General features: G+C 42.2%; 1 protein-coding gene, 1 pseudogene and 1 gene segment (V, D, J or C); all 3 read right to left on the reverse strand.

Annotated features, from left to right (window-relative positions):
- The window catches only part of LOC110542252 (immunoglobulin heavy variable 3-23-like), a 520-nt pseudogene extending 134 nt beyond the window's left edge, over positions 1–386 (reverse strand).
- A 12,958-nt stretch (positions 387–13,344) lies between these two features.
- On the reverse strand, positions 13,345–34,809 carry LOC110563393 (uncharacterized). Its single transcript, XM_060388365.1, has 3 exons — positions 34,701–34,809; positions 34,111–34,587; positions 13,345–13,565 (listed from the first exon to the last, which is right to left on the reverse strand). The coding sequence occupies exons 1-3, from the start codon at positions 34,744–34,746 to the stop codon at positions 13,345–13,347; spliced, it is 744 nt and encodes a 247-aa protein (XP_060244348.1). The 5' UTR covers positions 34,747–34,809.
- A 24,247-nt stretch (positions 34,810–59,056) lies between these two features.
- On the reverse strand, positions 59,057–59,599 carry LOC110543894 (immunoglobulin heavy variable 3-23-like). The segment is given in 2 exon segments: positions 59,057–59,385; positions 59,484–59,599. Coding segments are annotated over 2 exon segments (375 nt in total).
- Between the last annotated feature and the right edge of the window lie 1,349 nt (positions 59,600–60,948).

A 60,948-nucleotide genomic window follows, 5' to 3' on the forward strand; every position in this document is an offset into this window, starting at 1 on the left:
CAATATAATAGGTGCTACCACCATCTTTACTAATGGCTGACACCCACTCCAGCCCCTTCCCTGGAGCCTGGCGGACCTAGTCCATGCCATAATCACTGAAGGTGAATCCAGAGGCTGCACAGGAGAGTTTCAGGGACTTTCCAGGCTGCACCAAGCCTCCTCCAGACTCCACCAGCTGTACCTCAAATTGGACACCTGCAAACACAGAGAAGGTTGGTCAGAAACTCTCCACACACACACATAGACACACATAAACACACAGTTTCTTTCTTTCTCATGTGTATGTAACATTTAGAATCTCATCTCGATAAATTACCTTTTAAAGCAAGGACAAGGAAAACCAAGCTGAGTCCCCAGTCCATGGTGAATGGTTTCTGATGAGAGGGGATCACTGAATGTGAGGACCTGGGAATCCAGGGATGGGCTCCTCTGCCAGAGCTGCAGGGTCAGGGCAGGGCTGGTTTTCAAGGGCACAGAGAAGCCTTATTTGCATGTCTTCCTGCTATAGCTGCTCTGGAGTTGGAGACAACAGAAGGCAGTGTTCAGAGCAGATAGAAGACACTGATGTCTGTTGAAGAGTTTGCAAAGTATGGTAGTTTCATCTTTAGAATTAAAAGGATTAATTTCATTTTTGTTTCATTTTATGTATATGCACAGAACATGCTTTTTTCCATATTCACAGGTTTCTTCATTACAAATGTGTTATTAAATAGTGTCACACATAATTGTGTTTCTATAAATGAGCTTTGTCTCTCCCACTGTTTGGGCTGTACATGATATTCCCTGATGCAGCTCTTGGACAGGGTCACTCCTGCAATGTGATATTAGCAGAACTCATTGTCTGTGATGAGGTCTTTGATTTTTTTGACTTAAGTCTTGTGCAGAGTGATGAATATGGATCTATTTGCATTCTTCTACATGTAGACATCCTGTTAGATCAGCACCATTTGTTGAAGAAGTTTTCTTTTTTACATTCTATTCTTTTTTTTTTTTCATAAGGTTTTGTTTTATTGTCCACACTATATAATTCATTTCTTTCTTTCTTTTTTTTTTTTTTTTTTTTTTTTCAATGCAGTTTATTTAGGAACATTGAACAATCCTCGGACCCCGGGGAAAGCCAGCCCACAGCTTAAATAGCCTCTGGGTAGCCAACCCAGGCGTGCCACGGGGGCAATGAAGATAGGTCCACATACATGGAAGCAAGCCAGATCCTCGGCCTTAGCCAAATGTGGAGTTGTTCGTGACAGAGAGCACTCACCATCGGGAAGGTGGAAGGCGGAAACCAGCTCCATCTTTAAGGCATAGCATTCCGCAGCTCTCTACAGTTCCCCCTTTTTGTTTTAGACGCATCAGGCAAGAGTAGAGGTCTGATCTCTGATATTAGAAATAAATTGGGACTTTGTACAGATGTTCATTTAGGTGTCATCCACCCAAAGAGCATCAAACCAGTCCGATACCTTTTTCTCAGAGGCGGGACCTGGGGCATCAACCCGCATGCAATCAGACATGCTCTTCTCTGGGTCCAAAGCGGCTGACCCTGAGTGCAGTGCTTAGCCTCGCATCCTGAGCGTATCATTTTAGCTTTTTATGGTATCCAACCATGCTTGGGGAGAATGTCCTGCTTCAATGGCTGTAAAGGCCTGAATGATCATGGCTGCATCACACTGTTGTGAGACTCTAATCTTGCATATATACCACAGGCAAACCAAGGAGACCAACACCAGAAGGCCTGCTAACACTCCCATGCCCGCCCATTCCTTCAGATGATTCATGGCTGCAGCAATCCATGTTGATAATCCTGTGGCTAGTCCTGCGTCCACTCCGGTAGAATTTACTGTGACAATGGCCACTCTCTGCTGCTCCATGGTAGTATCGAATTCTCCAGTCCAATTACCTAAAATATAGCTCGACAATTGTTTAGACAGATTTGCAGCACAGGAAAAATTCTCATGTTGTATGCTAGTGACACAAAGTCCAGCATACTTTCATTGACAGCCAGGTTGAGCGATTTGCCATAGGGTATCAATTTGCTCCTGCACGAGGTCAATCCTCTGATTGAACACCATCAAGCTTCCTTTTAGTTGAGCATTAATTCCTTTATGTACAACTAAGGCATGAGCTACATTGGCTAAATGATTATTCAGGGTCTGAGCAGTCTGCCCAGTATGACTCCTGGCTAATGCCCTGGTGGTAGCTCCAACAGCCGTCAATGAGATGGTAGTAACAATGGTGGCTGTAGTTCCAAGATCTCTTTTCTGTCTGAAGAGAGTCATAGCGTGAGGGGCATCAATGGGCACAGGCACCCAGTGAGGCATGCGAGTAACCAGGGCATACCTAAATTTACTAGCATTCCAGCATTGGGCAAAAAAGCAAGTATCATTACCACAATTACTTGGCTCTATCTGGCTAATAATGAATAAAAATGGGGGATATAGACAAACAGGTGTGGGCTTATAGGAAATATTATGAGAAGCCTTAACCCCTCGTTGGAACATCCTGCATCAGTTCTAGAACTAGCAGTGGTGGTGTCCGAGGTCTGAGTAGGTTCAGGAGACCATTGCCCCCAGGGGCGAGACGTGCTCCATGCCAATTGACTAACTCCATGTTTTCCTCCAATTTTGAAAGTCATTTAAGGTTCTTAAATTATTTTTTTCCCTTTTTTCTTAAATTTTTCATCAATTACACTTTATTCATTCTGCATCCCCCCATAAGCCCCTCCCTCCTCTCCTCCCAATCCCACCCTCCCTCCTCCCTCTGCTTGCATGCCACTCCCCAAGTCCACTAATAGGGGAGGTTTTCCTCTCCTTTCTGATCTTAGTCTGTCAGTTCCCATGAAAAGTGGCTGTATTGTCCTCTACTGTGGCCTGGTAAGGCTGCTCCCCCCCCCCCAGAGGGAGGTGATCAAAGAGCAGGCCAATCAGATTATGTCAGAGGCAGTCCCTCTTCACATTATTATGTAACCCAATTGGACTCTGAACTGCCCTGGGCTACATCTGTGCAGGGGTTCTAGGTTATCTCCATGAATAGTCCTTGGTTGGAGTATGAGTCTCTGGGAAGTTCCCTATGTTCAAATTTTCTTGTTCTGTTGCTCTCCTTGTGGAGACCCTGTCCTCTCCAGCTCTTACTATTTCCCAGTTCTTACCTAAAATTCCGTTCTCCTGCCCAACAGTTGCCCATCCGGCTCAGCATCTGCTTTGATATTCTGAAGGGCAGAGGCTTTCAGAGGCCCTCTGTGGTAGGTTCCTAGGTTGTTTCCTGTTTTCTTCTTCTTCTGATGTCCATCCTCTTTGCCTTTCTGGATGGGGATTGGACGTTTTAGTTAGGGTCCTCTCTCTTGCTTAGTTTCTTTAGGTGCACAGGTTTTAGTGGGTTTGTCCTATGTTGTATGTCTATATGAGTGAGTATATACCATGTGTGTCTTTTTGCTTCTGGGACAACTCACTCAGGATGATCCTTTCCAGATCCCACCATTTACCTGCAAATTTCATGATTTCCTTATTTTTCATTGCTGAGTAATATTCCATTGTGTAGATGTACCACAATTTCTGCATCCATTCTTCAGTTGAGGGGCATCTGGGTTGTTTCCAGCTTCTGGCTATTACAAATAAAGCTGCTACAAACATGGTTGAGCAAATGTCCTTTTTGTGTACTTGAGCCTCCTTTGGATATATGCCCAGTAGTGGTATGGCTGGATCTTGAGGAAGCGCTATTCCTAGTTGTCTGAGAAAGCGCCAGATTGATTTCCAGAGTGGTTGTACAAGTTTACATTCTCACCAGCAGTGGAGAAGGGTTCCCCTTTCTCCACAACCTCTCCAGCATGTGTTGTCACTTGAGTTTTTGATCTTGGCCATTCTCATGGGTGTAAGGTTAAATCTCAGTGTTGTTTTGATTTGCATTTCCCTAATGGCTAGTGAGGTTGAGCATTTCTTTAAGTGCTTCTCTGCCATTTGGTATTCCTCTACAGAGAATTCTCTGTTTAGCTCTGTTCCCCATTTTTTAAGTGGATTACTTGGTTTGCTGCTTTTCAGCTTCTTTAGTTCTTTATATATACTGGATATGAGTCCTCTGTCAGATAAAGGGTTGGTGAAGATTCTTTCCCAATCTGTAGGTGGTCGCTTTGTTTTGATGACGGTGTCCTTTGCTTTACAGAAGCTTTTCAGTTTCATGAGTTCCCATTTATTGGTTGTTGCTCTTAGAGCCTGTGCTGTTGGTGTTCTGTTCAGGAAGTTTTCTCCTGTACCAATGAGTTCTAGGGTATTTCCCACTTTTTTTTCAAGCCGATTTAATGTGTCTGGTTTTATGTTGAGGTCTTTGATCCACTTGGACTTCAGTTTTGTGCAGGGTGACAAGTATGGATCTATTTTCATTTTTCTACATGTAGACATCCAGTTGGACCAGCACCATTTGTTGAAGATGCTATCTTTTTTCCATTGTATGGTTTTGGCATCTTTGTCAAAGATCAGGTGTCCATAAGTGTGTGGGTTTATTTCTGGGTCCTCTGTTCGGTTCCATTGATCCACCATTCTGTTTCTATGCCAGTACCATGCAGTTTTTAAAACTGTTGCTCTATAGTACAACTTAAGATCAGGGATGGAGATACCTCTAGAAGATCTTTTATTGTAGAGGATTGTTTTAGCAATTCTGGGTTTCTTGTTATTCCATATGAAGTTGAGAATTTTCCTTTCCAGGTCTGTAAAGAATTGTGTTGGTAATTTGATGGGCATTGCATTGAATCTGTAGATTGCTTTTGGTAAGATGGCCATTTTTACTATGTTAATCCTACCAAGCCATGAGCATGGGAGATCTTTCCATCTTCTCATATCTTCTTCTAATTCTTTCTTCAGAGATTTGAAATATTTTTCATACAAGTCTTTGACTTCCTTGGTTAGGGTTACTCCGAGGTACCTTATGTCATTTGTGGCTATTGTGAAGGGTGTTGTTTCCTTAATTTCTTTTTCAGCCCTTTTGTCTTTTGTATACAGGAGGGCTACTGATTTTTTTGAGTTAATTTTGTATCCTGCCACTTTACTGAAGGTGTTTATCAGCTGTAGGAGTTCCCTGGTAGAGTTTTTGGGGTCACTCACGTATACTATCATATCATCTGCAAATAGTGATAATTTGACTTCTTCCTTTCCAATTTGTATCCCCTTGATCTCCTTCAACTGTCTTATTGCTCTAGCAAGGACTTCCAACACTATGTTGAAGAGATATGGAGAGAGTGGGCAGCCTTGACTTGTCCCTGATTTCAGTGGGATTGCTTTAAGTTTCTCTCCATTCAGTTTGATGTTGGCTATGGGCTTGCTGTATATCGCCTTTACTATGTTTAGATATGTGCCTTGTATCCCTGATCTCTCCAATACTTTGAACATGAATGGATGTTGGATTTTGTCAACGGCTTTTTCAGCATCTAGGGAGATTATCATGTGGTTTTCTTCTTTCAGTTTGTTAATATGGTGGATCACATTGATGGATTTCCGTATATTGAACCACCCCTGCATACCTGGGATGAAGCCTACTTGGTCATAGTGGATAATATCTTTGATGTGTTCTTGGATTCGGTTTGCAAGTATTTTATTAAGTATTTTTGCATCAATGTTCATAAGGGAGATTGGCCGGAAATTCTCTTTCTTTGTTGAGTCTTTGTGAGGTTTAGGTATCAAGGTGACTGTGGCTTCATAGAATGAATTTGGTAATATTCCTTCTGTTTCTATTTTGTGGAATAGTTTGAAGAGAATTGGTGTTAGCTCTTCTTTGAAGGTCTGGTAGAATTCTGCGCTGAAGCCATCTGGTCCTGGGCTTTTTTTGGATGGGAGACTTTTGATGACCGCTTCTATTTCTTTGGGGGATATAGGTCTATTTAGTTGATTTACCTGGCCCTGGTTCAGCTTTGGTAAGTCAAATCGATCAAGAAAATTGTCCATTTCATTTAGATTTTCAAATTTTGTGGCATATAGACTTTTGAAGTAAGTCCTAATGATTGTTTGGATTTCCTCAGTGTCTGTAGTTATATCCCCCTTTTCATTTCTGATTTTGTTGATTTGGGTGGTGTCTCTCTGCCTTTTAGTTAGCCTGGCTAAGGGTTTGTCGATCTTGTTGATTTTCTCAAAGAACCAGCTCTTGGTTTCATTGATTCGTTGAATTGTTTTATTTGTTTCCAATTGATTGATTTCAGCCCTGAGTTTGATTATTTCCAGCCGTCTACTCCTTCTTGGTGTGTCTGCTTCTTCTTTTTCTAGGGTTTTTAAGTGAGCCATTAGGGTGCTTGAATGAGCTGTCTCGAATTTCTTCTTGAAGGCACTTAGTGCTATGAACTTTCCTCTTAGCACTGCTTTCATTGTGTCCCACAAGTTCGGGTATGTTGTGTCTTCATTTTCATTGATTTCTAGAAAGACTTTAATTTCTTTCTTTATTTCTTCCCTGACCCAGCTGTCATTTAGTAACAAGTTGTTCAGTTTCCATGTGTGTGTAGGCTTTTTGTTATTTCTGTTATTGTTGAGGTCCAGCTTTATTCCATGGTGATCAGACAAGATACATGGGATTATTTCAATCTTCTTGTATCTGTTGAGGCTCGCTTTGTGACCCACTATGTGGTCTATTTTGGAGAAGGTTCCATGAGGTGCTGAGAAGAAGGTAAATTCTTTTGTGTTTGGGTGTAAAGTTCTGTAAATGTCTGTTAGGTCCATTTGATTCATGACCTCTGTCAGAGACCTTGTTTCTTTGTTTAATTTCTGTTTGGTTGACCTGTCCTTTGTTGAGAGTGGGGTGTTGAAGTCTCCCACTATTAATGTGTGTGGATCTATATGTGCTTTAAATTTTATCAATGTTTCTTTCACAAATGTGGGTGCCCTTGTATTTGGGGCATAGATGTACAGGATTGTGATGTCTTCCTGGTGGAATTTTCCCTTTATGAGTATGAAGTGTCCTTCCCCATCTCTTTTGATTAATTTTGGTTGAAAGTCTATTTTATCAGATATTAGAATGGCTACTCCTGCTTGCTTCTTGGGTCCGTTTGCTTGGAAAGTCGTCTTCCAACCCTTTACCCTCAGGTAATGTCTATCTTTGTGTCTTAGGTGTGTTTCTTGTATGCAACAGATTGCTGGGTTTTGTTTACGTATCCATTCTGTTAATCTGTGTCTTTTTATTGGAGAGTTGAGTCCATTGATGTTGAGAGAGATTAATGACCAGTGGCTGTTAGATCTCTTGATTTTGATGTTGGCTGTGGTCATCAGGTTGTGTGCTTGGTTGCTTTTTGTTTTACTGAAGTGAGGTTATTTATTTCCTGTGTTTTCTTGAATGTAGCTAGCTTTCTTGGGTTGTATTTTCTCTTCCAGTGTCTTCTGTAATGCTGGATTTGTTTGTAGGTATTGTTGAAATTTGTTTTTGTCATTGAATATCTTGTTTTCTCCATCTATGAGGACTGAGAGTTTTGCAGGGTATAGTAGCCTGGGCTGACATCTGTGTTCTCTTAGGGTCTGCATGATATCCGTCCAGGCCCTTCTGGCTTTCATAGTCTCTGTTGAAAAGTCAGGTGTGATTCTAATGGGTTTGCCATTATATGTTACTTGGCCTTTTTCCCTTGCAGCTTTTAGTATTTTTTCTTTGTTCTGTATACTTACTGTTTTGATTATTATGTGGCGGGAGGATTTTCTTTTCTGGTCAAATTTGTTGGGTGTTCTGTAGGCCTCATGTATTCTAATTGGCCTCTCCTTTAGCTTGGGGAAATTTTCTTCAATGATTTTGTTGAAAATATTTTCTGGGCCTTGGAGAAGGGAGTCTTCTTTTTCCTCTATACCTATTATTCTTAGGTTTTGTCTTTTCATATTGTCATGCATTTCTTGGATGGTCTGTGTCAGGAATTTTTCGGATTTAACATTTTCTTTGACAGATACATCGATTTCTTCCATTTTATCTTCTACACCTGAGATTCTTTCTTCCATCTCTTTTAGTCTGTTGGTTATGCTTACCTCTGTAGTTCCTGTTTTCTTCCCTAGATTCTTCCTTTCCATTATTTCTTCCATTTGTGTTTTCTTTAATTTTTCCAATTCTATCTTCAGGTCTTGAGTTGTTTTGTTTACTTCCTTCACCTGTCTGATTGTACTTTCCTGTTTTTCTTTTAGTTCCTTCAACTCTGTTTCTATCATTTCATTCAGTGTTTTAAGCATTTCCTTTCTAAAGGCCATAAACTGTTTGGCTGCAGCTTCCTCTATTTCTTTATGGATGGCAATATTCAGTTTGAGTTTATCTTCCTCTATGTCTTTACGAATCTTATTTGTTTCCTCTGTTATCATCTTCATGAGCATACTTGTTAGGTCATCTTCTTAAATTTCAGTTATGGTGGGGTGTCCAGGGCTACTTGCCCCTGGGTAACTGGGTTCTGGAGATGCCATATTGCTCTGTCTTTTGTTGCTTGAGCTTTTACGCTGGCCTCTACCCATTGTGTTATCTTAGGAGTTTGGGGTTATTTTCTGGTGGTTCCTGGGGATCCTGTGGTGGAGAGAATCCCCTTTGCAGAGAGCTGGTTTTTCCTGAAGGATATCTTCTCAGCTTTTTGGGTATAGTCCCTGGATGGCTGGTGTTTTTTCAGGAGTTGCTCACCTCAGGGATATAGACCTGAGTGGTAACTGTGGTCTTTGTTAGTCGAGAGGGTTCTCCTCTCTCCCAGGGAAGTCCTGAGGGCAGCTGCCCTGTTTCTGGGTTTCTTGTTGCAAATTTAATGATCAGCTACTGTGACCCAGTTGGACATCAGGCGCGCCTCAACTGTTTGTGCTTGTGTCTGGAGCACAGCTGAGTGCTGGCGCCTCGGCCCCACTAGACTGCTAGACTTTTTCTAGGGAAGGATTGGGTGATTTAGATCAGTACAGTTTCCTTCCTTCCCCGTGGATTCTCTGGAGACACGGACTCCTAGTGTCTTTTTTTGCCCTGGTGCACACTGCTCAGTGTCCGCCAGCAGGCTGGCCACAGAAATTTGCCTGTGCCTGGAGCACAGCTGTGTGATGGCGGCTCAGTCTCTGCCAGCTGTCTGGTGCGCAGAAACTGCCTGTGTCTGCCTTTGCAGCTTTTGGGAGCCCGAGTGGCTCCCTAAGCTGGGTAATTTTCCGGGGACCTTTTCAGGTTGGGGGTGAGCTGAGTGCTCTGAGATCAGACCCGCAGTTTCTATCTCTGGCGGCGAATCAGGCGCACAGGCAGGCAGGGCTCTGTGCCGGAACCTGGGTCCCCGGCTCTGGCTCCGGGCTGGCTCCTGGGGTGCCCGTGGAACCCGCCCGAGTCTTTTCCAGGGGATGTCTGGGTGACCTAAGGCCGGTCCCAATCGTTTCCTGTACCCTGGGGTTATCTCTCGACTGAAAATTCCAGTCTCTGATAGTGTGGTGCCCAAGGTTCAGTCTGGGACCTTGACCAGAGACACTGGCTTGTGGCTCTGGGCTGGGGCTGGGGCTGGTGGCCGGCAGTCAAGCGTCTGGCGGAACCGGGATCTCTTCCGCGGTTTAGCCGGGTGAGTTAAAAGTTGATTGAATCCCCCACCGTGGGGTATCCTCTCACCTGGGAAACACAATGACTGTGTTTTATGGCCGAGAGTTCTGATTGCTGTTCACTGTGCTGATCCTGCTGTGCTGCTGCTCAGAATGAGAGTCCTCCCGGCGCCGCCATCTTGCCCCTCCTCCTTACATTCTATTCTTGTGGGTTCTTTGTAAGTTATCAAGTTTGTGTAGGTATGCGAGTTTTTGAGGGTCTTTGGTTTGATTTCTATTTCATAGAACAGTTTCAGGAGTATTGGTATTAGTTCTCCTCTGAAAGTCTGGGAAAATTATATGTTAAAACAATCTGGCCTTGGGCTATTTTTTAATGTGCTCTGTTCCCTGACTTTCATCATCAGATTGTCTGCTTGGCCTATGTTCCTGAGGAGGACTGTGGTACTGTGGAGAGCCGAGACTCAGACGCCACTAGGTGGCGCTGACATCTCGCCCTCAAAACTGTAAACCTCCAGGGCGCATGCGTAGATTGCGTAAGCACGCTAAGGATTGCGTAAGCACCCTGGGTAAGAGTGAGCAGCCAATCGGGGTATTGACACGTCACAAGCCCGCTAAGCATGATGGGCCCAAGTCATCAGGCGGGGTAAAAGTGAGCAGCCAGTCAGGGTATTCACACGTCACTCAGGTGAGACCCGGGCTTATATAAACAGCGCCACTTCGGGGGCCTGCCCTCTCCTCCGCTCTCCTCCTCTCTCCTCCCCTCTCCTCCCCTCTCCTCCCCTCTCCTCCCCTCTCCTCCCCTCTCTTCCCCTCTCCTCTTCCCCCTCCTCCTTCCCCGTTTTCCCCACCCGGAGCCGCGGCCCGCGGGACGCCGCCGGCGCCCGCGAGGTGGCCGGGTGGCCTCTCTCCTCTCCTTTCATCACGTGACTAATAAAGATTTTGTTGCGGAAGAATTCCTGTGGTCGCGTGCGTTTCTGCCGGCGAAATGCTCACTCGGCTCCCAACATCTGGTGCCGGAAACCCGGGAGCAGTGCTGGGTAAGGAGGGCCCCCGTTAGCGGGGAGGAATTCAGAACCGCAACATTAAGGTTTGTCCTGAAAGACATGTTCGATCTTGACTTATCCCGTTTCTCATTTCGGCTAGCAGAAGCCCTTATGGCCTTCTCTGCTGTGATAGCCGCCATAGTTTTCCTTTTTTTGGTCTCGTGCAAACTCAAAGGCTGCCTCGGAAGAAAAAGGAGTAGCAAAAGGTTAAGGATAGGGGGGATGCGAGACGACATGCCAGAATCAGGACGTGAGACGAGGTTAGGGGCCCCAATGGATAGAGATAGGGACGTCTCTAAGAAAAAAGGCCTTTTGTGGATATTAAAGCCATGGAAGTGAGAGATAAGGGAAAGGACGTCCTGGTAGAGAAAGGTAAAAGAAAAAGAAAAAAAACCAATAAAAGAGCCTCTTTATCCAATAAGATTAAAATTCCCGCTAAATGCCTGGGCACAGCCATCTTGGCTTTCATCAGAGGCTTCCACATGGCCGGTAATTGGGCGCAGCCATCTTGGCTTTCATCAGAGGCTTCCATGTGGCTGGCAACTGGGCGCAGCCATCTTGGCTTTGGGAAAAATGGGCGGGACCTTGGGTATGTCAGCGGTCCCCACGTGGCCGGCGCCATCTTTGATTCAGGCAAAGAGGCCCTGCCTCCCATGTGCTCTCCACATAATTCATTTAAAGGACTTGTAATTGTTCATTACAAAATGTTTTTTATGCTCTTTAAAAAAAAAATCTAGCTAATAGGTTTGGTATGGCTAAAATAATTTTTACAGTTTAAAATTGTTCTGTTAAGCAGTTAATTTTAAAGCTTGTTTAATCATTAAAAAATTTTGGTTGTGGGGGATTATAGATGCTCCACAGTGTTTACTGTATCAGCAACACCTAGTGGCTGTACTTGGTATTGTCAGTCGCAGCCTGCTAATGCTAACACATGGCCTGCCGCCAGGATGGTTCAGCAATAAAAAGCACGTAAAGCTGTAGTTTGGCTGCCATGTTTGTTTAGGGTTTCCAGCTAAGTTTAGGGTTTCCAGCTGAGTTCAGTTGCATGTGGCCAGCCACCATACTGGTCCGGAGATAGAGGGTGGAGCTATGAGTTTGCCACCATGTTGTTCAGGTACTGTTCAATTTTAATGTCCTGCTAGAAGTTTAAAAAAAAAATTTCCAGGTCCTTTAAATATTGTTTCTGATTCTAGTTATGTGGTAAATGCAACCAAAATCTTAGAGGCTGCTGGATTAATTAAAGCGTCTAGCAAGCTTGCAAAAATTTTTCAAAAGATTCAGTTTGCCTTAATTACCAGAAGACCCCCTGTTTTATTACACATATTAGGGCCCATTCCGGTCTACCGGGGCCCATGTCCCGTGGAAACGACCTGGCAGATGGAGCCACAAAGATGATTGCATTTGCCCTCCTTTCAAATTTAGAATTGGCTAAGGAGTTTCATAAAAGATTTCATGTTACAGCTGAGACATTGCATAATCGATTTAACATAACTAGAAAGGAAGCTAGAGATATTGTTACCCAATGTCAAAATTGCTGGTCAGTTCTTACCTATGCCTCATGTTGGGATTAATCCCAGAGGAATCTGTCCACTACAAGTGTGGCAGATGGATGTTACTCACATTTCATTTTTTGGTAAACTTCAATATTTGCATGTTTCTGTTGATACTTGCTCTGGAGTCATGTTTGCTTCTCCCCTGACTGGAGAAAAGGCAGCCAGCCCATGTTATTCAACATTGCCTAGAGGCATGGAGTGCCTGGGGAAAGCCCAAAATTCTAAAAACTGACAATGGGCCAGCCTATACTTCTCAAAAATTTAAACAGTTTTGTCATCAGATGGGAATAACCCATCTGACAGGTCTCCCCTCTAACCCCCAGAGTCAAGACAACATTGAACGTGCTCACCGCACCCTAAAATCCTATTTAATAAAACAAAAGGGAGGAGTCCAGGAGGCTCTGCCCTCAGTGCCACGACTGACAGTTGTCACTCTCAATTTTTTAAATTTGGACAGTCAAGGCCATTCGGCTGCTGATCACCACTGTTCAGGGCCTAACAGGCCCAAGGAAATGATTAAATGGAAGGATGTCTTAACTGGACAGTGGAAAGGCCCAGATCCTATTTTAATAAGATCCAGGGGAGCTGTCTGTGTTTTTCCACAGGAAGAAAACAATCCATTCTGGGTACCGGAGCGCCTCATGCGAAAGCTTGTGACAGCTGAAGATGATCTTTCAACAGACACACCTGCTACTGCTTAAAGAATCAAGGACAGCAAGGAGGACCACTAATTCTACTCGAGTGGATTCATTGCCTACAGACTGGCTTTACCCTGGGTATCTTCTGCCTTTTCTTACTTCAGATTGGGTGGGGGTTGGAATGTTTGGTGTAGCATTGTGTTGTGGCTTAGTGTTTTTACTCTGGTTGTTCTGCAAACTCAATACCCAAAACAAACGTCACTAGGTTGCAATCGCGCAAGCACTAGCAGCCTTGGAACAAGGATCGTCTCCCAAAAATTTTGTTATCCATGTTAAAAAATTAAAACAGACTGTGACACTCAGTCGATGTACCTCAGGGGTTTCACCCATTGCACTGAGTTGATGAGTGATCCAGGTTAATGTTGCCTTTGCCTAAACGGTTATGGTACCTAGATAGGAGGATGTACTTGTAGAGAGAATCCCTGTGGACAGGCAGGCCAAACACAGAGTCCAGCCCTCCTTGTCTTCCAGGACTCTCTGGACAGGCTGTAACTCTGTCACATAGAGCTCTGTGTGTTCTCAACGCCCCCTGCTGGTCATGAGCACCCTGCAGGGAGGGTTGTGTCTGAGCTCTCAGCAACATTCACTCACTGTAATATGTGGCCGTGTCCTCAGACCTCAGACTGTTCATTTGCAGGTACAGGGTGTTCTTGGCGTTGTCTCTGGAGATGGTGAATTGGCCCTTCACGGTGTCGGCATAATAGGTGCTACCACCATTACTAATGGTTGGAACTGACTCCAGCCCCTTTCCTAGAGCCTGGGAGACCCAGATCATGGAGTAATGTGTAAAGGTGAATCCAGAGGCTGCACAGGAGAGTTTCAGAGACTTTCCAGGCTGCACCAAGCCTCCTTCAGACTCCACTAGCTACACATCACACTGGACATCTGAAAATATACAGACTGACGGTCAGAAATCTGACACACACACACACACACACACACACACAAACATATTTTTTCTCATGCCCACATAAAACACAGAATTTTATTTCCACTAATTACCTTTTAAAATAAAAACAAGGAAACCCACCTGATCCCTAAGTCCATGGTGAATGCTCTGTGGTCAGTGGCAATTACTGAATGTGAGAACCTGGAAATCCAGGGCTGGGCTCCTCTGCCAGAGCTGCAGGGTCAGGACAGGGCTGGTTTTCAAGGGCACACAGCAGCCTTATTTGCATGTCCTGCCATAGTTGCTCTGGAGTTGAACACAACCAGAAGGCAGCAGTCAGAGTAAATATAAAACATCTAAGACATTGCTATGAGTTTTAGAATTTAACAAAGTATGATAGTTTCTTTTTCATATTTTTTTTGTCAAGGATTATTTTCATTTCTTTTAGTTCCCTTTTATGTATATGCACAAAACATGATTTGTTTCTATACCCACACACCTCCATAGTATGAATGTGTTATTAAATAGTACCACACATAAGTTTGTTTCTATGTATGAACTTAGTCTCTTCCACTGTCTGGTCTTGTTGTGGCTTCTTCCTAATGTGAATCTTGGACAAAGTCACTCCTTTTGATGTTAGCACAACTCATTATCTGTGATGGGAACACTTAGGAATTATCTGAATTTCATTTGTTTGTGATAGAGTATTGTCCTCAGTCCTCATACAGACTTGCATCTGAGACACTCCATGTCCCTGTCTGTCTACCACTCAGAGGTTACCATGAAGAGAGACTTCTTTTTTTTAATTTTATTTTATTATTTTATTTTATTTTGAATAAAGTTTGATGTAAACAAAATCTCTCTCTGGTTGTAAAAACACATTGTTACAGTCTTAGGTTTTCATGAAATCTTTTTTTTTAAAATTTTTCATCAATTACACTTTATTCATTCTGCATCCCCCCATAAGCCCCTCCCTCCTCCCCTCCCAATCCCACCCTCCCTCCTTCCTCCGCATGCATGCCACTCCCCAAGTCCACTGATAGGGGAGGTTCTCCTCTCCTTTCTGACCTTATTCTATCAGTTCACATCAAAAGTGGCTGCATTGTCCTCTACTATGGCCTGGTAAGGCTGCTCCCCCCCAGGGGGAGGTGATCAAAGAGTAGGCCAATCAGATTATGTCAGAGGCAGTCCCTCTTCACATTACTATGTAACACAATTGGACTCTGAACTGCCCTGGGCTACATCTGTGCAGGGGTTCTGGGTTATCTCTATGAATAGTCCTTGGTTGGAGTATGAGTCTCTGGGAAGTTCCCTATGTTCAAATTTTCTTGTTCTGTTGCTCTCCTTGTGGAGACCCTGTCCTCTCCAGCTCTTACTATTTCCCAGTTCTTACATAAAATTTCCTTCACTCTGCCCAACAGTTGCCCATCAGGCTCAGCATCTGCATTGATAGTCTGCAGGGCAGAGGCTTTCAGAGGCCCTCTGTGGTAGGTTGCTAGGTTGTTTCCTGTTTTCTTCTTCTTCTGATGTCCCTCCTCTTTGCCTTTCCGGATGGGGATTAGACATTTTAGTTAGAAAAATGAAAATAGATCCATACTTATCACCCTGCACAAAACCAAAGTCCAAGTGGATCAAAGACCTCAACATAAAACCAGACACATTAAATCGGCTTGAAAAAAAAAAAGTGGGAAATACCCTAGAACTCATTGGTACAGGAGAAAACTTCCTGAACAGAACACCAACAGCACAGGCTCTAAGAGCAACAATCAATAAATGGGACCTCATGAAACTGAAGAGCTTCTGTAAAGCAAAGGACACCATCATCAAAACAAAGCGACCGTCTACAGATTGGAAAAGAATCTTCACCAACCCTTTATCTGACAGAGGACTCATATCCAGTATATATAAAGAACTAAAGAAGCTGAAAAGCAGCAAACCAAGTAATCCACTTAAAAAATGGGGAACAGAGCTAAACAGAGAATTCTCTGTAGAGGAATACCGAATGGCAGAGAAGCACTTAAAAAAATGCTCAACCTCACTAGCCATTAGGGAAATGCAAATCAAAACCACCCTGAGATTTCACCTTACATCCATGAGAATGGCCAAGATGAAAAACTCAATTGACAACACATTCTGGAGAGGTTGTGGAGAAAGAGGAACCCTTCTCCACTGCTGGTGGGAATGTAAACTGGTACAACCACTCTGGAAATCAATCTGGCGTTTTCTCAGACAACTAGGAATAGTGCTTCCCCAAGATCCATCCATACCACTCCTAGGCATATATCCAAAAGAGGCTCAAGCACACAAAAAGGAAATTTGCTCAACCATGTTTGTAGCAGCTTTATTTGTAATAGCCAGAAGCTGGAAACAACCCAGATGCCCCTCAACTGAAGAATGGATGCAGAAATTTTGGTACATCTACACAATGGAATATTACTCAGCAATGAAAAATAAGGAAATCATGAAATTTGCAGGTAAATGGTGGGATCTGGAAAGGATCATCCTGAGTGAGTTGTCCCAGAAGCAAAAAGACACACATGGTATATACTCACTCATATAGACATACAACATAGGACAAACCCACTAAAACCTGTGCATCTAAAGAAACTAAGCAAGAGAGAGGAAGACAGTCTTCTATTTGCAACAAACTCACTTGATTTGCATCCTGAAGTTATTCCCTTTTATTCTTTTTAATTTCTTCTTCTATAATTTCTTCTTTTTGCATCTTTTCTCCAGCAATATGTGAATGTCTTTGTTGTTAAGATTGTTAGTTTCCCACATTTAATACAATTAGTATAATTGTGGCTTTTAATTAATTTTTGGATGACTTTTTTTTTCTTATTATACCTGTTCTCTTGTTTCCCCCCTACTTTTGTCATTTCTCTCACCACATCTCACCTTCAATTTCACATCACCAATATTCCCTTGTTCTTGGTCCTCCTTGTCCCACACTTAAGATGTGTCCCATGCTAGGATTCCCTTTGTATTCCAAAACTTACAACATAGAAGTCAGAACTGGGAGATAATGTCTTGTGGACATGACATGGCTATCACATTCATAATTCACCACGGATGTTGTCTGTGTAACCCCTGAGACAAAGCCAGCCAAAATCCTAGTATAGACCATGTAAATGATTTCCCAGCCTTATCTATTAGTGAGGAGTTGTTGCAGGAAGATAGTTAGAGGAGAAGGAGTTTCCGTCCTTATGAATGTGTGGTCATTGGCAGGTTTTCTGTTCTATAGTGCTTGGATTCACAGGCATGCACATAAAGACAGCATTCACTGGGCTTAAAAATGTCATGATGTGAGTGGAGATCGAAGATGGTGGCCAGCAGACAGCAGGATATGCACAATGACCAGCAGACAGAACTCTTGGTCCTAAAACACAAGTGATTGTGTTTCCCAGGTGAGAGGATGTTCCACAGTATGGGATTCAATCAGCTTCAACTCACCCAGCTAAACCACGGAAGAGGTCCCAGTTCCACCAGGCTCTTGCTCACCAGCCCAGAGCCACATGCCAGCATGCTCTGATCACTGTTCCAGACTGAACTGTGAGCCCCACAACACCAGAGACTGGGATTTCTAGTCCAGAGAAAACCTCATGGTGCTGGACCTACCTTTGGTCACCCAGACAATCCCTGGAAAAGACTCGGGGTCTGGGAGTAGCCCAGCAGCCAGCCCAGAGCACACAGTCACCAGCACAGAATTCTGCCTGCTAGACTGACTCACTGCCCAAGACAGAACTGTGGGCCCCAGGGCATCAGAGACTGAGTTTCACTGTGGTGTAGAAATCCTCAGTGAGGGGAACAGCAGGTCTGACAGAGCACTCAGCTGATACTCCCTCACCCCGAAAAGTTCTTGGGAAAAGTTACAGAGTTTCAGCAGACACCCAGGTGCCCAATCACCAGCAAGGTAGAGCCACACACACCTTTGCCTCCCTGTTCTACTCGACATCCCTGACAGACTGTGCCCCACAAAGCACAGTCTGGGTGACCCTGTCAGGAGGGAAACCCTCAGCAGGAGGATCATCAGGTCCTATGCTAAGACACCCAACTCCAGAAGACTTTCTGGGTTCCTGCAGGCTCTAGGCTCTAGCCTTCTACTGCAGGCATGAGTGCCGTGCTCACCTGCCATTGATTACCAATAGGCCACTGGGGCACACAACTACAACCTCAGACCTACCAAAGCCTGAGAGCCATTAGAGCAGCCCTCAGATAATGCTCCAAGGTGCAATCAGTTATCTCTAGCTAAACTGGCAAAACTGCGGGACTCCCTGCCTCTTAAAGAGGACGGCTCCCAATAAATACACCTTAAAAGCAACAGCTGCAGCTCACTAAATTCAGAGAAAGAAACTCAGCAGCAGGGTAGTCATCTCTAGGACCTCTCCTCATGAGAGGAGAGCCTTCCTGAACACCACAGTTACCATACAGGTCCATACACCTGAAGTGAACTGTTACAATTCCTGAGAAGCACCACCATTCAGTTGACCATACCCAAAAAGCTGAGGAGATCTCCTTCAGAAGCCATCCAAGGGGCTTCTCCCAACCCCAGAAATCAACAGAAATTAACAGACAACACCAGAGACAGCCAGATGGTTAGAGGCCAGGGTAAAAGCACAACCAACAAAAGGCCAAGCAATATGGCATCCACAGAACCTGGTTATCCAGGGGCAAGCAGCCCTGGACACGCTAACTTAAGTGAAATTCAAGAAGTTGACCTTACATCTATGCTTATGAAGAGGTTAATGGAGGAAGCAAATAAAATAGATAAAAAATTAGAGGATTAGAGGAAAATATAGTAAAACAGATTATGGCCATCTGTAAGGAAATGCAGAAAGAGGCAGCCAAACAGTTTGTGACTTTCAGAGAGGAAATGATTAAATCACTGAAAGAAATAAAAGAAACAGGAATGTTCAAACAGGTGAAGGAATTGAAGGAAAAACAGGAAAATACACTCAGACACATGAAGGAAATCAACAAAACGGTTCAAGATCTGAAGATAGAATTGGAAAAATTAAAGAAAACGTAAGTGGAGGAAATCGTGGAAAGGGAGAACCGAGGGAACAAAATCAACAGGAACTACAGAGGTAATCATAACCAACAGACTACAAGAGATGGAAGACAGAATCTCAGGTGTGGAAGATACAATGGAGGAAATCAATGTATCTGTCAAAATAATAAATCTAAAATATTACCGACACAAATCATCCAAGAAATCAAAGACAACATAAAAAGACAAAACTAAGAAATATAGGAATAGAGGAATAGGAAGATTCCCTCCTCCAAGACCCAGAAAATATTTTCAACAAAATCATAGAAGAAAATTTCCCCAACTTAAAGGAGAGGTCTATAAGCATACAAGAAGCCTACAGAACACCTACTAAATTAGACCAGAAAAGAAAATCCTCCCACCACATAATAATCAAAACAGTAAGTTGTTGTAAGCAGTGATTAATATTTGCTATTGATATATCTTCTGGTAACACTTGCTGTTAAACCTTAACAGCTGTATAACCAAATCACCACACAGAGACTGGGTTTATTTAGTTAACCTACAACACAATGCTGGGCAATATTTACTTCATCCTAAACCTCCAAGCCCTCATAGTTTCCTTACATTTAGATTTCCCACATTATACTTGCTTTTTGTGATATATTATATCCAGTCCATCTCCGTGTAGTTCCAAGATCTCTCCTCCAGCTCTGCTTTCAAGCTCTCCTTGTGCCCTTTCTCCTCCCAATCACTTCCTGCCCTTTGGCTCCTCCCACTCATTTCCTGTCCTCTGGCTCCTCCCAGCTTAATATTGTGTCTAATTGCTTTATTTGGAAGTTTACACCAAGTTGAGACAGGATGCTTAGGATGAAACCAGAGAGTGGGGGGTAGAAATCAGCATTTGAATGAACAAGGGTAAGGTGTACATGTTTTAAAAGCACATTATACCAACAGTAAGAATACAGAACAAAGAAAAAAATACTAAAAGCTGCAAAGGAAAAAGGCCAAGTAACATATAATGGCAAACCCATCAGAATCACACCTGACTTCTCAACAGAAACTATGAAAGCCAGAAGGGCCTGGGTAGATATCATGCAGACTCTAAGAGAACACAAATGTCAGCCTAGGCTACTATAACCAGAAAAACTCTCAATCCTCATAGACAGAGAAAACAAGATAATTCAATGACAAAAACAAATTTCAACAATACCTACACACAAATCCAGAGTTACAGAAGATAGTAGAAGGACAAATACAACCCAAGAAGACTAACTAGTGTCAAGAAAACACAGGCAATAAATAACCTCACTACAACAAAACAAAAAGTAGCTAAGCACACAAACACACTACCATAGCCAACATCAAAATCAAAGTATCTAACAGCTACTGGTCATTAAACTCTCTCAACATCAGTGGACTCAATTCTCCAATAAAAAGACACAGACTAACAGAATGGATGTGTAAACAAGACCAAACAATCTGTTGCTTACAAGAAACATACCTAAGTCACAAAGGTAGATATTACCTGAGATTAGAAGGCTGGAAGATGGTTTTCCAAGCAAATGGACCCAAAAAGCAAGCAGAAGTAGCCATTCTAATATCTAATAAAATAGACTTTCAACCAAAATTAATCAATAGAGATGGGGAAGGACACTTCATACTCATCAAGGGAAAATTCCACCAGGAAGATATCACAATCCTGAACATCTATGCCCAAAATACAAGGGAACCCACATTTAAAAAAAAAGAAAGAAAAAGAAAAGAAAAACAAACAAAAAACAAACAAACAATGATAAAACTTAAACTACACATAGATCCCCCACACATCAATAGTGGGAGACTTCAACACACCACTCTCAACAAAGGACAGGTCAACAAAACAGAAATTAAACAAAGAAGCAATGTCTCTAACAGAGGTCATGAATCAAATGGACCTGACATTTATAGAACCTTTCACTCAAACACAAAATAATTTACCTTCTTCTCAGCACCTCATAGAACCTTCTCCAAAATGGACCATATGGTTGGTCACAAAGTAAGCCTCAACAGATACAAGAAGATTGAAATAATCACTAGGGTCCTATCTCACCATCATCGACTAAAGCTGGACCTCAACAACAGAAATAGCAAAAAGGCTACACACACATGGAAACTGAACAACTTGCTACTAAATGATAGCTGGGTCAGGGAAGAAATAAAGAAAGAAATTAAATTCTTCCTAGAATTCAATGAAAAGGAAGGCACAATGTACCCAAACTTGTGGGACACAATGAAAGCAGGGCTAAGAGGAAAGTTCATAGCACTAAATGGCTTCAAGAATGAATTAAAGAGAGCTCATTGAAGCAACTTAATGTCTCACCTAAAAACCCTAGAAAAAGAAGAAGCAGACTCACCAAAAAGGAGTAGATGACTGGAGATAATCAAACTCCGGCTGAAATCAATCAATTAGAAACAAATAAAACAATTCAAAGAATCAATGAAACCAAGAGCTGGTTCTTTGAGAAAATCAACAAGATAGACAAACCCTTAGCCAAGCTAACTAAAAAGCAGGACGACACCATCCAAATCAACAAAATCAGAAATGAAAAGGGGGACATAACTACAGACACTGAAGAAATCCAAACAATCATTAGAACTTACTTCAAAAGTCTATATGCCACAAAATTTGAAAATTTAAATGAAATGTACAATTGTCTTGATCTATTCCACTTATAAAAGCTGAATCAAGACTAGGTAAATCAATTAAATAGTCCTATATCATCAAGGAAATAGAAGCAGTCATCAAATGTCTCCCATCCAAAAGAAGCCCAGGACCAGATGGTTTCAGTGGAGAATTGTACCAGACCTTCAAAGAAGACCTAAATCCAGTTCTCTTCAAACTATTCCACAAAATAAAAACAGAAGGAATACTACCAAACGCATTCTATGAAGCCACAGTCACCTTGGTACCTAACAAAGACCCAACAAAGAAAGAGAATTTCAGACCAATCTCCCTGATGACCATTGGTGCAAAAATACTCAACAAAATACTTTCAAACCAAATAAGAAACACATCAAAGATATCATCCAATATGATCAAGTAGGCTTCATTCCAGGTATGCAGGGGTGGTTCTATATAAGGGAATCCATCAATGTGATCCACTATATTAACAAATTGAAAGAAAAATCCACATGATAATCTCCCTAGATGCTGAAAAAGCATTTGAAAAAATCGAACATTCATTCATGTTTAAAGTATTGGAGAGATTAGGGATACAAGGCACATATCTACACATAGTAAAGGCAATATACAGCAAGCCTACAGCCAACATCAAACCAAGTGGAGAAAAACTTAAAGCAATCCCACTGAAATCAGGAACAAGGCAAGGCTGCCCACTTTCTCCATATCTCTTCAACATAGTTCTGGAAGTCCTTGGTAAAGCAATAAGACAGTTGAAGGAGATCAAGGGAATACAAATTGGAAAGGAAGAAGTCAAATTATCACTATTTGCAGATGATATGATAGCATACCTGAGTGACCCCAAAAATTTTACAAAGGAACTTCTACAACTGATAAATAACTTCAGCAAAGTGGCTGGTTACAAAATTAACTCAAAAAAAAAATCAGTAGCCCTCCTGTATACAAAAGACAAAAGGGCTGAGAAAGAAATTAGGGAAACAACACACTTCACAATAGCCACAAAAGACATAAAGTACATTGGTGTGACCCTAACCAAGCAAGTCAAACTTGTATGAAAAAAATTTCAAGTCTCTGAAGAAAGAATTAGAAGAAGATATCAGAAGATGGAAAGATCTCCCATGCTCATGGCTTGGCAGGATTAACATATTAAAACTGGCCATCTTACCAAAAGCAACCTACAGATTCAATGCAATTCCCATCAAATTACCAACACAATTCTTTACAGACCTTGAAAGAAAAATTCTTGACTTCATATGGAATAACAAGAGGCCCAGAACTGCTGAAATAATCCTCTACAATAAATGATATTCTGGAGGTATCTCCATCCCTGATCTCAAGCTGTACTATAGAGCAACAGTAATAAAAAGTGCAAGCTACTGGCATAGAAACAAAATGGTGGATCAATGGAACCGAACAGAAGACCCAGAAATAAACCCACACACTTAAGGACACCTGATCATTGACAGAGATGCCAAAACCATACAATGGAAAAAAGATAGCATCTTCAACAAATGGTGCTGGTCTAACTGGATGTCTACATGGAGAAAAATGCAAATCGATCCATACTTATCACCCTGCACAAAACTGAAGTCCAAGTGGATCAAAGACCTCAACATAAAACCAGCCACATTAAATCTGTTAGAATAAAAAGCAGGGAAGATCCTAGAACTCATTGGCACAGACAACAATTTCCTGAACAGAACCCCAACAGCACAGGCTCTAAAGGCAACAATCAATAAATGGGACCTCATGAAACTGAAAAGCTTCTGTAAAGCAAAGGATATTGTCATCAAAACAAAAGGAATGCCCACAGATTGGGAAAGAATCTTCACCAACCCTTTATCTGACAGAGGGCTAATATCCACTATATATGAAGAACTAAAGAAGCTGAAAAGCAACAAACCAAGTAATCCAATTGAAGAATGGGGAATAGAGCTAAACAGAATTCTCAATAGAGGAATATCAAATGGCAGAGAAACACTTAAAAAATGCTCAATGTGCAGGGTGATAAGTATGGATCTATTTTTATTTTTCTCCATGTAGACATCCAGTTGGACCAGCACCATTTGTTGAAGATGCTATCTTTTTTCCATTGTATGGTTTTGGCGTCTTTGTCAAAGATCAGGTGTCCATAAGTGTGTGGGTTTATTTCTGGGTCCTCTGTTCGGTTTCATTGATCCACTATTCTGTTTCTATGCCAGTACCATGCAGTTTTTAAAAGTGTTGCTCTATAGTACAACTTAAGATCAGGGATGGAGATACCTCCAGAAGATCTTTTATTGTAGAGGATTGTTTTTTAGCAATTCTGGGTTTCTTGTTATTCCGTACGAAGTTGAGAATTTTTCTTTCCAGGACTGTAAAGAATTATGGTGGTAATTTGATGGGAATTGCATTGAATCTGTAGATTGCTTTTGGTAAGATGGCCATTTTTACTATGTTAATCCTGCCAAGCCATGAGCATGGGAGATCTTTCCATCTTCTGATATCTTCTTCTAATTCTTTCTTCAGAGACTTGAATTTTTTTTCATAGAAGTCTTTGACTTGGTTAGGGTTACTCCAAGGCACCTTATGTCATTTGTGGCTATTGTGAAGGGTATTGTTTCCCTAATTTCTTTCTCAGCCCTTTTGTCTTTTGTATACAGGAGGGCTACTGATTTTTTTGAGTTAATTTTGTATCCGGCCACTTTGCTGAAGGTGTTTATCAGTTGTAGGAATTCCCTGGTAGAATTTTTGGGGTCACTCAGGTATGCTATCATATCATCTGCAACTAGTGATAATTTGACTTCTTCTTTTCTAATTTGTATTCCCTTGATCTCCTTCAACTGTCTTATTGCTCTAGCAAGGACTTCCAGAACTATGTTGAAGAGATATGGAGAGAGTGGGCAGCCTTGTCCTGTTCCTGATTTCAGTGGGATTGCTTTAAGGTTCTCTCTGTTCAGTTTGATGTTGGCTGTATCGCCTTTATATATGTTGTATATATGTTGTATATCGCCTTTACTATGTTTAGATATGTGCCTTGTATCCCTGATTTCTCCAATACTTTAAACATGAATGAATGTTGGATTTGTCAAATGCTTTTTCAGCATCTAGGGAGATTATCATGTGCTTTTTTTCTTTCAGTTTGTTAATATGATGGATCACATTGATGGAATTCCGCATATTGAACCACCCCTGCATACCTGGGATGAAGCCTACTTGGTCGTGGTGGGTGATATCTTTGATGTGTTCTTGTATTCGGTTTGCGAGTATTTTGTTGAGTACTTTTTGCATCAGTGTTCATAAGGGAGATTGGCCTGAAATTCTCTTTCTTTGTTGAGTCTTTGAGAGGTTAAGGTACCAAGGTGACTGTGGCTTCATAAAATGAGTTCAGTAATATTCCTTTTGTTTCTATTTTTGTGGAATAATTTGAAGAGAATTGGTGTTAGCTCTTCTTTGAAGGTCTGGTAGAATTCTGCGCTGAAGCCATCTGGTCCTGGGCTCTTTTTGGTTGGGAGACTTTTGATGACCACTTCTATTTCTTTGGCGGATATAGAATTATTTAATTGATTTACCTGGTCCTGATTCAGCTTTCGTAAGTCAAATACTTATTACCCTGCACAAAACTGAAGTCCAAGTGGATCAAAGACCTCAACATAAAACCCGACACATTAAATCAGCTAGAAAAAAAAGTGGGGAATACCCTAGAACTAATTGGTACAGGAGAAAACTTCCTGAACAGAACACCAACAGCACAGGCTCTAAGAGCAACAATCAATAAATGGGACCTCATGAAATTGAAAAGCTTCTGTAAAGCAAAGGACACAGTCATCAAAACAAAGCAACTGCCTACAGATTGGGAAAGAATCTTCACCAACCCTTTATCTGACAGAGGACTCATATCCAGTATATATAAAGAACTAAAGAAGCTGAAAGCAGCAAACCAAGTAAGTAATCCACTTAAAAAATGGGGAACAGAGCTAAACAGAGAATTCTCTGGAGAGGAATACCAAATGGCAGAGAAGCACTTAAAGAAATGCTCAACCTAATTAACCATTAGGGAAATGCAAATCAAAACCACCCTGAGATTTCACCTTACACCCATGAGAATGGCCAAGATGAAAAACTCAAGGGACAACACTTGCTGAAGAGATTGTGGAGAAAGGGGAACCCTCCTCCACTGCTGGTGGGAATGTAAACTTGTACAACCACTCTGGAAATCAATCTGGTGCTTTCTCAGACAACTAGGAATAGCACTTCCCCAAGATCCAGCCATACCACTCCTAGGCATATATCCAAAAGAGGCTCAAGTACACAAAAAGGACATTTGCTCAACCATGTTTGTAGCAGCTTTATTTGTAATAGCCAGAAGCTGGAAACAACCCAGATGCCCCTCAACTGAAGAATGGATGCAGAAATTGTGGTACATCTACACAATGGAATATTACTCAGCAATGAAAAATAAGGAAATCATGAAATTTGCAGGTAAATGGTGGGACCTGGAAAGGATCATCCTGATTGAGTTGTCCCAGAAGCAAAAAGACACACATGGTATATACTCACTCATATAGACATACAACATAGGAAAATCCCACTAAAACCTGTGCATCTAAAGAAACTAAGCAAGAGAGAGGACCCTAACTAAAATGTCTAATCCCCATCCGGAAAGGCAAAGAAGATGGACATCAGAAGAAGAAGAAAACAGGAAACAACCTAGGAACCTGCTACAGAGAGAGGGCTTCTGAAAACCAGAAGAAAAAAACAGGAAACAAACTAGGAACCTGCCACAGAGGGCCTCTGAAAGCCTCTGCCCTGCAGACTATCAAAGCAGATGCTGAGCCTGATGACCAACTGTTGGGCAGAGTGAATGGAATTTTATGTAAGAAGCGGGAAATAGTAAGAGCTGGAGAGGACAAGGTCTCCACAAGGAGAGCAACAGAACAAGAAAATTTGAACACAGGGAACTTCCCAGAGACTCATACTCCAACCAAGGACTATTCATGGAGATAACCTAGAACCCCTGCACAGATGTAGCCCATGACAGTTCAGTGTCCAAGTGGGTTACACAGTAATGGGAAGAGGGACTGCCTCTGAAATAATCTGATTGGCCTGCGCTTTGACCACCTCCCCTTGAGGGGGGAGCAGCCTTACCAGGCCACAGTAGAGGACAATTCAGCCACTTTTGATGAGAACTGATAGACTAAGATCAGAAAGGAAAGAAGAACCTCCCCTATCAGTGGACTTGGGGAGTGGCATGCATGCAGAAAGGGGAGGGAGGGTGGGATCGGGAGGGGAGGAGGGAGGGGCTTATAGGGGGATACAAAATGAATAAAGTGTAATTAATAAAAAAATGCTCAATGTCATTAGCAATCAGGGAAATGCAAATCAAAACAACCCTGAGATTTCACCTTACACCCTTCAGAATGGCCAAGATCAAAAACTCAAGTGACAACACATGCTGGAGAGGTTGTGGAGAAAGGGGAACCCTCCTCCACTGCTGGTGGGAATGTAAACTTGTACAAGCACTCTGGAAATCAATCTGGCCCATTCTCAGACAACTAGAAATAGTGCTTCCTCAAGATCCAATCATACACTCCTTAGGCATATACCCAAAAGAGGCTCAAGTACACAAAAAGGACATTTGCTCAACCATGTTTGTAGCAGCTTTATTTGTAATAGTCAGAACCTGGAAACAACCCAGATTCCCCTCACCTGAGGAATGGATACAGAAATTGTGGTATATCTACACAGTGGAATATTACTCAGCAATGAAAAACAAGGAAATCATGAAATTTGTAGGTAAACGGTGGGAACTGGAAAGGATCATCCTGAGTGAGTTGTCCCAGAAATATAAAGACACAGACAATATATACTCACTCATATAGACATACAATATGGGATAAACCTACTAAAACCTGTGCATCTAAAGAAACTAATCAAGAGGAAGCACTCTGACTAAAAAGTGCAATTTCCATCCCCAAAGGCAAAGAGGATGGACATCAGAAGAAGAAGAAAACAGGAAACAACCTAGAAACCTGCCACAGAGGGCCTCTGACAGGCTCTGTCCTGTAGACTATCAAAGCAGATGCTGAGACTTAGGACCAACTGTGGAGCAGAGTGCATGGAATCTTATGTAAGAAGTGGGAAATTGTAAGATCTGGAGAGGACAGGAACTCCACTAGGAGAGCAACAGAACCAGAAGATTTGAATACAGGGTTCTTTCCAGAGACTCATACTCCAACCAAGTACCATGCATGGAGATAACCTAGAACCCCTGCACCGATGTAACTCATGGCATTTCAGTGTCCAAGTGGGTTACATAGTAATGGGAAGAGAGACTGCTTCTGACATAAACTGATGGGCCTACTCTTTGAACACCTCCCCCTGAGGGGGGAGCAGCCTTATCAGGCCATAGAAGATGACAATGCAGTCACTCTTGATGAGATTTGATAGACAAAAATCAGAAGGAAAGAGAGGGTGATCTCCCCTATCAGTGGACTTGGGGAGGGCTATGCCTGAAGAAGGGGGAGGGAGAGTGCTATTAGGAGGGGAGGAGGGAGGGGTTTATGGGAGAGATACAAAGTGAATAAAGTGTAACTAATAAAAATTAAAAAAAAACTCATCTAAAAAAACAAAACAAACAAACAAATAAACAACAACAACAACAACAAAAAAAAAAACAGGTGTCCATACGTTTGTGGATTTATTTCAGGGTCTTCTATCAGATTCCATTAATCCACCAGTCAGTTTCTATGCCAGTACCATGCAGGTTTTACTAGTGTGGCTCTATTGTACAGGTTGAAATCACAGGTGGAGATACCTCAGAAGATCTTTTATGGTAGAGGATTGTTTTAGCAATCTGGGTTTAGCAATTGCTTAGAATTGTTTAGCAATTCTGGGTTTCTTGTTATTCCATATGAAGTTGAGAATTTTTCTTTCAATGTCTGTAAAGAATTGTTTTGGTGATTTGATAGGAATTGCATCGAATCTGTAGATTGCTTTTGGTAAGATGGCAATTTTTAATATGTTAATCCTGCCAAGCCTTGAACATGGGAGATCTTTCCATCTTCTGATATTTTCTTCTAAGTCTTTCTTCAGAGACTTGAAATTTTTTCATACGAGTCTTTGACTTGCTTGGTTAGGGTCACACCAAGGTACTTTATGTCTTTTGTGGCTATTGTGAAGTGTGTTGTTTCCCTAATTTCTATCTTTTGTATATAGGAGGGCTACTGATTTTTTGAGTTAATTTTGTATCCAGCCACTTTGCTGAATGTGTTTATCAGCTGTAGGAATTCCCAGGTAGAATTTTTGGGTCACTCAGGTATACTATCATATCATCTGCAAATAGTGATAATTTGACTTCTTCCTTTTCAAATCGTATCACCTTGAACTCCTTCAATTTTCTTATTGCTCTAGCAAGGACTTCCAGAACTATTTTGATATGGAAGAGATATGGAGAGAGTGGGCAGCCTTGTCTTGTCACTGATTTCAGTGGGATTGATTTCAGTTTCTCTCCATTGAGTTTGCTATTGGCTATAGGCTTGCTGTATACTGCCTTTACTTTATTTATGTATGTGCCTTTTTGTTGGGCCTGATAAGGCTTGCTCCATCTACCTGAGCCTGGCTTGAGTTTGGAGACCTGTCTTTAGCTTCCAACTTAAGAGGTGCCACTTTCAGGCAAAAGTGATTCAGCATATCCGCCTTAAAATCAACCCTGCCTGATAACTGCTAGGTGGAGTTTTGTTGCTGGCCCACCTTTCCTAGCACTACCTAACCTTGCTCTGTATGCCATCTTACCTCACTTCCTCAATCCTGCCTTCTGATTCAAACCTATGGAAAGGAAAGCTTTATTCAATAAATGGAGTTCCTGCTTCGACAGATCTTCTGGCTTGGTGGTGTTTTATTCCCTGGGGCATCCGGGGAGGTCCTCGCCTTCAACACTCATCATCCCGCTCAGCCACGGAGGGCATCCAGCTGTACTGGCCACCCTCCTCTCAGCTTCACCTGCTGGATATTGACCCGGAACCTGGTATCCCTGATCTTTCTAAGACTTTAAACATGAATGAATGTTGGATTTTGTCAAATGCTTTTTCAGCATCTTAGTAGATGATCATGTGGTTTTTCTCCTTCAGTTTGTTTATGTGGTGGATCACATTGATGGATTTCAGTTTATTGAACCACTCCTGTATGCCTGGGATGAAGCCTACTTGGTAATGGTGGATATCTTTGATGTGTTCTTGGATTCGGTTTGCGAGTATTTTGTTGAGTATTTTTGCATCAATGTTCATAAGGGAGATTGGCCTGAAATTCTTTTTCTTTGTTGGGTCTTTGTGAGGTTTAGGTACCAAGGTGACTGTGGCTTCATAGAATGAGATTGGTAGTGTTCCTTCTGTTTCTATTTTGTGGAATAGTTTTTAAAAGTATTGGTGTTAGGTAATCTTTGAAGGTCTGGTAGAATTCTGCCCTAAAACCATCTGGCTCTGGGATTTTTTTGAATCACAGACTTTTGAGGACCACTTCTATTTCCTTAGGTGATATAGGACTATTGTCTTGGATTTCTTGGATGGTTTGTGTCTGGTGACCTAGTGCTTGCACAAACCAGGATCTCTTCTGTGTTCTGGCTGGGTGACCCAAGAGTGGACCCGATTGATTCCCACACCGTGGGGATTTCCTCTCACCTGGGAAACACTATTGCTGTTCTTTTAGGGCCCAGAGTCCAGTCTCTTGGTTACTGTACTGAAAATGTTGTCCTGCTCCTCCTACGCAGTGTTCTCCTGGCACCGCCATTTGCCCCTCACTACAACTGATTTTTTACAAAGATGCTGAAAACATACAAGGGGAAAAAGACAGCATCTTCAACAAATGGTGCTGGTCTAACTGGATATGTACATGTAGAAAAATTCAAATAGATCCATACTTATCACCCTCCACAAAAGTAGCCCAAGTTGATCAAAACCTTCAATATAAAACCAGACACACTAAACTTGTTCGAAGAAAAATTGGGGAAGAGCCTTGAACTCATTGGCACAGGAGACAACTTCCTGAACACAACAACAACAGCACAGGCTCTAAGAGAAACAATCAATAAATGGGACCTCATGAAACTGAAAAGCTTCTGTAAAGCAAAGGACAATGTCCTCAGAACAAAATGACAGTTTACAGATTGGGAAAGGTTCTTCACCAACCCTACATATGACAGAGGGCTAATATCCACTTTATACAAAGAACTCAAGAAGTTAAAGAGCAACAGATCAAGGAACCCAATTTAAAAATGGGGTACACTGCTGAAAAGAAAATTCTCAATACAGGGATATCAAATGGCTGAAAACACTTAAAAAATGCTCAGTGTCCTTAGTTATCAGAGAAATGCAAATCAAATCTACCCTGAGATTTCACCTTACACCCATCAGAATGGCTAAGATCAAAAACACAAGTGACAACATATTCTGGAGAGGTTGTAGAGAAAGGGGAACCCTTCTCCACTGCTGGTAGGAATGTAAACTTGTACAACCACTCTGGAAATCAATCTGGAGCTTTCTCAGACAATTAGAAATAGCACTTCCTCAAGATCTAGCTATATCTCTCCTAGGCATATTCCAAAGACGTTCAAGAATATAACAAAGACAATTGCTCAACCATGTTTTTAGCAGCTTTATTTGTAATACCCAGAACCTGGAAACAACCCAGAAACAACCCTCAACTGAAGAATGGATACAGAAATTGTGGTATTTTTACACAATGGAATACTACTCAGCAATCAAAAAGGAGGAAATCATGAAATTTGCAGGAAAATGGTGGTAACTAGAAAAGATCATTGTGAGTGAGGTAACCCAGAAGCAGAAAGACACACACGGTATATACTAACTCATCAGTGCATATTAGACATATAATATAGGATAAACCTACTAAAATCTGTACATCTAAAGAAACTAATCAAGAAGGAGGACTCTGGCTAAGATGCTCTATTCCCATTCAGAAAGGCAAAGAGGATGGACATCAGAAGAAGGAGAAAACAGGTAACAGGACAGGAGCGTACCACAGAGGACCTCTGAAAGGCTCTACCCTGCAGGGTTTCCAAACAGATGCTGAGACTCATAGCCAAACTTTGGGCAGAGTGCAGGCAATCATATGAAAGAAGTAGGAAATAGTAGAACCTGGAGAGGCCAGGAGCTCCACAAGGAGAGCAAAAAATCCTAAAAGTCTGGGCACAAGGGTCTTTTCTGAGACAGATACTCCAACTAGGGGCCAGTGATGGAGAAATCCTAGATCCTTGCACAGATGTAGTCCATGGCAGTTCAGTGTCCAAGTGGGTTCCATAGTAATTGGAACAGGGACTGTCTCTGACATGAAATGATTGGCCTGCTCTTTGATCACCTCCCCCTGAGGGTGAATTGTCTTACCTGGCCACAGAAGAAAATAATGCAGCCACTCCTGATGAGACCTGATAGACTAGGATCAGAAGGAAAGAGAGGAAGGCCCCACCTATCAGTGTACTTGGGGAGTTCATGCATGGAGAAAGGGGAGGGAGGTTGGCATTAGGAGGCTATGGGGGGATACAAAGTGAATAAAGTGTAATTAATAAAAATTAAAATAAAAAATATTTTAAAAATGTCATGATGTTGCAAGAGGTTTCTGTTAGGGAAGATATGATGTTAGTTGAAAGGGTAGATAGGGAAGCGAATGAACATATTTAATTGCATATTCATAGATTATATAATTCCTCAAAATAAAGAAAAAAATAGTAACTACTGAATGGGTGAATGATTTAAAGATAAGAAATTCCCAAAGGAAATACTTAATGAAGACTCCGTTAAATGTGAAATAACTGTGTAGATAAGGCAGACAACCCTCAGGAAAAGGACAGGTAATGAAGTTTTTTTTTTTTTTTTTTTTTTTTTTTTCACCAATACCCCACAAAATCGTTTTATTTATTTATTTATTTATTTATTTATTTATTTATTTATTTATTTCAATGCAGTTTATTCAGGAACCTTGAACAATCCTCAGACCCTGGGGAAAGCCAGCACACAGCTTAAATAGCCTCTGGGTAGCCAACCTCAGCGTGCCATGTGGGCAATGCAGATAGGTCCACATACATGGAAGCAAGCCAGATCCTCAGCCTTAGCCAAATGTGGAATTGTTCGTGACAGAGAGCACTCACCATCGGGAAGGTGGAAGGCAGAAACCAGCTCCATCTTTAAGGCATAGCATTCCGCAGCTCTCAACAGTTCCCCCTTTTTGTTTTAGACGCAGCAGGCAAGAGTAGAGGTCTGATCTCTGATATTAGAAATAAATTGGGACTTTGTACAGATGTTCATTTAGGTGTCATCCACCCAAAGAGCCTGGATTAGAGTCTCACAACAGTATGATGCAGCCATGATCATTCAGGCCTTTACAGCCATTGAAGCAGGACATTCTCCCCAAGCATGGTTGGATACCATAAAAAGCTAAAATGTTACGCTCAGGATGCGAGGCTAAGCACTGCACTCAGGGTCAGCCGCTTTGGACCCAGAGAAGAGCATGTCTGGTTGCATGCGGGTTGATGCCCCAGGTCCTGCCTCTGAGAAAAAGGTATCAGACGGGTCTGATGCTCTTTGGGTAATGAAGTTTTAATCACACTTTATTTCAAGTGCTACATTGCAGTACCATGATAATAGAGTCAGCATGGCACCAGCACAGGACATGCATAAAGAGAGTCTGAGAAGAGACACAGAGCCCTGAGGGGTGGAGGATGCTTGTGCAGGTGCCAAGGATACAACAAGGATTAGCAGTGTCACCACATGGGCTCTCTTGAGCAAGTCTGAGGTAGAAGGCAGGGCATTGGGGTGTAGATGAGCCAGCAGAATAAGTGCAGCTAAGACATGTCTTTATGCCTGGGCTTGGAGAAGAGCACAGGGGCCAGGAGGGTTGAACATTCACTACAAGGATTTTCTGGCCACATGAGCAACAAAGGGTTCCTGGGTGGTTGAAATGTAACTGTAGGAAAAAACACAGAATACTGGGACAGTGGCAGGTGGGGTTTTGAGGGATTTTTAGAGGACACGTTCTGAGAGTTAAAGCTCAAGGTCATTCATTATATCTGTCTCCTGGCTTATTGGGGGAAATGAAGGGCCCTTAGTAGCCTCTGGGTGTGATTTAGGGCATCCTGAACAAAAAGGACCAGGAGGAAAAACATAAGATACTGGATGGAGAGTGGGTAGGGAATTTGCAGGGATGATGACTGCTCTTCCCAGGCCTATGGGACAGTTGTTGGAGTGATAGGATGGCATGTAATAGGTTCCCCACTCTTAGAGGCCCAGGCCTTGAGAAAGCTAAGACTTGAACAAACCATCCATGAATTTAGAAAAAACAGGGACAGGAGAGTCTGCTTCCATTACAAAACTCCATTCAAGGAGGGAAAGCATAAACATTGTCAGGACATGTGCCCTAAACAAGCCCACATGTTCACAGGAGGGAATACTGACAGGAACTCCAGGGAGCTGATGAATGTTTTATTGTCTCTCAGCACATTGGTGTCATGGGTGTTTACTTACCTGGAAAATCTTCAAGACCTAGGTCAGTATGCAGAGCTTACAGTATGATGCATAGCTTCGGGATTTACTATTTTTATTTATTTATTCTTAATAAATATATAGAAACATGTATAGACATATAGAAACAGACAGACAGGAACAGAGAGACAGAGTCAGGTATAGGCATAAAGAGAAAGTCAGAGAAACACCATAGAAAATCAATACAAAACACATACTGCACAGGCAAACAGAAAGTTGAATATTGATTTGGATGCTTCAAGGATTCCTATACACTGTACTTGTAGAGAGAAGCCCTGAGGACAGGCAGGCCAAACACAGATGAGCCCAGTCCTCATTTGAATTTGTCTCTGTAATCCAGAGCTCTGTGTGCTCTCGGCGCCCCCTGCTGGTCACGAGCGCCCTGCAGGGAGGTTTGTGTCTGAGCTCCCAGCAACATTCACTCACTGTGTGTCTTGCACAGTAATATGTGGCCGTGTCCTCAGACCTCAGACTGTTCATTTGCAGGTACAGGGTGTTCTTGGCATTGTCTCTGGAGATGGTGAATCTGCCCTTCACGGCGTCGGCATAGTAAACCTTACTACCACTTTCACTAATTGATGTGACCCACTCCAGCCCCTTCCCTGGAGCCTGGCGGACCCAGCGCATGACATAGTCACTGAAGGTGAATCCAGAGGCTGCACAGGAGAGTTTCAGAGACTTTCCAGGCTGCACCAAGCCTCCCCCAGACTCCACCAGATGCACGTCACACTGGACACCTACAAACAAAGAGACTAATGGTGAGACATTGTTACACACACACACATACACACACACTTTTTTTTCTTTCTCACGTCCACATAACATACACAATCTCATCTCCATAAATTACCTTTTAAAATAAAGACAAGGAAAACCCAGCTGAGCCATAAGTCCATGGCCAATTGTCTGTGGTCAGTGGTAATCACTGAGTGTGAGGACCTGGGAACACAGGGCTGGGCTCCTCTGCCAGAGCTGCAGGGTCAGGGCAGGGCTGGTTTTCAAGGGCACAGAGAAGCCTTATTTGCATGTCTTCCTGCTGTAGCTGCTCTGGAGTCAGACCTGGGGAGAAGGCAGTGCTCAGAGCAGATATAAGACATCTAGGACATTTATGTCAGTTGTAGAATTTAACAAACTATGGTAGTTACATTTTCCCATTTTTTTGTCAAGGATTAATTTTACTTCATTTAGTTCCATTCTATGCACATACAGAATACGCTTTGTTTCCATACTCACAAGTCTCTTTAGTATGAATGTGTTATTAAATAGTGCCACACATACTTGTGTTGCTATATATGAGCTTAGTTTCTCCCCCTGTTTGGGGTGGACATGGCTCTTCTGTGATGTGGACTTTTGGCAGAGTCACTCCTGCAAGGTGATGTTAGCAGAACTCATTATCTGTGATGAGAACACTTGAGAATTATCTGAATTTTACTTTTTTTTCAAAATTTTTCATTTTAATTTTTATTAATTATACTTAATTCACTTTCTAATCCCCTGTAACTCCCTCACTCCTCCCCTACCAATCCTACCATCCCCCACACTTCCCCACTCATGCCCCTCCCCAAGTCCACTGATAGGGAAGGTCTTCCTCTCCTTCCTTCTGATCCTAGTCTATCAGGTCTCATCAGGAGTGGCTGCATTGTCTTCCTCTGTGTCCTGGTAAGGCTGCTTCCCTCTCAGGGGGAGGTGATCAAAGAGCAATCACTGAGTTCATGTCACAGCCCCTGTTCCCATTACTATGGAAACCACCTGTACACTGAACTGCCATGGGCTACATCTGTGCAGGGGATCTAAGATATCTCCATCACTGTTCCTTGGTTGGAGTATCTGTCTCAGAAAAGACCCCTGAGCCCAGGCTTTTAGGATTTGTTGCTCTCCTTGTGGAGCTCCTGGCCTTTCCAGGTCTTACTATTTCCTACTTCTTTCATATGATTCCCTGCACTCTGCCCAAAGTTTGGCTATGAGTCTCAGCATCTGTTTTGAAACCCTGCAGGGCAGAGCCTTTCAGAGGTCCTCTGTGGTATGCTCCTGTCCTGTTACCTGTTTTCTCCCTCTTTTAATGTCCATCCTCTTTGCCCTTTTGAATGAGGGTTGAGCATCTTAGCCAGAGTCCTCCTTCTTGATTAGTTTCTTTAGATGTACAGATTTTAGTAGGTTTATCCTATATTATGTGTCTAATAGCCACTTATGAGTGAGTATATACTGTGTGTTTCTTTCTGCTTCTGGGATACCTCACTCAGGATGATCTTTTCCAGGTCCCACTATTTACCTGCAAATTTCCTGATTTCCTTGTTTTTTTATTGTTGAGTAATATTCCATTGTGTAGACATACCACAATTTCTGTATCCATTCCTCAGTTGAGGGGAATCTGTATTGTTTCCAGGTTCTGGCTATTATGAATAAAGTTGTACATACATGGTTGAGCAAATGTCCTTTTTGTGTACTTGCGCATCTTTTGGATCTATGCCTAGGAATGGTATAGCTGGATGTTGAGGAAGCCCTATTTCTAATTGTCTGTGAATGTGCCAGACTGATTTCCAGAGTGCTTGTACAAGTTTACATTCCCACCAGCAGTGGAGAAAGGTTCTCCTTTCTCCACAATCTCTCCAGCATGTGTTGTCACTTGTGTTTTTGATCTTAGCCATTCTGGTGGGTGTAAGGTTGTTCTGATGTGCATTTCTCTGATGATTAAGGACATTGAACATTTCTTTAAGTGTTTCGCTGCCATTCCATATTCCTGTATAACTCTGTACCGCATGTTTTTATTGGGTTACTTGATTTGTTGCTGTTTAACTTCTTGAGGTCTTTGTATAACTGGATATTAGCCCTTTGTTAGATAAAGGGATGGTAAAGATCCTTTCCAAATCTGTAGGCAGTCTTTTTGTTCTGAGGACAGTGTTCTTTGCTTTACAGAAGCTTTTCAGTTTCATGAGGTCCCATTTATTGATTGTTGCTCTTAGAGCCTGTGCTGTTGGTGTTCTGTTCAGGAAGTTGTCTCCTGTGCCAATGAGTTCAAGGCTCTTCCCCAATTTTTCTTCTAACAGGTTTAGTGGGTCTGGTTTTATTTTTTTAATTATTTTTATTTTTATTAATTACAGTTTCTTCACTTTGTATCCCCCCCCTGCACCTCCCTCCTTCCTCCTTTCCCAATCCCACCCTTCCTCTTGTCCACCTGTGTCCCTCTCCCAATCCAATGAAAAGAGAGTTCCTCCTCCCCATCTCTCTGACCCTAGTCTATCAGGTCTCATCAGGAGTAGCTGCATTGTCTTATTCTGTGGCCTGGTAAGTCTGCTCACCCTTAAGGGGGAGATGATCAAAGAGCAGGCTAATCAGTTTTTGTCAGAGACATTTTCTGTCCCCAACACTATAGAGGCCACTTGGATACTGAAATGCCATAGGCTACATCTGTGCAGGGGTTCCAGGCCATCTCTGTGAGTGGTCCTTGGCTGGTGTATCAGTTTCAAAAAAAGACCCCTGTGCCCAGAGCTCCTGTCCTCTCCAGGTCTTACTATCTTCAGTTCTTTCATGAGATTCTCTACACTCTGCCCAAAGTTTGGCTATGGGTCTCAACATCTGCCTAGATTCCCTGCAGGGTAGAGCCTTTCAGAGGCTCTCTGTGATAGGCTTCTGTCTTGTTCCCTGTTTTCTTCCTCCTCAAATGTCTATCCTCTTTACCTTTCTGAATGGGGACTGAGCATCTTAGCCAGAGTCCTCCTTCCTGATTGGCTTCCTTGGGTGTACAGTTTTTATTTGTTTATCCTATATAATTTGTCTACTATCCACTTATGAGTGAGTATATACCCTGTGTGTCTTTCTGCTTCTGGGATACCTTACTCAGGATGATATTTTCCAGTTCCCAACATTTTCCTGCAAATTCCATGATTTCCTTGTTTTTTAATCTCTGTGTAATATTCCATTTTGTAGATGTACCACAATTTCTGTATCCATTCCTCAACTGAGGGGCAGCTGGGCTGTTTCCAGGTTCTGGCTATTACAAATAAAGCTGCTACAAAAATGGTAGAGCAGATGTCCTTGTTGTATACTTGGGAAACGTTTGGATATATGCCTAGCAGTGGTATAGCTGTATCTTGAGGAAGTGCTATTCCTAATTTTCTAAGAAATCAAATCAATAAATGGGACATTATGAAACTGAAAAGCTTCTGTCATCAAAACAAAATGATTGCCTACAGTTTGGGAAGGAATCTTCACCAATCCTCTATCTGACAGAGGGCTAATATCCAGTATATATAAAGAACTCAAGAAGTTAAACTGCAAGAAATCAAGTAATCCAATTACAAAATGGGGTACAGAGCTATACAAACAATTCTCAATAGAGGAATATCTAATGGCAGAGAAACACCTAAAGAATAGTCCAACTTCCTTAGTTATCAGGGAAATGCAAATCAAAACAACCCCCACATTTCACCTTACACCCATCAGAATGGCTAAGATGAATAACTCAAGTAACAACACATGCTGGATTGGTTGGTCACATGGTCTGTATTTGTAATTTTGTGAGTGTCCTGCACCTTATTTACCTAGTCATAACAGAACCAAGCAAATGTTGATAAGGAACAGGATTAGATTTCTTTATCCAAGTCTTCACAGCACTTGTTTTCATTCTTCCTTTTTCATAAATTTCTCTAATTTCTTTCATTACAAGGCCATTCATCATTTAGAATATAATTCACATTTTGTTTGTGAATGGAGATGTTGCTTTAATTCAACCTCTTCTGCCCACATGCAATGACCAAAACGAAGAATCTCAATCAGAGGATGGAAGGCAGGAAGATGTACTCTAAGAAAACATTTTATCTGTCTTCTCTTTTCCCTGATCTATGTGTTCTCCTGGAGAATCATATCCCAAACAACTGATAAAAATGAGTTCTTCTTGAGAAGAAAAATAAGATGGCTGTGTTGGAGTACTTCAGTTATTCATACAAAATATCATCACAGGACATATGCGAGAAGAGAGAATCTCAAGGATATCTCTGTCCTATTGGTACTTCTGTTCTACTTCAGAGGAGTGTTCTTATCTGTACTGTTTGTTCAATACTTTACTTACAACAGTGAGGACATATGGGTGGCCCTGTAGCACAGAGTGTTAGAAATTCAATAAGAGGTTGTGCATGTTCTTGGTCAAGAGTGAAGTCATTACAAAGTGGAAACTCTAAATATTGGCTCTCACATATTTCAGGTTCACCCCAGTTTTTCAAAAAGCTTCTCCCAGCTCATCCCATTTCACAGCAGCCATTTGTGCTGATCCACAGCCTGATCCTGGATAACACGGCAGTGCATGCTCTGCATTCAGCTAGTGTGCAGCTTTCCAGTTTACTGTTGTTCATACAGATCTCAGGGATCCAATAATCTAGTCAGCCTGGCTTCCGGAGCTGCCCGCAGTCAACACTGCTTCTCTGAATCACACTTCTCTAGCTGACACATGAGATGAAAGCTGTTCAGTCAGCATCAACAGAAAGTCAGAGCAGTAATCCTGGGAGCCTTTGTACACAGCAAAGGCACATGCACTCCTCTATGACACACACATACACACACACAGTTAAACTGTGATAATTATCAACTCAGTTGCCTATGTGAAGTTCTGATGAGACATGGACCTAGGACTAGAGCTGACACCATCTGGGATGTGCACAGTGATGGCTGAAAATTTGTGGGTAGTGGACACACACAATGCATTATATTAAAATTTGATGTGCAGTATAATTTGTACCAATATGCAAATTGTTAATATTAGAATCTTGACGAATTGGATATAAAGACATTACAACAGAGTGTCGTGCACAAAGACGTTTAGGTGCTGAGTGGGTCAGGTCCTCTGGGAGGCTCCAGCCCCTACTGGTTCCACCTAGTTGTGTTGTAGCTCTTTAGGCTGGTGCAGCCACTTGTCCTGCAGGATCTCTGCAGCATGGAGCCTCTGTGTCTTTTGCTCACCCTCTTGAAGTAAGGAGAGAATTTGCTTGCATGGCATTTACTGTGGGCTGCAAACAGCATGGTCCTCCTGGGGTACTGGAATGGCACCTGATGCTGGAATCATGGTGATGTGCAGCATCCTAGAGCTCACCCAGGTCCTGGCCCTGGACATTTGGCCAGGCTGAAGGCAGCACCCTGGCTCTGGACAGCATAAGGACATGGGGGGTGAAGAGTGGATCACTCTCTGGACTGGATCATCTCTGGTGACTTCATGTTCAGTGCTGCTCCCGGAGTCTTGCAGAAGTCTGTGGTTTGTGCTTCCCTTGATGGCATGTTGAAGTCTGTGGTCTGTGTTGGCTGCGGGGACCATGCTGAGGTCTGCCATCCTTGCTTCTTCAGGAGAGCAGGTCCTGTGATCTGAGCTATTACTGGGAACCATTTGTAAGTCCATGATCTATGCTGCAGGCTGTTGTGGGCAAGGAAGCTTCTTCTGCAATGACATCAAGGGCTTCTGTGACAATGTCCCTGCTCTCTGCCACACAAGAAACAGCCCAGGGAAGAAGCTATTGAAGAGAGTCCTTAAAATTTGAGATAAAGACGCTCTCTTTAGAAATATCATTAATTCATGGAAGTGGTGGTTTCTCTGTCCATGTGCAAAAACAAAGAGGTTGAATTCCAGACCATTCAAAAATGGCAAAGCTACTGTTGAAAAACATGTTCATATATAATTATATATATTAAATAAAGTAAATATAGATTTAAATGTAAATATATATAAATATATAAGGAGATATATGTGGAATATATAAAAGGAATGTGCTGACTTGTCTGTTAACCAGAAGCAAATGGTTAGCTTAGAGGATCTGTGTGAAATGAGAAATGTTTAGACTGTAAAAAAAATGCAAGTTTAATAGAATCTGACACTACAGTGAGGCCTCTAGAGAGTATTCTTGGCTGGAAGAAGAATTTGCCTTGTGCTTCTTAGAGCAACTGGTGACCAAGAATCAGGAAGAGTTTTGCATCTGTGTGGATTGCCAGGTTCATATGAGTCAGAGTCACAGATATTCAGAGCAGTAATCCTGGGAGCCCTTGTACACAGCAAAGGCACATGCACTCCTCAATGACACACACATGCATGCACACACACACACACACACATGTATATGCACACACACACACATACACTGAAACTGATAATTATCAACTCGGTTGCCTATAAGAAGGTCTGATGAGAGATGGACCAAGGACTAGAGCTGATACCAGCTGGGATTTGCACAATGATAGTGAAAAAATTTGTGGGTAGAGGATACACAATGCACTTGTAGAGTAAACATTACAGTAATTTGATGTGCAACTTCATTTATACCAATATGCAATTTCTTAAAAATTAAATATTGATCAAATTGGATATAAAGATGGTAGAATATAGTGCTGTGCACAAAGACGTTTAGGTGCTGAGTGGGTCAGGTTCTTTGGGAGGCTCCAGCCCCCTCCAGCCCCACCTAGTTGTATTGTAGCTCTTTAGGCTGGTGCAGCCACTTGTCCAGCAGGATCTCTGCAGCATGGACTCACTGTGTCTACTGCTTGCCCTTTTGACGGGAGGAGAAAATTTGGTTGCATGGCACTTCCTGTGGGCTGCAAATAGTATGGTTTTACCTGGTGTGCTTAAATGGCAGCTGGTGTTGAGGGCAGGGTGATGTGCAGCATCCTGGAGCTCACCCAGGTAGATGATGGAATGACCAATACTGAATCAGATCACATGGGGTCCCTCTCATATGTTTGGGGCTCACTGGGGTCCTGTTGGGTCTCCTATTATGTGTTTTGAAGAAATGCATTCAAGTTGAGGGAGCCCAGAAGACTGGATCCATGCACAGCCTAGGAAAGACAATTTTCAGTGGTTATGAGAGTAGGTGTGTGGCAGTTCATCCCTCTCTCCTCAGATGATCCCTCCTGGTGTGTTTCTTCTCCATTCCTATCTTTGTATGACATGTTTAGTTCTTGGGATATGCAGAGTTTATAGCAATAGCTGGACCCTTCCCTATCCATGGTCCTGCCAAGTAACTCCACATCTTTAACAGCCAAAAGAGTAGCATTAAAAAAATTCAGGAGCCTTTGCTGTTTGCTTCTGGAACTGGAACTGCAGACTGGGTCCTTCTGTCTCTGGAGTCTGGAGTATCCTTCAGGAAGATGAGAGAGGTCCACCGGTTTGAGAGTGGCTGTTGGTGTTTCAGATGCAGCTAAGGGAGGAAGGTCCCAGGCTCTAGGGTCAAGTGCAGGAGTGTGTGTGGATGTGTGGCTGCCTGGAAGGGTGAAGTTTGAGGGAGGACACAAGAGCAGGTTGTGGTGTAGGCGCCATTGGCAGTCACAGTGCATGTGTGCAGGTGTCCTGAATGGCCCAGTGGCCAACAGGCATGTCTCAGTATTGTGTTCCAAATGCTTAGGTCTGTCTGGACTGTGCCATCTTGGTTCCAGGAAATGTTTGGCTGGACTCCACTGGGAAACCCACAGAACAGGGATTTTAGTGTTGAGAATGCTTTCCCAGAGATCCCTATGCTGCCCACAGTGAGGATGTTAGTGGGAGGGATATGGAATCTGGCTTTAGCTTATAGGGACCCCAATATGGGGCTCTGTATGCACTCTCACACAGAAGCACTCACTGGCAGGCATGTGTGGAAAGCACAGAGGGACCATAACATCACTTGTAAGAGTATTCTATAAGCTCAGAGTGCCCGCAGTTTTGTACTCTCAGATTTCAGTCCCCTATTTGACCACTAGAGTAAGGAGGCCCCCGTACATGGGGTTATGAACTCACCACATTTGCCAGAGCCACTGCCACAAAAGCCAGCAAAGGTGCAGCCAAAAGTGCAGGGGGTCAGTCATTCCCCACTCTCAGACCCCAGGGACATCACATGGGCCAGGATCCAATCTGTCTGAATTCATGCATTGTCTCCTCTAGCCAGGGAAGCCTCAAAGTTGATGCTCTGACTCCAGCTGCCCATTCACTCATTAGGTTTGGAGTTTTGGATCTTCTGCCCTTCAGAAATTGTGCGCACTGGTCGCTGACATCTTTGAGTCCCCACTTCCTAAACCGAACACCAACAGCACAGGCTCTAAGATCAAGACTCAATAAATAGGACCTCATGAAACTGAAATGTAAAGCCAAGGACACTGTCACCAGAACAAAACAACTACCTACAGATTGGGAAAGGATTTTCACCAACCCTATATCTGACAGAGGATATAGAGAATATATAACAAACCCAAGAAGTTAAACACCAACAAACCAAGCAATCCAATTAGAAAATGGGGCACAGAGCTAAACAGAGAATTCTCAATAGAGGAATGTTGAACGGTAGAGAAACACTTAAAGAAATGCTCAACATTCTTAGTCATCAGGGAACTGCAAATCAAAACAGCCCTGAGATTTCACCTTACACCCATCAAAATGGCTAAGATTAATAATTCAAGTGACAACACATGCTGTAGAGGATGTGGAGAAAGGGAATGTAAACTTGTACAACCACTTTGGAAATCAGTCTGGCACTTTCTCAGACAATTAAGAATAGTGCTACCTCAGGATCGAGCTATATCACTCCCAGGCTTATGTCCAAAATATGCTCAAGTACACAGCAGGGACATCTGCACAACCATGTTCATAGCAGCTCTAAGTGTAATAGCCAGAAGCAACATCTGGAAACACCCTAGATGTCCCCCATGGAGGAATAGACACAGAAAATGTGGTTTATTTACACAACGGAATACTACTCAGGTATTTAAACAAGAAAATCTTGAAATCTGCAGGCAATTTGTGGGAATTAGAAAGATCATCTTGAGTGAGGTAATGTAGAAACAGAAAGAAACACATGGTATATACTCACTCATAAGTGGTTATTAGACATATAATATAGGATAAACATACTAAAATCTATATTCCTAAAGAAGCTAAACAATACGGAAGACTCTAGGGAAGATCCTCAATCCTCATTCAGCATGGCAAATGCAATAGACATCAGAAGCAGGAGAAGACAGGGAACAGGACAGAAGTCCACCACAGATGGCCTCTGAAAGACTCAACTGATCCAGGTATTGAAGCACAGGCTGAGACTCATAGCCAAATTTTGTGCAGAATGCATGGCATTTTATGGACAGAAGAGGAGATAGAAAGACCTGGAGGGGACAGGAGTTCTAAAAGGAGACCCAATAAAGCCAAAAAAAAGGCAAAAAACAAAATTCTGAGCCCTGGGGGCCCTGGAGAGAATGATACCCTAACCAAGGGCAATGCATGGAGAAGATCTAAAACCCTGGCTCAGATGTTGTCCATAGACTCAGTTTCCAAGTGGGTTCTCTTGTAAAGGGGACAGGGGCTGTCTCAGTGGCAGTCTCTGATCACCTCCCCTTGGGGGACACAGCCTTTCACAGAGAAGTACAATGCAGCCAATCCTGATGAGACCCGATAGACTAGGATCAGATGGAAGGGGAGGAGGACCTGTCCTATCAGTGGGTTATAGGAGAGGAATAAGGGGAGAAGAAGAATGGAGCAAGGGAGGGATTGGGAGGAGACGGTGGAGGTGGCCACAGTTGGAATACAAATTGAACAAATTGTAGTAAAAGATAATAATAAAAAATGTGAAAAAAAATTCTGAAAATGAATCTGGCACTTTCTCACAAATTAGGAATGTGCTACCTCAAGATCCACCTATACCATTCATGGATATATAACTGAAAGATGATAAACTATACAACAAAAACATTTTGCTCAACTGTGTTCAAAGCAGCATATTATTTTTAATGGCCAGAATCTGGAAGCAACCTAGATGTCCCTCAACTGAAGAATGGATAAAGAAATTATGTTACATTTAGACAATGGAATGCTACTCAGCAATTAAAAACAAGGAAATCATGAAATTTGCAGGCAAATGGTGGGAATTAGAAAAGATCATCCTGAGTGAGGTATTACTGAAGCAGAAAAGGACTTATGGTATATACTCACTTATAAGTGGATATATTTGCCATATAATATAGCATAAACATACTAAAATTTATACACCTGATGAAGCTAAACAACATGAAAGACCCTAGGGATGAGACTGAAACCTCACTCAGAAGGGCAAACAGGGTAGACATCAGAAGTAGGAGAAGACAACAAACAGGACAGGAGCCTTCCACAGAAGACCTCTGAAAGATTCTTCCCACCAGGATATCGAAGGAGATAGTGTGAGCCTCATAGCCAAAGTTTGGGCAGAGTGCTGGAAACCTTATGGAGAAGATGGAGATAGGAAGACGTGGAGGGGAAAGGAGCTTCACAAGGAGACAAACACAGCTCAAAAATCAGGGCCCTGGAGTCCTGTAGAGACCGATAATCCAACCAAAGACCATGCATGGAGAGGACCTAGAACCCCTGCTCAGAGGAAGTCCATTGGCTGCTCAGTTTCCAAGTGGGTTCCCTAGTAAGAGAAACAGGGCCTACCTCTGACATGAACTCAGTGGCTGGCTCTTTGCTCACCTCCCCTTGGGTGGTGCAAGCTTTCCAGGCCACAGGGAAAGAATGCAGCCTGCCATGATTAGACCTGATAGGTTAGGGTTAGATAGAAGGGGAGGAGGACCTCCCCTTTCAGTGGACTAGGGAAAGGTAATAGGGGGAAAAGAGGGAGGGTGGGTGAGACTGTGAGGAGATGAGGGAGGGAGCTACAGCTGGAATATAAAGTGAATAAATTGTAATAAACAAACAAACAAATGAATAAATAAAATTTAATGAGATGATTACAGAGATGTTCAGTTGTGTCACAGGAGAATCCATAGCAAACACAGGCTGTTCCTTAGTGTGGGGCAGCTAGACTGTTGGGAATTTGTTATAGGAAAGGTTGTGCTGACTGGTGATGCAGCCGAGAATCACAGGTCACAGGTAGGGTCAGCTGGCATAACCCAGTGAGCTGCTTCAGGAGACAGGGTCTTTGTTTCTGGGCTCACACTGACACTTCTCTATTTATCTCACATTAACACATTTCCTGTCTTCACCATCACTCAGCTGAGCAGCAGGAAGACTTGGGTCTTGGAAATGTCCTGAAATGCATCTGTGATTTGGAGGATTGGGCTTTATTCAGTGACTTGGGAAATCCTCATGCAATGTTCTCATCCTGGAGACTTGGTGAACATGATTTCAGGAAGAAGTGCTGCTTGTCACAGAGAATTCAGTCAGTGCGGGTGACAGGGAGGGTCAGTGAGCTCTTCACAGTCTTAGCACAGACTCCTGCAGCTCTTTCTGGAGAAGAACCTGGGGAGCATCCTCAGAAGAAAGTGATATGCTCCTCTGTCATCTGTTAAAATCCCCAACACTACTTGCTGTAGTTAGTCAAGAGACAATTCACATTACTTATCCTTCTCAAAGGGTCACAAGGAAAGGATTCCCTAGTGTTCTGTGAAGTCCACCTTTTTTTTTCCTTCTAGACTGATGTATCACCTGAGGACTCATGTCCTTGATGAGTTCTCTGGTGTCCATGTGGGATTTGTTTTTTTTTTTTTTTTGGCTTTGTGCTAGTTTTATTATTATTATTATTATTATTATTATATTTTTATTTTATTAATGACAGTTTATTCCATTTGTATCCCACCTGTAGCTCCCTTCCAATCCCACCCTCCCTTCCTCTTCTCCAACCATGTCTAATGATAGGGGTGGTCCTTCCTCCTCCCCTTCCATCTGATCCTAGTATATCAGGTCTCATCAGGAGTGTCTTCCTCTGTGGTTTTTTAAGGCTGCACCTTCCCAAGGGGGAGGTGATCAAAGAGTAGGCCAATCATTTTTTTTTTTTTTTTTTTTTTTTTTGTCAGAGACTGTCCCTCTTTCCATTACTAGGGACCCACTTAGACACTGAGCTGATATGAGCTACGTCTGTGCAGGGGTTCTAGGTTATCTCCATGAATGGTCCATGGTTGGAATATCAGTCACAGAAAACACCACTGTGTCCAGATTTTTTTGGTTCTGTTGCTCTCCTTGTGGAGCTCCTGTCCTCTCCAGGTCTTTCTATCTCCTCCTTCTCTCATAAGATTCCCTTCACTCTGCCCAAGTTTAGCTATGAGTCTCAGCCTCTGCTTTGATACTCTGCAGGGCAGAGTCTTCCACAGGCCCTCTGTGGTAGGCTCCTGTCCTGTTCCCTCTTTTCAACCCTACTCTGATGTCCATCCTCTTTGCCATTCTGAATGGGGATTGAGCATCTTAGCCAGCATCCTCCTTCTTGATTAGCTTCTTTTGGAGTACAGATTTTAGTACTTTTATCCTATATTATATGTCTAATATCCACTTATGAGTGAGTATATACTCAGTGTCTTTCTGCTTCTGGGTTACCTCATTCAGGTGATCTTTTCGAGGTCTCACTATTTGTCTGCAAATTTCATGATTTCCTTGTTTTTAATTGCTGAGTAGTATTCCATTGTTTAATTGTACCACAATTTCTGTATCCATTCCTTAATTGAAGGATATCTGGGATGTTTCCATGTTTTGGCTATTACAAATAAAGCTGCTACAAGCCTGTTTGAGCAAATGTCCTTATTGTATCCTTGAGCACCTTTTGGATATATGCTTAAGAGTGGTATAGCTGGATCTTGAGGTAGCACTACTCCTAATTTTCTGAGAAAGTAGCAGAGTGATGTCCAAAGTGGTTGTACAAGTTTACATTCCCACCAGCAGTGGAGGAGGGTTCCCTTTCTCCACATCCTCTCCAGCATGTGTTGTCACTTGAGTTTTTGACCCTAGCCATTCTGATGGGTGTAAGGTGAAATTTCAGCTTTGTTTTGAATTGCATTTCCCTGATAACTGAAGACACTGAACATCCTTTAAGCGTTTTTTTGCCATTTATATTCCTCTGTTGAGAATTCTGTTTAGCTCTGTAACCTAAATTTTAATTGGATTACATGATTTCTTGCATTTTAACTTCTAGAGTTCTTTTTATATTCTGGATATTAGCCCTTTATCAGATACATGGTTGGTGAAGATCTTTTCCAGTCCGTAGGCAATCATTCATTCTGGCAACAGTGTCCTTTTCATTACAGAAGATTTTCAGTTTCGTGAGGTCCAATTTATAGATTGTTTATCTTTAGCTTGTGCTGTTGGTGTTCTGTTCTGGAAGTTGTCTCCTCTGACAATTAGTTCCATGCCCTTCCCACTTTTTCTTGTAATAGATTTAGTGTGTCTGGTTTTGTGTCGAGGTCTTTGATCCACTTGGGCTTTAGTTTTGTGCAAGGTGATGAGTATGGATCTATTTGCACTTTTTTTTACATGTACATGTCTCGTTGGACCAGCACCATTTGTTCAAGATGCTGTCTTTTTTCCATTGAATGGTTATGGCTTCTTTTTCAAAAATCAAGTATCCGTAGGTGTGTGGGTTTATTACTGTGTCTTCTATTCAATTCCATTGATCCACCATTCTGTTCTTATGCCAGTACCATGCAGTTTTTATTACTATTGCTCTGTAGTACAGTGATATCAGGGGTGGAGATACCTCCAGATGACCTGTTGTTGTATAAGACCGTTTTGGCAAATCTCGGTTGTTGTTTGTTTGTTTTTTTTTTTTTTCCATATGAAGTTGAGAATTTTTCTTTCAAGATCTGTAAAAAAGTGTGTTGGAATTTTGATGGGAATTGCTTTGAATCTGTAGATTGCTTTTGGCAATATGGCCATTTTCACTATGTTAATCCTACTGATCCATAAGCACAGGAGTTCTTTCCATCTTGTGATATCGTCTTCAATTTCTTTCTTCAAAGACTTGAATTTTTTATCAAACAGGCCTTTGACTTTCTTGGTTAGAGTCACACTAAAGTACTTAATCTGCTTTGTGGCTATTATGAAGGGTGTGTCTCCCTAATTTCTTTCTTGGAACTTTTGTCTTTGGTATACAAGAAGGCTTCTGATTTTTTTTTTTTTTTGAGTTAATTTTGTATGCAGCCAATTGGCTGAGAGTGTTCATCCACTGTACCAGTTCCCTTGTAGAATATTTGGGGTCACTCTGGTATACTATCATATCATGAAAATAGTGATACTTTGACATCTTTCTTTCCAAACTGAATGCCCTTCACCTCCTTTAATTGTCTTATTGCTCTAGCAAGGACTTCAAGAACTATGTTGAAGAGATGTAGAGAGAGTGGGCACTCTTGCCCTGTCCCTGATTTCAGTGGCATTGATTTAAGTTTCTCTCAGTTTAGTTTGATGTTGGCTTATGCTTGCTGTATATTGCCTTTACTATGTTTAGGTAAGTGCTTTGTAAAGGAATGTTGGATTTTATCAAATGCTGTTTCAGCATGTAAGGAAATTATCATGTATGTTTTTTTTTAATCTTTCAGTTTGTTATGTGGTGGATTACACTGACTGATTTCCATATATTGAACCACTCCTGCATACATGGGCTGAAGCCTATGTGTTCATAGTGGATGTTAACTCTGGTGTGTTCTTGGATTTGGTTTGCGAGTATTTTTTTTTTTTTCAATGCAGTTTATTTAGGAACATTGAACAATCCTCGGACCCTGGGGAAACTCAGCCCACAGCTTAAATACCCTCTGGGTAGCCAACCCAGGCGTGCCACGGGGGCAATGCAGATAGGTCCACATACATGGAAGCAAGCCAGATCCTCGGCCTTAGCCAAATGTGGAGTTGTTCGTGACAGAGAGCACTCACCATCGGGAAGGTGGAAGGCGGGAACCAGCTCCATCTTTAAGGCATAGCATTCCGCAGCCCTCTACAGTTCCCCCTTTTCGTTTTAGACGCATCAGGCAAGAGTAGAGGTCTGATCTCTGATATTAGAAATAAATTGGGACTTTGTACAGATGTTCATTTAGGTGTCATCCACCCAAAGAGCATCAGACCTGTCCGATACCTTTTTCTCAGAGGCGGGACCTGGGGCATCAACCCGCATGCAATCAGACATGAGTCATACTGGGCAGACTGCTCAGACCCTGAATAATCATTTAGCCAATGTAGCTCATGCCTTAGTTGTACATAAAGGAATTAATGCTCAACTAAAAGGAAGCTTGATGGTGTTCAATCAGAGGATTGACCTCTTGCAGGAGCAAATTGATACCCTATGGCAAATCGCTCAACCTGGCTGTCAATGAAAGTATGCTGGACTTTGTGTCACTAGCATACAACATGAGAATTTTTCCTGTGCTGCAAATCTGTCTAAACAATTGTCGAGCTATATTTTAGGTAATTGGACTGGAGAATTCGATACTATGATGGAGCAGCTGAGAGTGGCCATTGTCACAGTAAATTCTACCGGAGTGGACGCAGGACTAGCCACAGGATTATCAACATGGATTGCTGCAGCCATGAATCATCTGAAGGAATGGGCGGGCATGGGAGTGTTAGCAGGCCTTCTGGTGTTGGTCTCCTTGGTTTGCCTGTGGTATATATGCAAGATTAGAGTCTCACAACAGTGTGATGCAGCCATGATCATTCAGGCCTTTACAGCCATTGAAGCAGGACATTCTCCCCAAGCATGGTTGGATACCATAAAAAGCTAAAATGATACGCTCAGGATGCGAGGCTAAGCACTGCACTCAGGGTCAGCCGCTTTGGACCCAGAGAAGAGCATGTCTGGTTTGCGAGTATTTTGTTGAGCATTTTTGCATCAATGTTCATAAGGGAGATGGGCCTGGAATTCTTTTTCTTTGTTGGGTCTTTGTGAGGTTTAGGTATCAAGGTGACTGTGGCTTCATTGAATGAGTTTGGTAGTGTTCCTTCTTTTTCTATTTTGTGGAAAAGTTTGAAGACTATTGGTTTTAGCTCTTCATTGATGGTCAGGGAGAATTCTGCACTGAAACTCTCTGGCCCAGAGCTTTTTCTGCTTTTTCTTTCTTCTTTCTTTCTTTCTTTCTTTCTTTCTTTCTTTCTTTCTTTCTTTCTTTCTTTCTTTCTTTCTTCCTTTCTTTCTTTGTTTCTTTCTTTTTGATGGGAGACTCTTGGTGACCATTTCTATTTCCTTAGGGAACATAGGACTATTTAATTTAATTATCTGGTCCTGATTCAGTTTTGGTAAGTGGAATCCATCAAGAAAAATGTCCATTTCATTTAGATTTTCAAATTTTTGGCATATAGGCTTTTGAAGTAAGACCTAATGATTGTTTGGATTTCCTCAATGTTTATTCTTATGTCCCCATTTTCATTTCTCATTTGTTGATTTGAATAGTGTCTCTCTGCCTTTTAGGTAGTTTGGATAAGGGTTTGTGTATCTTGTTAATTTTCTCAAAGAACCAGCTCTTGGTTTCCTTGATTCTTTGAATTGTTTTATTTGTTTCTAATTTATTGATTTCATCCTTAAGCTTGATTATTTCCACCTATGTATTCTTCTTTGGAGTGTCTGCCTTTTTTCCCTAGGGCTTTCAGGTGAGCCATTAAATTGATTGAATGAGATGTTTTGCATTTCTTCTTTACAGCACTTAGTGCTATGAATTTCCACTGTAGCCCTACTTTCATAGTGTGCCATAAGTTTGGGTATATTGTGCCTTGTGGCACATGCAGAATAGAATGGTATAGGTGCGTCTTGAGGAAGCGCTATTCCTAATTGTCTGAGAAAGCACCAGTTTGATTTCCAGAGTGATTGTACAAATTTACATTCCCACCAGCAGTAGAGGAGGGTTCCTCTTTTTCCATAACATTTCCAGCATGTGTTGTCACTTGATCTTAGCCATTCTGATGAGTGTAAGTGAAATCTCAGGATCGTTTTGATTTTCATTTCCCTGATGACTAAGGATGTTGAGCATGTCTTTTTTTTTTTTTTTTCAATGCAGTTTATTCAGGAACATTGAACAATCCTTGGACCCCGGGGAAAGCCAGCCCACAGCTTTAATAGCCTCTGGGTAGCCAACCCAGGCGTGCCACGGGGGCAATGCAGATAGGTCCACATACATGGAAGCAAGCCAGATCCTCGGCCTTAGCCAAATGTGGAGTTGTTCGTGACAGAGAGCACTCACCATCGGGAAGGTGGAAGGCAGAAACCAGCTACATCTTTAAGGCATAGCATTCCGCAGTTGAGCATGTCTTTAAGTGTTTCTTTACCATTCGATATTCCTCTACAGAGAATTCTCTGTTTAATTCTTTATCCCATATTTTAATTGGGTTATTTGATTTCTTGCTGTTTAACTTCTTGAGTTCTTTGTATATTCTGGATATTATCCTCTGTCAGACTTAAGGCTGGCTAAGATCTTTTCCCAATCTGTAGGGAGTCATTTTGTTCTGATGACAGTGTCCTTACAGAAGGTTTTCAGTTTCATATGGTCCTATTCATTGATTGTTGACCATAGAGCCTGTGCTGTTGTTGTTCTGTTCAGGAAGTTGTCTCCTGTGCCAATGAGTTCAAGGCTCTTCCGCAATATTTCTTCTAATAGGTTTAGTGTGTCTGGTTTTATGTTGAGGTCTTTGATCCACTTGGACTTCAGTTTTGTGTAGGTTGATCAGTGTGGATCTATTTTCATTTTTCTACATGTAGATATCCAGTTAGACCGGCACCATTTGTTGAAGATGCTATCTTTTTTCCATTGTGTGGTTTTGGCATCTCTGTCAAATATCAGGTGTCCATAAGTGTGTGGGTTTATTGCAGGGTCTTCTATTCAATTCCATTAATCCACCATTCTGTTTCTATGCCAGTACCATGTATTTTTTATTCCTGTTGCTCTATAGCACAGCTTGATATCAGGGATGGAGTTACCTCCAGAAGATCTTTTATTGTAGAGAATTGTTTTAGCAATTCTGGGTTTCTTGTTGTTCCATATGAAGGTGAGAATTTTTCTTTCAAGGTCTGTAAAGAACTGTGTTGGTATTTTGATGGGAATTGCATTGACTTTGTAGATGGCTTTTGGTAGTATGGCCATTTTTACTATGTTAATCCAGCCAAGTCATGAGCATGGGAGATCTTTCCATCTTCTGATATCTGATATCTTCTATTTCTTTCTTCAGAGACTTGAAGTTTTTTTTTTTGTTTGTTTGTTTGTTTGTTTGTTTTTTGTTCATGCAAGTCTTTGACCTTTTTGGTTAGAGTTACACCAAGGTACTCTGTGTCCTTTGTGGCTATTGTGAAGGGTGTTGTTTCCCTAATTTCTTTCTCTGCTCATTTGCCTCTTGTATACAGGAGGTCTACTGATTTTTCGAGTTAATTTTATATCCAGCCACTTTCCTGAAGGTGCTTATCAGTTTAGGAATTCCATGGTAGCATATTTGGGGTCACACATGTATATTATTATGTCCTCTGCAACTAGTGATACTTTGACTTCTTCCTTTCTAGACTGAATCTCCTTGATCCCCATTCATTGCCTTATTGCTCTAGCAAGGACTTAAAGAACTATGTTGAAGAGATATGGAGATAGTGGGCAGCTTTGCCTTGTCCCTGATTTCAGTGGGATTGATTTCAATTTTTCCCCATTTAGTTTGATGTTGGTTATAGGTTTGCTGCATATTGCCTTTACTATGTTTAGGTAAGTGCCTTGTATCCTTGATCTCTCCAGGACTTTAAATATAAACTGATGCTTGATTTTGCCAAATGATTTTTCAGCATCTAAGAAGAGAATCATTTTTTTTTCTTTCAGTTTGTTTGTATGGTGGTTACATTGATGGATTTCCATATGTTGAACTACTCCTACATAAGTGGGATGAAGCCTGTGTGGTCATAGTGGATGATCTTTGACTTCTTTTGGGATTAGGTTTGTGAATATTTTGTTGAGTATTTTTGCATCAGTGTTCATAAGGGAGATTGGCCTGAAATTCTCTTTCTTTGTGAGGTTTAGGTTCCAAGGTGATTGTGGCTTCATAGAATGAGTTTGGTAATGTTCCTTCTGTTTCCATTTTGTGGAATAGATTTAAGGGTATTGGTATTAGCTCTTCTTTGAATGTATGGTAGAATTCTGCACTGAAACCATCTGGTCCTGGTACTTGTTTTGGATGGGAGACTTTTGATGACAGCTTCTATTTCCTTAGGAGGCATAGGACTATTTAATTTATTTATCTGGACTTGATTCAGTTTTTTTTTTTTTCAATGCAGTTTATTCAGGAACCTTGAACAATCATCTGACCCTGGGGAAAGCCAACCCACAGCTTAAATAGCCTCTGGGTAGCCAACCCCAGCATGCCACGTGGGCAATGCAGATAGGTCCACATACATGGAAGCAAGCCAGATCCTCAGCCTTAGCCAAATGTGGAGTTGTTCTTGACAGAGAGCAATCACCATCGGGAAGGTGGAAGGCGGAAACCAGTTCCATCTTTAAGGCACAGCATTACACAGATCTCTACAGTTCCCCCTTTTTGTTTTAGACGCATCAGGCAAGAGTAGAGGTCTGATCTCTGGTATTAGAAATAAATTGGGACTTTGTACCAATGTTCATTTAGGTGTCATCCACCCAACGAGCATCAGACCTGTCCGATACCTTTTTCTCAGAGGCGGGACCTGGGGCAGTTTTAGTAAGTGGAATCTATCAATGAAATTGTCCATTTCATTTAGATTTTCAAATTTTGTTGCATATAGGCTTTTGAAGCAAGACCTAATGATTATTTGGATTTTCTCAGTGTCTGTTTTCATGTTCCCCTTTTCATTTCTCATTTTGTTGATTTGGATAGTGTCTCTCTGCCTTTTAGTATGTTTGGCTAAGGGTTTCTATATCTTGTTGATTTTCTCAAAGAAACAGCTCCTGGTTTCACTGATTCTTTGAACTGTTTTATTTATTTCTAATATATTGATTTCAAGTGTGCGTGATTATTTCCACCCTTCTATTCCTCTTGGGAGTGTCTGCCTCTTTTCCCTAGGGCTTTCAGGTGAGCCATTAAGTTGACTGAATGAGATGTTATGAATTTCTTCTTAAAGGCATTTAGTGGTATGGACTTTTCTCTGAGCACTGCTTTTGTTGTGTCCCATGTTTGGTATATTGAGCCTTTAACTGGCTGAATTTTGTGCAGGCGTTGTTCATGGACCCATAGCTACTTTGGTTTTATTCTTTCAATCCATTCTTCAATGACAGTCCTGAGCCTTGGTGGAAGGGACACTGAGGGGCGGGAAACTAATTTGGGTGGTTTGATATTCTCTCTGTGGACAAGTTCAGGTTCAATGTGAGACCGTCTAAGAAGAAAGCATAGCTGAATTGGTGGAGACAGAATCAACTTCTGGCCTCCACATGCAGCTGCAAATATGCACACATGGTTCCTGCAATTAGCATTTTCATCCATCCAAACATTGACATTCCCCTGCATTGGAATGTCCGTTCTTTAGAGCAGTGTCTTGCCTATCCAGAGTCCAGACCCCATGTATGATGACATCAGTTCTCCTGTGAAGATGACCCACAGTGTAAATGCAAGAATCTTGTTATTCACTGTGGAACACCACGCACCTGAATGCAAAGGTGAAATAAGAGCAGGCTGTGCACATGAGCATCACAGTGTTTGCCACACACTGAAATGAGGATGGCCAGGGCGGCTGTGCAGTAGGACTTTCCTGTGTCTGTATGGAAGCAGCACCTGTCAATAAAAGCTAATGGCCTACCAGCTGAGGCATGAAATAAGAAGGTGCAAATTCTGGGAGAGAGTGGAACTCTGGGATAGAGTCCGAGGTGGAAAGATTTTGCTCAGGAACATTGTGAAGGAAGGTCGCATAAAACTGAAGAAAAGTATCAAGCCATGCAGCACACATAGAATAGAATAAACAGGTAATTTAAGTTATGAGCTGGTCAGGGAGCAAGTCAAAGCTTCTGGTCTAGCCATTAACAGTAGAGTCTCAGAGTCATTATTTTGGAGACTGGAGCCTGGGAGGCAAAACCCGTAGTTACACTGCTGAGGTGTGTTCTCAGCCTCTGGTGTTCTCAGAGTCACCAGGAGGCTTAGGCAGGAAGGGGCACTAGGCTCTTTGCAGAGGCTTTCTCAGGGAATGGGAGGCCCGACCCTGTGCTCAAACCCTCACCCCCAGGCACCTTGGGTATCTGACCCCTGAGCTTTGTGATCCCTTTTTGGCCCCATATATTCTCATGTCTCTTTCCTTCCCTTTTGCCTCATGTCTTACATTTCCTTTCTTCTTTTCTGTTCTTCTTACTCACCCTCCCTCCCTCTCTCCTTCAATCAATCTCTACTATTTTTTTTCTGACTTGGTGCAGCAGGTACCTATCACTGTGTGTGCATGACTATAATGGCCATGGCCAGGGTGCATCCATAACACAGTACCTCACTGTGTTGCTCCTAACCTTGCTCTCAGATTACTTCCTGCTGTCTTCTGCTAGGTCTCTTGGCTTCAGCACCTGTGACAAATATGCACACATATGACAAATAAGCTGCTCTCTAGACATCACATGGCCGTTGCAGACAGATTCACAGTAGCTCTGGGTTCCTGCACAAGACCTGAAAAATCTAATCTGGTTAAATGGTGCATGAAGAAGAGAGAAGAGGAGAGAATAAGAAAATACTTTTACTCAGTATTATGGTAGTTATAGATCCCTGCTTTAAATTTCACATACTTTATGGAGAGCCCACTCTGACCAAGCCTGAGAGCAACACTAATCTAAGGGTGTAACACAAATATTTAGAACAGAGTTTAACTACATGTTCTTTGGCAAAACATCAGTAACAGAATTCCTCATAGCCCTGTGATCTTTGTACTCCAAAGCTTTGATGATTTCTGTGTTCTTTAAAAAAAAAAAGGCATTGAAAACTGTTAGGCTTAAAACACTCTCAATTTAGTAAAAGTTACTGATGATCTCAGGGAGGATGTGGGCATGTGCACTACCTTGCCTCTCCTTTTCACGCTCCGTTTAATCAGATTAGTGTTTTCAGATGTTATGCAAGGAGCCATAGTCAATGTGATGTTATTTGCAATGACCATGAGATGTCCAGAGGACAGCATCTCACAGGACTCACTCCCATTCACCAGTACTTGCATTCTTTCAGCACACTTCTGAGTGACATTCCTTGAACTTTGTTGTGAGGGGCAGGGAGGATCAGGGAGATTGGGGGGCTCTGGGAGGTTTGAAAAAAAAAACCTGTGGACAAGCACTGACCACTGCTCATTATTAGCTCTGGATAGCCATATACTCTGCATTCCCTGACAGCTGTTGGTGTAAGGAGAGTAATTTTTTGTGGGGGATGCAGACATTGGTTGGCTGCTCTTGTTCCACTGGATGATTTTACACCCACGTGCATATGGGAACACTAACTGGACTGAGTGTGTTATGAAGAAGAGGACATGAGGTTGGAAGGAAGATGTGTTGACAGAGCTGGAGGTGGAGGAGTTGTTGGGAAAGAATTGGGTATGGATATGACATTGTATACATGTATGATACTTAAAAGAAAATAGAGACAAGATGAAGAAAATGTCCCAAATACAATAGGTTATTAAAATCCCATCACCATAAAACATGAAAGGCCTCCAACTCCATCGTTCTGAGGAGCAGCTTGTTCACCAACAGTTGCTTTCCTTCAGGCACATACTGAACTTCCTTAAATCTGGCTTGTATCCATGATCCCTGGATTCAAGCCCACTTACCCCTTTTTCTTCAAGAGCTGCATGGGCCCGGGTAACTGTAATTACAGAATTAGACACACCCAGAAGGATTGTGAGACTGTGAGGAGAACACCCATTGAACTTTGGCCAAATAGGAGAGTGAAATGAGAAGATCTGGGAACCACTCTTCCGTGTTCACACTTCTGATGGTTGCACTAATGTCCCCCCAAGGGCTGTGATGTTGTTTCTGGTTCATGACTTTTCCTGCTAAAGGCAGCTTTAATGGCTCCTGTTTGGCCTTTTCTTCCATAATGGGCCTCACTCCACATGGCTGGAACAAGTGTAACAGTTCTGCCAGTTTCTATATATGTCTAAACTTTGTGTTACAATACTCGGGAAAACCATCAGAGGATACACTTGGAAATTCTTGGAATCCACTGTTAGTTGATCTTCAGCTCATTTTGATTGATCAATTGAACTCCATGATCCCCGACTTTGGTTTTGCGAGCAGCAGCACAGCTCTTCAAATCAGCATGCGACTCACCAACTGTCTCAGTATTTCCTTTCCCTGAACATATAGTCACTCTAGTTTAAGAATGTATATCCCATGGGAAATCATGGAAGACAATCAACAGCAATCTCTTTTGTAGTGCAGCTGGCTTCTTTGTCAATAAGATTTGGATTCTCCTTCCTCAAGCTATTTGGGTCCACAAGACAGTTCAGGTGTGGAAATTGGTTGTGAGGCTGTGATTCTCTGTTGGTTTGATTAAAGATAACTTTTAATTCATTTTATAGGATTTTTCTCTACTTATAGAAAGTGAACAAGATTTCAGGATTCTTCCTAACTGTGTAATCAGGTAACAGCATTGTCATAGCACTGCACGACTCAGAATATTTTGCCCTGTTGTTTTGGATTGCTGTGCATTTGAGCAAATACACTCTGCTTTTGATGGCTAAAGGCTGTCACTTGGCTGTTTCGGCTCCAGGATACATTCAGACACATTATAGTTGACCAGCCATGGCGCCCATTGCTGGGCTTGTCTACCTAGATGAAGAACATCAATGCTCCCAACAATCCTGGTAACCCTCTAATCATCCGATTTGTACACTGAAAGGCCTGTTCTCTGTATCATCCCTGTTTGGAGGTAGATTTTATATAATAAGACAATTCCTGATTCCCATTTCTCTGATCCTTTGAATTGTTCATCAACACTAAACTGTGTAGTTATTTATGTCACTGTTTCTGAGTGTGAGTACAGTTACTATTTCTGGTCACACAGTTACCTGTGAGTACAGTCCTGTGGCTGTTTGTAATCAAGAGAGAATCTAGACTAGATGCCAGTTGGTCAATCTCCTCCATGAATATGATGCTGAAAACTCTCTCCAAAATTTTCTGGAGGTCTTCTCGCAATATTTAGACACTATTATCAATATTCACTTTATCACTTTACAGGGATCTCTCCATGGAAGGGACACATTGAGAAGGAAGAATACAGAGAGAAACAGACAGGCATTCAGAAGCAAAGAGACAGACAGGTATAGACACACAGAGAAAGACAGAGAAAGAGAGAAAGACCATAAAAATGAATGCAAAACACATGCCAAACTGGAAAATAGAAAATTGAATAAGATTTGGACACTTCAAGGATTTCTGTCCACTATACTTGTAGACAGAATCCCTGCGGACAGGCAGGCCAAACACAGAACTCAGCCCTCCATGTCCTCCAGTACTGTCTGATCAGGCTGGAACTCAAGTCACGCAGAGCTTTGTGTGCTCTCCGCGCCCCCTGCTGGTCATGAGCGCCCTGCAGGGAGGTTTGTGTCTGAGCTCTCAGTTACATTGACTCACTGTGTCTCTTGCACAGTAATATGTGGCCGTGTCCTCAGACCTCAGACTGTTCATTTGCAGGTACAGGGTGTTCCTGGCATTGTCTCTGGAGATGGTGAATCGGCCCTTCACGGCGTCGGCATAAGCGGTGCTACCACCGTCATATCTAATCCATGAGACCCACTCCAGCCCCTTCCCTGGAGCCTGGCGGACCCAGTTCATGCTATAGTCACTGAAGGTGAATCCAGAGGCTGCACAGGAGCGTTTCAGGGACTTTCCAGGCTGCACCAAGCCTCCTCCCGACTGCACCAGCTGCACATCACACTGGACACCTGCAAACACAGAGACTGATGGTCAGATATCTGTCACACACACACAATATTGTTTTTCATATTCACATAACACCCAGAATCTCATTTCCATTAATTACTTTTTAAAATAAAGACAAGGAAAATCCAGCTCATCCCAAAGTCCATGGTGAATGGTCTGTGGTCAGTGGTAATCACTGAATGTGAGGACCTAGGAACACAGGGCTGGGCTCCTCTGCCAGAGCTGCAGGGTCAGGGCAGGGCTGGTTTTCAAGGGCACAGAGAAGCCTTATTTGCATGTCTTCCTGCTGTAGATGCTCTGGAGTTGTAGACAACCAGAAGGCAGTGCTCAGAGCAGATATAAGACATCTAAAGAGCATATATAAGACATCTAAGACATTGCTGTCTGTTATAGAATTTCACAACGTATGGTAGTTTCATATTCACATTTTTTTTGGTTAAGGGTTCTCCTACTTCATTTAGATCCCTTTTGGGCATATGCACAGAATGTACTGTTTTCATATTCTCCCTTCTAATATAATGTGTTATTAAATAGTTGCACACATAATTGCTTTTCCATGCATGAGCTTAGGTTCTCCTCCTGTCTGGGCTGGACATGGCTTCTTCCTGTTGTGGATGTTGGAATGGACAAGGTCACTTCTGCAAGGTGATATCAGCAGAAATCATTATCTGTGATGAGAACACTTGGGAATTTTCTGAATTTCACTGGTTTGTGATAAAATGATGTCCTCAGCCCTCAGAGAGGCTTGCAACTGATATAGTCCACGTCCCTGTCTGTCTGTCACTCAGAGTTTGCTATGGAGACACACTTCCATTAGTGGCAAACTCTCTTGTATTGCTTCCTGAAGATTTTTCCCTGTTATTTCTTTTAAGTCCTCCTTCTACCAATTTCTTTTTGCATCTTTACTCCAGGACACATGTGAATGTTTTTGTTGTGTTAGGCTAGTTAGTTTCCCCCATTTAATATAATCAGTATAATCTGGGCTTTTGATTATTTTTTAGGATGACTTTTTTCTCTTATTCAACCCGTTCTCTTGTTTCCCTCCTGCTTTTCTCGTTTCTCTCCCCTCATCTCACCTTTGATTTCACATCACCAATATTCCCTTGTTCTTGGTCCTCCTTGTCCCACACTTACGATGTGTCCCCTGCTAGGGTTCCCTTTCTGGTTCCAACACTTACAACATAGAAGTCAGAACTCCTGACACCCACAGTGTAGGCTCTGCATATGACAGAAACAGGCGGAGTTTGTCCTTTCAAATCTTTGTTGTAGTGTCATAACACTTTTTAGTTCCATTCAAGTTCCTCCAGGTCTCAGAGGACACGGAGCAAGAGGAGGTGGAACGGGTGTAAGAGGTGGAGCGTGGGAAAGAGTGCTGGGGGATAATGTCTTGTGGACATGACATGGCTACCTCATTCCTAACTCATGGTGGATGTAGTTTTGTGTGTAAACCCTACCTGAAACCCAGCCAAGTAAACACACAGTATAGACTGTGCAGATTATTTCCAGGCCTTATATGTATTAGTGAGGAATTCTTGGATGTAGCCCTTTCATGGAGAGAATTTATC

Source organism: Meriones unguiculatus, chromosome 7 (genome assembly GCF_030254825.1).
Source record: "Meriones unguiculatus strain TT.TT164.6M chromosome 7, Bangor_MerUng_6.1, whole genome shotgun sequence".
Taxonomy (NCBI): Eukaryota; Metazoa; Chordata; class Mammalia; order Rodentia; family Muridae; genus Meriones; species Meriones unguiculatus.

Coding starts and splice junctions, on each gene's coding strand:
- LOC110563393 (XM_060388365.1), bottom strand. CDS start 34,746: ATGGACTTATGGCTCAGCTGGGTTTTCCTTGTCTTTATTTTAAAAG. Junction 34,588..34,700: donor CCTTGTCTTTATTTTAAAAG/GTAATTTATGGA, acceptor CTTTGTTTGTAG/GTGTCCAGTGTGACGTGCAT. Junction 13,566..34,110: donor CTCAGGGCTTCTCTCTACAA/GTACAGTGTATA, acceptor TCTCCTGTGCAG/CCTCTGGATTCACCTTTACA.